We start from the raw sequence: 54,902 nt of genomic DNA on the forward strand, positions 1-54,902 counted from the left end.
AGGACGTGCACCCTGCGGGGCCCCCAGCCCCTGCCCAGCGGTGCTGGCCTCGGCTCTGCTGCCCCGGCTTTGTTTCCTGCTCGGTGCTGGAGTTTCACAGTCGTAAAGTTTTTCGTTGCAGATAGGACCTGGATAAGCAGGATTGAGACGTTCCAGTCGCGGTGACTGGTTCGCACGTTAACGTAGCTCTCTGGCTACAGATTTAAGAGCATTAAAGTGCAACATGTGCAAGCTGGCGGGGACCCAAGGGCGTGAGGCGATTTCGTGTTTGTTTTGGCACGCCTCGAGGCGGGATGAGAGGGGCCGGGGCTGCCAGGTGAGGAGCCGGGCTGTGGTATGGGACCGGGAGCGAGGTGCTGGCCGCGGGAAGGGGCTCTGTGAGCTGGCAGCAAACCAGGAGCAGCGTCCTGTCAAAACAGCAGAAGTTAAAAATATTAAGGCAGAATGACTCAAAACGTACTGGGAAGCCCCCAGCGCTGCGTTGTGAGCGTAGGCGGCGTTGTCACCGCTGTGTCAGCCTCCAGGCGTGCCCTGACCTCGTGGCCGTGGCATGGCAGCAGCCTGGACAAAATTGTTCCTCCCCAAAAGAGGGGACCTGCCTCCTCAGCAGTGCCTCGAGTGTGCCGCCTTGGTTGGGGGGCCCAGCTCGGCCGTGCTGGGAGCTGGGGAGGAACGCCAGGGCTTGTGTCGGGGCTGGCGTGGCCCCGGGTGGGTGCCAGGCGTTGGGAGTCCAGCGTTGTGGTCGCTTCTGAGTGCTGATGGTGGCAGGGTTTGAGGATGAGCAGGCTGCTGGTGATGCGGTACCACTGGTGAAAACAAACCCAATCATTTTTCCTTCCTTTTGGTTGTTCCTTGCTTTCCAGGAATGCTTAAACAGTGGTGAAAAAGCTGGGGATAAGTCTGTCTCTCTTTGCGCAGTTACACATTTGCTGTAAATGGAGTTTTACTTTCCAAAGTGTCCTGGAGAAAAAAAAAAAAAAAAAAAAAAGTGTTTTAAAATAAATCATCTGGGTAAAGCAAATCAACAGTTCCCATCAAAACTGATTGCTGTCTGAATGCTGCCCAAACACAACTGCTAATAAGGATTTAATGAATATGGGACCAGGTCTCTGCTTGTCGAAGTCTGTCTGGAAAACCTGGTGGGCTGTAGATGCCATTGCCCCATCCTCCTCCTAAAACTAGTCGTGGGACTTTATCTCTAACATGATTTATGTTTTAACATACCTATTATTATTAAAGCAGGCACCTAACCCCCCCCTGCCCTCGCTGCTCGAGCAGGACGTGCTGCCGATAGCGGCGAGCTGGGCGAGGGAGCCCCGCACGCCTGGCAGCTGGCAGCGAGCACTGTGGCCTCCAGAGACACACGGGCAAGGGCTTGTCTCCCCCTGGCAATAAAGAGTCATTAATTAGTGTTTGTTCAGCGCTGCGAGGAGAGGCGCCAAGTCCAAGTATCATTTTAAATTCAGGCAGGAGGAGAGGCCCTGGCCGCAGGGAGCAGCACCACCGGCACCCCCGCCTCGTCTGTCCCCGGTCCCTGGGTCTCGGTGGGCACAGCAGGAGGAAACCTCTGAGAGGTTTGATATGGCCCTGCCATCGCTTGAAGCACATCGGGTGTTTTACAAAAAGAGAGAAGAAAGAAAGAAAAATTAGTATTGCACCCCATCAGCAACACAGCTCCACGACGTGCACGTTACCTTCAGAATAATACAAGGGAACGAAGGAAATCGGGTGCTGCTGTCTGTGCTTAGTTGGGTTTCTTTATTTACATGAAAAATATCGCTCGTTGCGTGTGGTTCCCCAATGCACACGGCTGTTGTGGTGCATGTTCTTCGCGAGTTGCAGGGCTGAATGTAATGATTACTGATAGCTGCAGTATGCTATGGAAACCGCTCCCGTGTTGTTGGTAATTACACTGAAGTGACTGTTCCATTGCTAAGAATAATACTCAGCTCCCTCTTTCTAAAGGTTGAATGCATGATGAACTGTCATGGGGAACTATTTCGTAACGGGGACAAGCATTCTGAAGCTGGTAGAGCAGCGGCTGAGTTAGGAGCCTGCCCCTTCCCTCATCTCATCCTCACGTTACTTTACCCTGCCTTCATCCATTCATTCATGGGACACTCGAGATGCCTTTTTGACCACATCTCTTTTTACTTAGTGAATTTTGAGTAAGACACAACTTTCATTTTAAAAAAAAACAAACCCTTGGAACTGCCAGGTTTGAGGGGAGATGGAGAAGACAGCTCACAGCCAGCAGTCGAGGTGCGGCCCCGAGCCCAGCAGTGACCTCCAGAAGCAGCCCGGCTCTAAGTCGATTCCAGCAGGGCATATTAAGCGCTCAGCACCAGGGCAAACGAGGCCCTGCAGAACTAAGCACGGGGAAGCAGATACAGCAGCATTCACGGCTGAAAATAGAGCCCTAAGAACAGAGCTGGGGGCCGTCTGGAATTTGCAAGGATAACGGGGAAAAAAAACCTGTTGATTTCTTCCGTCCTCTTCTCTCGCTTCTCCTGAGATGGCAAGCAAGCAGCTGAAGCTCTTCCCAGCTGGAGCCACCCACCTCGATACCACGGCAGAGCAGGGGTGGATCAGCTCCCCCAGCAATGCTAATGAGCCGCGGTGGCAGCAGGAGCTCAGTCCCTGGGGGATGCGGGTTATAAACCAGCTGGAGGGGAGAGAGCGCGCAGCACAAACGCGACCAGCGTGGTTTCTCAAACGAGCTACCCAGTATGCCAAAATTCCCAAGTCATAGTCCCTTGCCCTGCTTCTTTTTTTGCTGATTTTAACTCTCAGAGCATTATCTGACTGGTGGCAACATTGGATGGAGTCTTCCCTCTCCATAAATAGCTCCAGGGAGACAGTGAAGCATAGGCTTTCTGTGCAGCCTCTTGCAGATGCACGTTTTCCTTCTTCTGAAGGTGCTTTTTGTAATGCTGAGAAAGAATCCCAATTCCCTATTGGCCTTTCTAACCAGAGGGTGCTAATTAGTGCCACTGATGGGTCAGCTCTTGCTGTTTCTCCATACCCAGAAAGTACATGTATGCCTGCCCCATACGTTCCCAGTGCACAGCACATTTGTATTTCTACAGGCTATATATTATTCTACAGTATAAGCTTGGATCTGATGTCCTCAGGATGACAAAGAACTGATATTCTTATTTTACACATTGTCTCCCATATTGATAAATGAAACATGGTGGAAGAAACTGAAATCCCAGGCATTCCTCCAGTAAGGCTGAAAACAAGCACGTGGGTTTAGCTTTGTTGCAGGTAATAGGTGTCACACTTGAATATGGTAATTTGTCAAAGGTATTACCTCCTAGTAATTAATCTCACAGTTCTGCTGTAAGACAGGTCGTGCAGTATTTGTCAGTTCACGTGTACGCCCACTCTGAATGGTTAAGGAATCCAGGAGAATTCTCTAATAGGAAAATTATTTTGTATAGAAAACCATTGTATTATTTTTTTTCCAGAAGAAAAGCCACTAAGTATGTTTTGTATGGAGTGCAAGAAAGAAACAAGTGGTATGCAAATTAAAGATGAATTTGCTGCTACTGAATATAGAAGAGGTTTATTTTCTCATGAAAAGGAAACACATTTAGCAATCTACTGGTGATCCTCCTATTTGAAATGTAAGCTTTTTACCTGCAGGACAATTTTGAGGGTGCTGATGTTGGTGGTGCTGAGCTCTGGCCAAACCACTTCATTATCAACTGCAAAGTTTCCCAAAACATCAATTTGAGTTTTTGCTTAAGGACACCCAAATGCCTGAAGTAACAGTTACAGGATATTACCATAGAGGAAGAAGTCACAGCACGTTTCACACTGGGACTGGAAAATAGTGATAAATAAATGCAAATCCAGAGGATAACACAACATAAATTAAAAGGGGAAAAAAAAAGGTATACTAAATTGGGGTCTTTAGTTCAACATCAGCCTGTAAAAGAATGGCATTCTCTTTACCACTGGACTTCCCGTTATGCTTTTTCTCCTCAGTGTTCATTTTCTTAAGCCAAATGTTTCTACTTTTTTATCCTGGGAGTTTCAGGGGTCTTGGTAATACTGGCTTTGCTTTGCTGAGGTAGTCTGCCACCCTCTTAAAACATATTTTGTTTCTAAGTCATTCTGATAAGTTGAACAACTAGATCCATTCTTTATCTATAGCAAAAATATATCAGAGAAAAAAGTAGGACAATTTTCTTCCAGTGTGCACCTTTGCCCTCGGATACAGGTCACCTGCTCTAAGAGTCAAAGGACCATTCTGTTTCAGTAGCACGTTTAATGCCCAATCCACTACGTAAATGAAAACATTCTTCCTGAGTTTAAGGGGATTTGGATTGGGCTTTAAGCTAAAAACAAAAGCAGCTTGTTATAATGATAACGTCACAAATCAACAGCCTGTAAAAAACTATTGAGAACCAAACTCTTCAGAGATTATAAAACAACTAGCAAGTTATTTGCAAGGGACATCTACTTTAATTGCATACAATCTTGCAATTAAGTAGGCTGGGATAACCTTTGAACACCAGATCATATCCTGATGACATGAAACAGATTGCCCTGCGTTTGCATTACGAAAAGATATAGGGAAATAAATGTATCTTAAAACAGACCTACATTAATCTTTAAAAATTTTTGAAACATTTATACAGTCTACCAGTTATATGTAGCAAAAAATAATTTATGAGAATCATAACAAATAAAATTAGGTAGAATAAGGCCAGTCTGCTATTATTGTTGTGTGGCTAAGCTTATAATTACTTTTTCATAAGAAGGATATTAGGGTAATTTATTGATCCAGTGTGTGCATTAAAGGCTCGGTTCTCTTTATCACATAACTTTGGAGATGAGCCCTGCTTCCAGTAATGAAACTTTTCAAGTCAGTCAACCTGCAGGATCTTGTTTTGATCACGAACCTAACAAGTACTGTACAGGGATGCCCTTGCTGGTTCCAGCAGCACCTATGAGCCTGTGGGCCTTCAGGTGGTGACTGGTAGACCACCAGCAGCAAAAGAACTCTAAGGTAATTGGGATAGTCTACCTGCACCCAAAAAGATAAACAAGCACACCTTTTTATACTTGTCAAGCATTACGTGCTGCTTTCTATATATCACAACATAAAGCAGGTGATCAAATTCTCCATTTGCTTTGTAATACACAGGATATATAAGCCAGTCTTCTGCATGGAATCCGCCTTTGGCATCCTTTGATTGTAAGCAGATATTAACAGGTCAAGTCTTGGGGGAAATTGGTTGTAATAACCTGGAGAAAAGTATTGCTGATGATCAAACACTGGCAGTTCTGATGTTTTGTCAAGTGTGGTTGGCTGCCCAGCAGGAAAGATAGCATGAAGCAAATGTCTGATTTTACTACTGTGGAAGTTGTTGTGTACCCAAAGGGTTTCCTGGTTAATGATTTACAATCACAAGACAGAAATTCTTGGGCATTTATATGCCTCCCTGCATGATAAAGGAGGCCCAAATGACAACTGCAAAACGTGGTGAGACAGCAACGCGCACAACACGGCTGTCAGAGCAAACACGCGAACAATGGGCTGCCTGTGGCAGGCCTCGAGCCCGACGTGAGTCACCGCAAAACCTCCGATTCTGCACTTTTGTCTGGTAACGTGGATCCCTCGGCCTGTGCGAGCCCCGCGTGCCCTGTAGGATCGCAGGGTGGTGGGATGGGGCCTTCTGACATGGCTACTGTGCAAACAGGGAGGGGAAGGGGCCCAGGCTGCTATGGCCATCATTGAAGTTTTCATCTAAAAGGCTCAGCTCGGGGACCAGCTCAGGGACCATTTTGGGGGCCATCTCGGGACTATCTCAGGGACTGTTTCAGGGACCATCTTGGGGACCATCCTGGGTCTATCTCAAGGACCATCTCAGGGACCACTTCAGGGACCATCCTGGGACTATCTCAGGGACCACCTCAGGGACCACCCCATCTCCACCACACAGCACCCGGCTGCTCAGGATCCACAGTGATGGCCAGGAGACCTCAACAACCGCTGCGTCAGCAGCCGGGTGGCGGCTGTAGCCCATCTCACGAGGGGGAACCCCCGGGGGCTGGGGCAGGCCCGGGGCCTTTCTTTATGCTCTCCGTGGTGTGCAAACTCTTTTTTTTTATTTAACACCGAGCGCTTTTCCGCGCACATCACCCCGGGACACCGAGCCCGTGAGGTGAAAACCCCGGGTGTATATGTGAGGGAGGGGGGCCGGGCGCAGGCCGCGGCCTGTGCTCGCGGTCGCCATGGCGACGGTTGCCAAGCGAGGGCCGCGGGCGGCAGAACCGGCGGGGCGGCGGCGCCTGCGCAGTGGCCGCCCGCCGAGCGCGAGCGCGCGCGCACGCCATCCCCGGGCCGGCAGCGAGCGGGCGAGCGCGGGGGGGGGGGGGGCACGGGAGCGCGCGCGGGGCTTGCGCATGCGCGCGCGCGCGGTCCCGAGCGTTGCCAGCCCCGGCCCGGCGGCGGCGGCGGCGGCGGCTGCAGCCTTCCTCCCCCCCCCTCCTCCTCTTCTTCCTCCTCCTCCTCCTCCTCCTCCCCGGGCCCAGCCTTCCTCCTCCTCCTCCTCTCCTCCTCCTCCTTCCCCGTCAGCCGCCGCCCCCCCCGAGGCGCCGCCGGGGCTCTGCGGGCTGAGGCGGCGGCCGCCGTGCCCGGGGATGAGGCGGCGGTAGCAAGGTGAGGGCGGCGGGGCCTGTGTGTGTGTGTGTGGGGGGGGGGGGGGGCTGCTGCCTTCCTCCCTTCCTATCTCCCCCCCTTCCTCCTCCTCCTCCTCAGGGTGGGGGCGGGGAGGCGGGCAGGGCCGCGGCGGGGAGGGGAGGGGGAGCTGCTGGTCCCCTGCCTTCCTCCTCCTCCTCCTCCTCCTCTCCTCCTCCTCCTCCTCCTGCTGCTCCTCGTCCTCCCGGAGCATGGGCGTGAGGGAGCTGTGCTGCCTCTCCCGGGCCCGGCGGGGGACGTCGGAGCCTCAGGTGCTGCCCCCGGGGGTGAGGAGCCGCCGGGGGGGCCGCCGAGCTCCCCCTGGCCGCCCCCCCCGTCAGGCCCGCGCTCTTTTGTTGTCCTTGCAGATGGTGGATGCTGAGGGCGGCGCGGGCGGCGACGGCGCCAGGCGAAAAATGGATGCCCTGGCGGAGAGCGCCCTGGAGATCGTCCCCTTGGAGCTCTACGACTCAGCCCGAGCGAAAATAGCCGCTAATCTGCAGTGGATCTGCGCGAAAGCCTACGGAATAGGTGAGGCCGCCGCTGTCAGGAGGGTGTGCGCTGTGGGGGGGGAGGGGGGTGCTCGCCGCCTCCGCTCCCATCCCTGGCAGGAGGGAGCGAATCGAGCCCCGATCGCCTTTGTTTTATATATCAATAACGTGACAGATCGTTGGCTTTTAACATTATGTGGTTCCTGGTACCCCCACCGGGGATAATGGAACCGTGTGAGCTGCTCCGAATCAGCAAACCAGGCAGCAAATGCTCACCGATAACGTTCACTATGGTTATTGTTATTATCATTGTTATTTATTACAAAAAAACGAACGTCTTGTCACGTTCAAATCCTCATTTTAGCCAGGTAGACTCTCAGTACTTGCAGGCCTCGAAGCCCATCAGGCTGTGGAGTGCTTCCTTGTCTAGTCATCTCGGCCAACAGATGCGAAGAGCTCGATGCTCTTTGTATGCTCGCCTAGGTGGTTCCTGTTTTGTTCTGCCAGGCTGTGTTATTGGGTTCAGAACGCCCTAAAAACCAAAGCATTTATGATTGGAAAAAGTCGTTTCTGTGAAAGAAATGTTGCGTGAGCAGATACAGTTTGTGTTCTGTGACATCAAGCAGCGAGGTGTGGGTGATGGAGGAGGAGTTCTTCCTTCCCAGATGTTGGTCTAAACCATTACAGCCAAACATGGAAAAAGAAAGAGTTCCGGAGTCACATTTGCACAGTATCTTCCTGGCATCTGTTGAAATTTGCTTTTTTTGTTTGGATCTTGATCTACCTGTCTATTTTGGGTTATTGCTGCTGGGTGCCTCTTGTGTTTAAGTAGCTTCATTATGAAGGAATATGCTGGAGCACTTGTTTATCCAAAACATAAAATAAAAGCATCTACAGAATCTTGTTTTGGAAAATGAGGTAGCCCTGTTAATCTAAGTCTAATTCGACAAACTCATAATATGCTTAATGGATTAGCACTAGCTTACTTTGTGACAAGGCTGGAGAAAAGCAGTGCATTCCTGCAGTTAAATATTACCCTTTTGGAAATAATTTCTAAATTATTTTTCCTTCAATATTACCAGCTCTGTCAGTGGTCTGGCCACATTAATGACAGCGGGGGAAATAGAAAGAAAACTGAGCTTTTGTGACATTTAAAATTAGTGAAGGTATTTTAATACGAGCACCAAGAGACAAAAAATACTTTTATCAGATGAAGTTTAAAAATGTGGGGATTCGGGTAGGGTGTTAAGGAAATGTTGATAACTTTGGAGGAGTAAACAGGTGTTTCTTCTCGTATTTTGCAGTCGCTGGATTTGTTTGTGATGTTATTGGTCAGAGAGAAAATGGATATTCAGGCCAGGAAGATGCACCATTCATATTACGACTTTGTTTCAGAAGGAAGCTAATCCTGATTTAGGTTTGACTGGCACAGGTTGTGTGCTGCAGAGAAAACTTTGTGGCCTCGTGTTTATTGGTGGTGACTTCTGGGGCTCAGGGTTGTGACTACAGGTCTCAGATCAGTATGGTGGGAACAGCTCTGTTTGTGCACCTGACAGCGCGGCCTTGCATTGAGTAAGTACTTTGCTTTCCTTTGACAAAGAATTTTGGAAAACCCACCTGTCATGATGGCAGTGGCATGGCTCTAGTGTGCAGAGGGCTGCAGCAGCATTTGCCACGTTTTCTGTTTGTATTTAGGCTTGTTCAGATAATTTCTATTAATGTATAAAATGACTTCAGCAAATATTTTTGCTGGGTCTCTTGGTGTTGCATCCTTGGTTAGCTCCAGTGCATACGTTTTGGTTTTTGTGTGTATGGGTATCTTTTCAGAACCACGGCCCATGGAAATTTGGTTGATTTTTGAAATGGCTTCTGCAGTCATCACATAGTAACCGTAGCTTCTAGCATGGCATTGCAGAATACTTAGAAATTTATAAGCCTCTTTAATTCATAGAGAGATGGGTTTAAAGAAGCTTTCTACGTGATTACCATTTTGAGTAATATTTGAACTTAATACGTTACTTGTCATCTCTTTTTTTTTTTTTTTTTTTTTTGTTGTTGTTGTAACGTTGGATGTTCAGGGAGTCTTGGGCAGCTACCAAGCAATTGTGATTCCATTTTTTTAAAGTCTAAAATCTCACTATGCAGATATTTTTCAGAGGGGCTTTTTGTTACATTAGGCTTAATTCTAGTTAGTTTGGTGAAAAAAGAAAGGCTCTCTGTTTATCATATTAAAGCACTCTTTTATGTTCTGAAGTAATTCTTGTCTGATAGGGTTTCCATAGCTGTCTTCAAGTGGCTGAGTAAAGAGTGTTTTTCTGAAATGTTAGATTTGGAGTTGCCATTATGAGTTGACTTAATTTTGTGCCTTCATCTTGCAAATGCTGGCGCATATCCTGGATTTCATTTTCACCTGAACAGGGCTAAGCTCATGCTTCAGTATGGAAGTGGTCAAGAACAGGAATTAGGTTCTAGTGTGGACTGTTGCTAATAATCATTCTTCACTGTAGATTTTACCCAAAGCTGTATTTTCTATTTACTGTTGCAGGGTATTTAAATTTTCCCTATCTAAGCAGAAAAAAAATTCATCCTTAGTGTTTTTTTTTCTTCAAGGACAAATTACTGATGGCATACCTTACATAATTTGGATTTGAGGTCTTAGTTTGGGATTTGTTTCCTTTGATGATGCATCCTTTCTTTTTTCTCTTCTGCCCGTGAAATGAGAATTTTGGTAGCCAAACAGCTGCGCAATGCGACCTTCCCTCCTCAGCACAAAATACGGCTGGAGTGAGAACTCCCTTTTTGAATAGGAACGGAGCTGAATGCTTTGTTTCTGGCAGCACGTGGCTCCTCCTGCCTGTCTCTGGTGGCTGCCTGGTTGTCACAGATGGATTCCGTGGATGGGTTTTACAACTGTTTGCCCAAATTCTAGAAAAGAGAAGTGAGTGGAGCTGTGAAGGAAGGTGTTCTCCCATTTGCTGTCACCTCCCTCCTTTTCCCCAAATAACTATGGGAGCATGACCTGGATCTCTGTAAAAATTTATGGACAAGGATCTGGAAACCTTCTGCACACCTGAAAGATTATAATGAAGTCCATTCAGCTGAGACAGTAGTTGGAGGGGAGGGAAATTGATTAGAATAATCTTTTCCATCAGCAATCTTTGATGAGAACCAAATGTCTGCTTTAAGAATTCTAGCAGCAGTGTGAAAACACAACTCTGAACGTTTGTGGCTTAGGAGCACAGGTGCCAGTGGGTTTCTGCGGTACCTGAGTTCACAGGGTGCTTCAGTCCCTTTGAAAACTTTGCTCTGACCTTGCAGAAGGGAGAGTAGGAGGCTTCGAGCAGCTTGGCAAGCCATCCTCAGGAGCAATCGCTCTTCCCCAGCTGGTTGGATGAAGCAGGTTGCGAAGCCGCAGCCGAGCCCTGTGCTGATTTCTTGAGCTGCACCTTGGAAAAATAGGCAGTGGCAGTGGAGAACTTTGATTTTTTGGTGGATTGAGCTAGGCCAGCATTAATTTATGCACAGAAATTGATTTCCATCATCATGGTTATGATAAACTTTTATAGGTAAGGAGTGTATGAAAGTGTTGTCTGTCTTGTGTTGCAGTTTGCTGTGAGCAAGTGTGCTGTTCCCAGCATTTCCATAAGAAACGTTGCTGCTGCTTCATCACAGCTTGTAAAATCCAGGTTGTTCCGAATGAACCTGGTGGGCTTTGCTTATTTACACCTTTCCACGGCCTAGCATGTTTATGTGGGCTCCAGGCTTACCGCTAACAGCAGCCCGAGACGTTTCGCGAGATCCAGGCAGCAGAGCCAAGTGCTAATGTAATCCATTGTAGAGGAAATGCAAGTTGTGGCTTTTCTTGTCTTTGAAGTACTTAATACTTACCTGTTAAATAAGGTTTTACAGTACTGTAAGAGCTACACGCAGTTGCCAGCTGGTAGAGGCACTGAGAAAACGTTTCCTGGGCTAAACTTGCCTGAGTAAACCCCTGTGTTCCCAGTTCCTATTCTGCCAGCTTTCTTCTCTGTTCTGTAATAAAAATATTTTTATGAAAGCTGTTGTGTTTTGCAAATATTCTAGTAGTTAAACGTTTTGTTTCTCTAATAAGGCCTGTTTCATAAACACTTCTTACTTGTGTGAAGTTTACAAGGTGAAGAATTCCATAATTCTTTTGTTTCCTCTGTTTAGCCAGATTTGTGGCTTTCTGCCTGATCAAAAGATAGGATAATAAAAGTGCAGTCACTCTCACCGGCAGTATACAAAGCCTTTAGCTTGTTTTTTTTTCCTACCCATTTTCCATAAATTTTTGTGTGTAATATTAGAGATCACTTCTGGAGTTTATAATAGAGTTCTGTAATGAGAACCAACAAAGAATGTTTTTGTTATAACGTACGTGGTCTGAGCTGCTGAGAAAGTGTAGCTTCTGCTTTGTTCTGCAGCTTAGAGGACTTCATGCAGCACTAAATAATTCTGTGAACAGATACTGATACTAATGAAATCTTACTCACAATTTGAATAAGCTTCGTTCTGTTTACCGTGATGCCTTGGCTCTCTTTCCATGTGAAACCAGTTCTTCATGCTTCTCGAGGTAAAGTCAGATCTGGCTGGCATCCACTTCTTCTGTTCAAGGGATGAGACAAATTTGTTCAGGATTGCTTTATTTTTCTTTATCAAATTGTAATCAGCTAATCGTCTCTGAACGGGTGTTTGTAAGTGAGATGGTAAAGAAATGGTCCCTACCCTAAAGCAAGGAGGGGAGAGCCTGGAAATAATTGTCTTTCTTGCTGTTGTTACACGTGAAGTTATTTTTGTAATCCTGTAAACTACCTTGTATGCAGAATGATTTATACTTGGAACTGACAGGTTTTTTTGAGAGATTAGAATTCACCGACAGGATACCAAAAGGATCGCTTAATGAGAAGTTATGCTGGCTTATTTTTGAGTGCTTCATCTCTTGTAAAAATAGCCAGCACAGATATCTCTGCGCTAGACTCAAGGGGACAGGAAGACTTAAGGGTTTTTGCTGCTGAAAGTTGGAGAAATGTTATCTTGTTTTCATAGGTGTTGGAGATAGCAAAACTGGACATCCTTGCTCTGTGAGTCAGCTGCATGCAACCATTTGCAACATTTGCATAAAATCAGTGTCCAGTCAGCTCAGGTACTGAATGTAACATGGTGAATTCTTTGACAATTCTTAACAAAAACTTAAGACAAACTGAATTATTACGTATGCACTTTGACAGATCTGATGATCAGCTGGCACGCCATCTCGTTTTGAAGTTGCTATAGAAACACTGGTAGGCTTTGTTTTATGTCTTTTAAAAAGCTTGAAAAAGCTTTTGTAAAGCTTGCATTGGAGTCGATGCTAACATTTTTCTAGAGGTAACTACTGAGAGAGCAGGTTAGGAAAAGCAGAAGGGTTGCAAGCTTTTTGGTAACACGCAGAAGTAACTTCCTCTTGGAACTAGCATGGTATTGGAGACCACAATATAAGCAAGGAAAGGACTCGGTTTAATTATTTTGTTTTGTTATGCTTTGGTAGAATTTGTTAAAGTGCTCAAGCTGAACGTCTTGTAGCTATACCTCAGGCATTATTTGCTCAGAATTAAATTTTTCCAGTTGATTTTGAGAATTCCAAAGCACAAATGCATAGAAGCATAAGTTTTGATGAACACACAGTTGCTCTCACATTTAAGTACAGTTATAGGTCATGAAAGTAAGGTGTTGAAAAAGACACTTATGGAAACTGGGACTTGAAGGCTGGGACATTTTCTTCAAAAGGAGCGTTGACACATTCAGCAGTGAGGCAAGCAAAAAGCGTGTGGTGTGTTTGGAGACAGCGTTACTCCCCACGGTAGGGGTTGGGCAATCTGTCGGGGTGTCTGTGGCTACCTGTGTATCCGTGCATGCTGCTGGAGGTGAAATCAGCGTTAGGTTAATTCTTGTTGGTGTTGAATTGTCCTGAAACTGACAGCGTGTTTCTGAGGCTTTGACAGTTGGGAATCTTGGCACTTGTAAAGGGAGAATGAGCACACCTGGGTGCTGCAACTGATTGTTTCATGTGGCATTGTGCTAGAGATAAGAGTCATTAGCAGCGATGTGAAAGGCAGGTCTGCATTGCACTTTTAGGTGCAGATTTCAGATTTTGAAGATAGATCTTGCAATTAAATCACTTTTTGTTGGATGCTCCTGACTAGGAAGGCCATGTTATCCCTAGTTTGAGCTGACTGCGTGGAGGACAGAGCATCTGCAGCTGCAATGAGTGGAAGTTTCTCAGTGCAGAGTTGCTCTGTAGCATCCTTTTTGCATTACAGCTTTTTCTGCCATTTATTTCTCATCTGTGCCTGCCGTGTGGGTCATGTATTTATGTCCACAAGGAGAGTATGAAGTAAATCTGAATTAAATAGCAAAGTTAATAATTCCACTCTTCAGCATTGAAGTATTTATATCTGAATTTTTCAGTGTGGCCCCTAGTTGGGATATCACAGTATTTGCAGTGCTGTTCCGTGCTGTAACAGATAGGCATTGGTCTCCAAACGTGGCTAGAAGTCTTGGATACACCAAGAATGTAGGAAATAAAGCTTGGCAAGTGTTTATGGTGAAGTAAGTTGCAAGTATTGGCAATTAATGTTTATGAATAACTTCAAATGATCCTATTTAAATAATTAGTCCTGCTACTAGAAGTTGTTTTTTTTCTCCCCTGTATCTTCAGTCCTGGTCATGTTATAATCCGTTCGGTCAGTCAGCAGTTACAGGAGTTGGGGACATGAAGCTAGAGGGTTCTTCAGTATAGAATAATTTGGGATCTCTTGTCTGGAAGTTCAGAATAAAGAACAGTAGCCAAGATACAAGAAGTATCTTGTATTTAAGCAAGAATCTTGAGTGTTTTTATGTCTGTGAGACATGGAATCTCTTTGCTAAGAACTGGGTCAATTCATTGCTAGACAAGAATTTTAAAAATCTTCACAAATGTTGCTAGTTTAAACAAGAATTAGCGTGGGGGATTTCGCTGCCTTTGTTAGGCAGGAAGCAGAGCAGCACGTTCCAGTGGTGTCTTCTGTTTTGATAAGGGTGGAAAAATCCCACCCCGATGGGTTGTGCCTGTTGTGTGTTAGTGGTGGAGAGAAAGCTTTTTGCCTTCGTTAGCAACCGTGCAAATAGAGATGCCTCACATTGTGTCACCCTTTAAAAGGTAGTAAATAGGATCCTTTTCCCAACATTTGTGGTTTTTTGTTCTGTTTGGTTTGTTTTTCCTTCTCTTTGAAGTTCATCAGTTGAATGTCTTGAGGGAGAGGTCTTGGCAGCAGCTTTTATGATGCAAGTTAGACATGGACCGTTGTATATTGTGCTCATCTGGCCTTTTAAAAGCCTTTTTTGAATCGTGAAAATCCTAATTTTTGTCTTCCTACTGTTTTTCTGAATTTTATTTTACACGTTCCAGATTGTTGAGTCCTTAGGCTAATTTGATTTAAACTAGCACCAAACTGAAAACCGTCGGCTCCACGAGAGAGGGCAGCACACTATGCAGATTGACGTGCAGATGTGTGCCTCTGACACCTTTTATAGATGGATGTGGTCTGGATTTTGCATTATGTCAAAGACTGCACCCACAGTTCTTCCTGAACAGCAGTGTAACTAAATGCCACAGTAGGAAAAAGATAAATAGAATCTGTGTGTACTATTGGCAAACGTGCAATTACGCTACCACAATCGGAACACCAACCAATAACGCCTCTGTCTGCTGCTACAATGGAAACAGTGACTTATTTTGTTGTATTCCATAAAGCAAGCACCTGCCTTGTGGAGAAGGAACCTGCAGAAAAGCTGAAGTGAGCTGTTTGCTGCTCGTGCTGTGGATGCCCAGGTAGTGCTGGCCCTTGGCTCAGGGACGGGATTCCTGGGACCAGCAGCAACTGGGCGCGCAGCTCCAGGCAGCAGCTTCAGGCTGCCACCTCAGTTCCCAGCTCGAGGTGCTCCAAGGAGCTGGGAGGCACACCTTCCTACCAAAACCACCACGGCGAACAAATGTAGCATGTTTCAGGCGTTTTGAACTTGCATAGGTTTCAATTTTTTAATGTTTTTAATCCTTTAAAACTTGTAGTGATGCTAATGCTCTTACCAGAACGTACTTCATCATAGGTGTTCTGTGAGCTGGCATTCTATTATTCCCTTTTACAAATAATGTTACTGAAAAGCAATATGTCTTAGATAGCTGAAGGTGCATCTGCTTGTAATGAAGCTTGAATGTTGAATAATACGAGCTGCTGTACATTTTGGGCTGTGGATTCTTCCCCGGTCATTAGAAATGGAAGCTCCTCTTTGCCTGGAAATGGCAGCGGCCATTAAATGGAATTACCTTTCAACGGCCTTTGATTTTTAGGTCAGGTTGACTAATGTTAAGGAGATTAAAAATATTTGCATTTACTATCTATTTCACTAAAAAGTGGGCAACCTTGTTAACATACTGCTTATGTGGTGCCTGTGAGGTGTTATTGTATTTCCTGCCATCTTTGATACATGGTCTGTATAGCACAGCATTCAGTGTCACTTAAGGGAAAAATGTTCTTTTCTAAAATCTTGAAAAAGCTTTCAATTTTTCAAAATAGGGGCAGTATTGTATGAGTAACTTTAAGTCCCAGATAGGGCTGTTAGGACAACAGTAGTTTACTACCCAGTTTTATTTAAGTGAGGGTACTTCTAGCTCCCGTAACTGATAGCATTCTGGCTCAGTTTCTCATCTTTATGAACACCAGGTGCTCCGCAGCACGCCAATACTGCGTGGCTTGTTTTGCGGTTCAAAGATATGCTTTGGGTAGGAATGTGCTCAACTGAAAAATTAATTTATGCTGGAAATGAGCTGAAAATCAAAACATTGCCAAATTAGTAATTCTTTTAACTGTAGATGTACTTACTGAAATGAACTATTGAGGTGATTTCGGGGGAAGATCTTCACGGTGATTGGATGACATAGGATCCAAATTCATCTTTGAAAACGATGAAGTGTCTGCCTTCTATTATAACAGTGCACTCAAGGCTGGCAAGTATGTTTCCTGGAAGTGAAGACTCCTGTACTCACTGCTGGGCTTTTACAAGTTGCATAGCTTCCATTCTGATTATTGAATATGAGTAGAAGTGTTTATTTCAGGATTTACCTAATTATAACTTGTTTTATGCCCTTCCACTGATAACAAGGAAGTATCACTTACAAGAACTTTTTTCAGCCTGCTAGCCTGTGATCTGAGTAAATAACTTAAAATTCTGGAAAAAAATAAAATGCCAGTTGTATACAGTAATTGGTAGAGTAATTGGTGCATTGTTGTGATTGAGCTGGGTCTTTCCCAAGGAACACCACCTAGAGATGCGTAGAGGGCAATGGACTGTGTTGACACTTCATTCTGTGAAATGGGACTCTAGTTATTTAGGAAAGTTCCCTGGTAATGTGTAGGACTTTTTCTGAACTGTGTGTGTGCTTTATGTAGTCAAAATGAGGCAAAAAGACCTATGGAAAACCGTTTGTGATATGGAGCTGCAGGCCTACTGCATTCAGTATCTTCAGTGCTTGATTTTCTTCTCTCATATGAACAAAAGGAAGAACTTTTTACTCCAATCCGTACCTGGTGCCACTTACTGATGTCACTCAGTGAAACTTTCTTCTTTGTTTCAGACAATGTCCCGGAGGAGCTGAAGGACCCGTTTTACATAGATCAATATGAGCAAGAACACATTAAACCACCCGTCATCAAGCTGCTGCTGTCCAGCGAGCTGTACTGTCGTGTCTGCAGCCTCATCCTGAAGGGGGATCAGGTGGCTGCTCTGCAGGGACACCAGTCAGTGATCCAGGCTCTGTCTCGAAAAGGGATTTACGTCATGGAGAGCGATGATACACCTGTGTCTGAATCCGACCTGGGCTGTGCACCAATCAAAATGGTTAGCTTAATTAAATCCACCTAATGATCTTTTTATTTAACACCATTTTAAACAGTTAAGGGAATGAAGAGCTTTTAATTTCTAGGTCACTAACCTCATGATTTTTTTCGTTGTAAATACAGTTAGAATATACAAAGTTCTTTCCTAAAGGATTTAGTTTTTCAATGCTTTTTGCATTCTTCTTCTAGAGTTCTCATATGGCAATGATTGATGCTCTCATGATGGCCTATACTGTAGAAATGATCAGCATTGAAAAGGTGGTCGCTAGTGTCAAGCGTTTCTCTACATTCAGTGCCTCAAAAGAACTGCCCTATGATTTGGAGGACGCAATGGTTTTCTGGATTAACAAGGTAGAATTTACTTCAAGATGTGTGTCTGTTCCTTTATGGGCAATTTTCAAATTTTTCCAAAAGTTCTGATGATTGTCTCTCTTACCTGTGCTTTTCTATCATCTTTGTAATAAATTATTCTGTAAGCTTTCTGTATTTTTAGAATGGAGTGACCATTAAATTGAGGGAAGGAAAAAAAATCAACAACTTCAGGAAACATTAAAATGCATCTGAATATATCCTTTCTATTCTGTTCCCTTTTAGGTGAACCTTAAAATGAGAGAAATAACAGAGAAAGAGATAAAGTTAAAACAGCAATTAATGGAAAGTCCGGGGCATCAAAAGGTAAAACAAATTTATCTTCAGTCATAATTTTTTGTATTAGTGATTACTGGATTTAAATATAAACATGTCAGCATTTTCTTTGTCAGAAAACATGAGGCATCCAGTCCTTGATAACCCTGAGATTTCGTGCATGCAGTCTGTTCCGTGTGTACCATCAGAGCCCTTCCTTACCTTTCAGTCCCCCTAGTATCTTTAGACTTTCTTTCAAGTTTTAGTTTGACTAAAATAACTTGCTTCAGTTTTACTGTTTTTAGAAAACTTCGCTCAGCTTTCAAAGCACAAAATATATAACATATATTTTGAAAGCTTTTGGGGCATATTCATTTTACATGAATTTATTGTCTAATGTAAATTCAGAGGCTTATTCAGGTTGTATCTAGTAAGCATACTCCTAGCATTCAGCTGTTAGAGGTGTGTGTTTGCGATCCCACTCCCTCCCCTTTCTCTCTTGAAGTTATATCACAATGCACTAACACTGCAAAAACAAAGAACACTTTCATTTCTGGAGAATTTAAATTAATATTTTTCTAAAATGTAACATATACCAGCTATCTGTGCTCCCAATTCATGATTTAATAAAACCTTTAGAAAAGCTCTGCTATGCTCTTTCCTCTAGTTGGCATTGCTGTGCAAAGAGGATAAAATTTTAGCATGTGAACAAGGCACAATTATTTAACTTTAATGTCAGTGGCAAAGATTTTTATGTACTTTATATAGCAGCATATCCTTCAATGATAAGGGACTTAAGAGCTGTTTAATTTACAAGTTGCTGTGTGGTCCGAAGGATCCCTTTAACTATTTGACCTTCTACTGACTTTTGGGTCTCATTTTAATGTTTTTAAATTAAGCTTCTAGGCTACAGCCCCTCTAAAATATGAAAGTGTTTATTGCTCAAGTGCATTTAAGTACTGCTGCTTATAACTTGCATTGCTGATGTTCCTTTCCTATTCCTACATTCCTCTCCTTGCTTCCTGAGCAGTCTCCTTCCAAATGGTATTGGAAATTAGTACCTGTAAGTGAACTACTTTTACACCAGTTGTCATCCACAAAATCATGGCTTTTTAAAATTCCTTCAGATTGTTTGCTTCCATTCACAATGCTTCTTAAACAGTCTTTAAAAAAAAACCCAAACACACTCTGTGTAAGCTTTTGGCTCATCAGGCTTAATTTTCATAACATGACTTTTGCATACTGTACAGCATATAGCATAATCACTTTACAGCACTTCAGAATTGTTTCCATGGTGCAGGAGTGACGAATATGAAGTGCAAGCCAAAAACTAGGAAATTAACAATGGCTGAAATTTCTGTATTTACTATTTTTGTCGCAAGTAGGTAATTGATCGCAGCACTAAGGTGATATAAAAGCTGGTCGGTTTAAATGGTTGCTTGATCTTTCAATCTATAATTAAGATGCGTAGGTGTTTGCATTAGTTCATTTTGTACTCGTGCTCCCAGGGTTGTTAAATCTGTCCAAACCAGAGCACCGTTATTCCTTGAGATGAGGTTAGAAGATTTGAGAAACCAGTTTGGGCCTATTACTACAGCCAATTGTATGGAATACAATTACAGGAATTGTATGGCGAAGTAAGGAAACTGACGCTGACATTATGGGAGGAAAGTTAACATTTTACATATTAAAACAAAATATTTTCTTTTTGATGAAGTGTGAAAACAAAAGTTTAAAATATATATATTGTGGGATTGATGCTGTAGTATACAAGCCTGCTTGCTTTTGGCTGAGCTTCCTGGTTTTGATTGAACTTGCAGAGATTATTCTTTGTTTTGGTGCTTTTCCTCGATACCTTTCCTCCTCCACTTGCTGGATTTGGTGCATTTCATCTTCTGTCTGGGAAGATGAGAGCTGTTGTCTCAGTTGTAAATTCCAAAGAGCAGCACTATTGTAAAAGGCAGGCATGATCTGGAAGTCACAATCTCTGCCTTTCCCCAGGGAGCTCAGTCTCGCCCTTCTGGCTCACAATCTAGTACTTGTTTAAGTGAATCTACGGCCCACAGTAAAAACTTTAAATATCTGAAATAAAGGAAGTGTGCGTGAGGACCTGTTGGCTAATTAAACCCGCACGAGAACCCTGTCTTCCAGCCTCATTTAATGACTCGTGACAGTGTAATGAAGCATTGCCCTAGTGCTTATCACTTTGTGTGTGCCCAAAGATCACATCTGTATTGGAGGCCTACACCTGATAGCAATTCTAAGTTTCATGGAGGATGTTTTGTTTCAAGAGACAACTGGGTGAGAGTAGAAGAAATAGCTACAGGAGTGGAATTGACTTGCACGATACCATTGGGCAAGCTGGTGGTAAAGGAAGGAATAAATAGAAATAATCTCACTGCTAGTTCAGTATCCCTTAGATTATCCTGATTTACTGATGATTTTTCAGTCTCCTTAGTAGTTCTTATGCTGTGCCACCTCTCCCCTATTTTTTCTTTCTTTTGTGATTTTTTTTTAGCATATATAGTTCTCTTTTTAGTTCAGTAGCACTTGTTTTTGTACTTCAATGCATACAAATGCCATTTATTTAATTAATAAATAAATAAATCTCAAACCTCAGAATAATTTAGAATTGTCATTGTAAAAGACTGACTGGTTAAGAGAATTTAGTAGGGCAAAAAAAATTAAATGAAAAAAAAACCCACCTTGATATTGTGTGTTTTCACCAAAGCTTAAATAAAGAAGAGGTACTCTACAGATTTTACATTTAATTTCTCAGTATTGACTGTGGTTGGTTTAAATTCCATTTAAACCTATTGGAAAGGAAATATGTTTCTACTTTAAATACAGGAGCAACTAACATTTAAAAAAAATTCTGAAGTTTGTCTTTTAATTTGCTTACTTTGACGAAGTGGATAAATGATGAACCTTTTAAGCTAACCAGATCACCTTAGTGTGCATACTTATTTTACCAGACTTAATGACGGCTTTTCCAGTGCATAATGGATGTTGCTAATGCATTTGATTTGTTTCGTGTTTGAATAACTGCCATCGTGTATCTCACTATTTCTTTTTGTGTAAGCCTGATCTGATGCATGCCATATCGCACTGCATGCTGGAACCAGTGGAATATGCTCGTGTGGTACAGTATGATTCACATTCCATTACATATTTGTGGAGTGCTCTAGGCTGGGGAAAAAGATAATTCGCACCTGGTAAAAGGAGAGCAAAAAGAGCATTAGCATATAGATATAGCTTTTAGAGATACTTGCCAGGGAAACTTAACATAACATGTTTATGGATGTGGAAAGTAAATAAGTGAAACAGGTTCTTACTGCTCTGATTATAAGTGATCTTCATTCTTTGGAATAGATTTTTTTTCTCAGCCTGTGCCATCCTCAGTTGACGCATATGAGAGTGTGTGTGTGTGTGTGTGTGTGTGTGCAGAGAGCTCCCCCAGGTTGTCTTGGAAAGTGTATAATACCATTGGTAAAAATCAAATTTTGTTTTGATCGTTAAATACACACTCCGTATTGGCTACTGCACTGGCCTAACGTACAGCTATGTAGTGTAGTAGATGTTAAGTGTTGTTAATGCCCTACGGTGTAAAAGGAGTGTTTTCCAACACTGGAAGTCATTTCTCTAGGCTATGTAGTGCATTGTTCTTTTGCTTGCCACATCATTTTGCTGCTGGGACTTGGATACAGCCTTCTAGTCTAGCACATAGATCCTTCATTAAATATCAACATTAACATTTTTCTTGCAAAAATTGCAAGAAGCAAGCCAAGATTTGCTCCTTAGCTGGTTGGCTTTAGATACTCATCAGGTATGCTCAATGCTGCGTGAGGGGCAGGGGCTAGATGGCAGAAGAACTTGATGTTAATCTAGAGTGAAATCGAGGAGAGTTTTGCCATTGATTTTTAAAAGGCCTTCCTGCAGAGCATTCTTGGAAGAAGCCACTTTTTTTGCTTTGCACGTTAGTATTGCATACTGGCTTGCCAGATATTCTGCATCTCTCCAAGAAAACTTTGCTCTCTGTGGACGTGATGGCAAGTCTGGATGTGGGTAACGTGAGAAATTGCTAGCTCATCTTAATTTCTTTTCCCCAAAGCTTTAAGTGTTTACGTGTAGTTATCTGTGTCTCTTTCTTTGGATCTGCTGCATTCATGCATCTGTGTGGAAGCGTTTTGACAGAAATTGCTTGTAATAAATTAAAACGTGTGTATGAAGCTAAGAATTCAGTAGCATGGATTGCTTCCAGATATGAGGAGAATGTTTAAAGAGGAAGCACCATATTCTTCTGAATTTGCTTCCATTGAGAGAAGAGTATAATATAACCTTGTACGCTGTTCTTGACTTAGATAAAGCAAAATGCTGTAACGGATCCACCATAAAGAGTTTACAGTACAAGAATTCCTGTTTTCCTAGGCATCACATGAACACTAGTTTTCTTTTTTAGGTGCGTTACCGAAGAGACCATCTTTCAAGCAGGCAATTACCTTACTTCCCTTTGCTTGAAGACTTGATGAAGGATGGTAGCGATGGTGCTGCTCTTTTAGCTGTGATACACTATTATTGTCCAGAGCAAATGAAACTGGATGGTATGTAATAAAGGTTTCTTAAATAAATATTCTGAAGTCTTTGAAAGTTGAACTGGAAATGCATTATCAGATAAAAAAGCAGCACATCTATTAGGTGGTGATCTGTACCAAATTAGTCAGGTTATATATGAGATCTGCATAAAATCAGTGGATTAAAATACAAACACCTTCTTGATTTCTGATCTAGAATCGAAAGCTAGAATTTAATCTAGATTGAAAATAGGTTCTACTATTTTTTTTTATATTTTAGTTTGTTATTATGTTTGTTTTCTGTAGTCTGTTTACCTTTTCTGTGACTGTGATAGAATCATGGATTCTAAAATGAATGCAAAATTGGTAATGTGTTGTGTACTCTTCCTCCCCCCCATCCTGTTCCTGTCCCTCTGGTACTTAACAGGTAGAGATGTCAGTGCTAGCCAATAAATACTGAATGGTATATAAGCACTCTGAAGTTCCTGTACACAGTATTTCTATTAGTGGTAGATGGGAGGGTTAATTCACTGGGATAGTGTCAAAATTTTTCTTTCTCACCTTTCTAGATATTTGTTTGAAGGAGGTCACGTCAATTGCAGACAGCCTATATAATATTCAACTTTTGAGAGAATTCTCAAATGAGTATCTAAACAAATGCTTTTATCTCACATTGGAGGACATGCTGTATGCTCCTTTGGTTTTAAAGGTAAGAAACATAGCAAAGGATATACTTTTAAATAAAACAAAGGTAAGTCATTAGTATATACATGTATTATTGTGACATGTACTTTTTTCCTTTTTTCTAGCCTAATGTCATGGTATTCATTGCGGAACTCTTCTGGTGGTTTGAGAATGTCAAACCAGACTTTGTACAACCAAGAGATATTCAGGAAATAAAAGATGGTAAGTTTTCAGTGTTTCATAAATATTAGCATGTTATTTAAAAACATTTACGTTATAGTGAAACTGTTGCACAGAGATGTTTCCTTTATAGTTTTGTTTCTACTTGAGCCTTCTGCTGGCTGGGGGTTCCTTGAAAGCAGTAAGAAGGGAAGCAAGGTTAGTCCTAGATCCACTTGTGGTTTGAGTTCTAAATTTTGGAATGAGATAGGCAGAATAGATAGAATTTTTTTTTTTATTATTTCTCTTAATCCATTAATTATTTACTTCATTTCCATTAAGGTCGCTGTAAGATATATATTTGAAATGCAGGTTATTATTTCAGGATTCATTTTAGTTTTGTGTTGTAAAGTTTTCAGTACATTTGAGTGAAATCTGAAAAATTCCTTTTCTGTTTTGTTATTTCAATGGTTAGTAGAAGTTGTGTTAATGTTATAAATATATGCACAGTTAAAACAGTGTTGCAGCAGAAGAGCAGTCGTCCACCTGTTCCTATTTCCAATGCAACCAAGCGAAGTTTCATGGCTAGCCCTGCTAGTACAACTCCAGCAGACTTGCATCCCACAGCTCAGACAGGCTCTGAAGCTTGCAGCAGATACTACCTACACCCTGAAGAACCTGACTACCTGTAAGTTTGCTTTCATGTTGTTTAGATTAAACTTCAAATGTATGCTTCCATTTGGGTAACATAGGAATTTTTGTTGCTAAATGTTCCAATTTTGCTACAAATTTTCTGCACATAATTTGAATTTATTCAATTTGTAAAATATTCTCAAGCTCAAAGAAATACCTGGTACTGTTATGTTCAATCTTTGGCAAATTCCAGTAAGCCTCACCACTAAATGTCACAACTGCGTTATAGAAGAAATTCTTATTTCTGTTTTGAAGAAAATGTGAAATGTGAAAATTGTCCAAGCATCTCATCTTTACTGGCCATATTCTCTTAAGTGGTGGTTTAAAAACAAACAAACAAAAAAACCCCACTGGTCTAATGTACAAGCAGGTCACTCACAAAGCTTTTCAGCTGAAGTAAGTTTGAGGGGAACTAGTAAGTTATTTCATCCTTTACTTTGTCTCTAAAATGTAGCTTGTATAACAGTACGTTAAAGTCACTATTTAAAAATGTAAGAACACTTTGGTTTCAGGTAATAGTGTACTTTTCTGTTGTTACATATGAAAACCTTTATTTCTTTTTAGGTAATTTCTTTAACATTAGAGTTAATGACATGATCTTGTGTTTTAGAGGAGGAAAAGGGTTACCTATTACCCGTGTATCTTCCCCTACTGTATTGCTTTCTTCTCTTGTTATAGAAAAAAAAATCTTGTACTAACAAGTTGTTGCTTTTCTGAATTAGTGGCAAAGGAGGAAGCCCTGCCTTTAGTCCTTCCCATCCACTGCTCCCTTTGAGACAAAAACAACAAAAATCTTTACAGGGAGAAGACAGCCCTGGTAAGTCTACCTTGAATTTACATTTCAACAGACAATGACCATTCCTGTCAGTATAGTAACGAAGGGAAAAAAATATTTTCTAAATAAAGAGAATAACATTCATTTTTGGTAGTATTTATACAGAAACAGTTATAATTTGTGTATCGTTTTCTGTGTTTTTTTTTTTTTTTTTTTTCTGTGTGATTTGAATTTTAGCAAATTAAACGCTTCCACGCTTGGAAACCCAAAAGTTGTATATGTGTATAAAAAATCTGTATATATTATGGTGTGTGTGTGTATATATATGCACACACATTCAGTGTCACTTTTCATTGTGTTAGGCTTTTATTTTCTTTGAATATTCCAGCAAATCTGTTTTCTGCTGCCATCTCTTGGTGGAGCAACGTGTTCAGTTTGCTATAAAAGAAAATGAAACTCCTATTTGAAAGACGGTTTCTAAAACATTAACTGTTTAAAAATATTTCAGGTCATCGACATCGTTCTAATTCTCTGACCCGTGTTGATGGGCAGCCACGAGGTTCAGTTCTTGCATGGCCGGAGAAGAAACCCAGGTAATGGGTGCTTTTAAGTACTACAATGCTGTTTAATGGAAGGATACTCAATACTGTGACAATTTCATTGTAGTAATATGGTATCAATTCCTGGCCTAAGACTTTTTTTTCTTTAAAAAAAAAAAAAAAAAAAAAAGGCATTTTCACAGATGCCTGGATTTAGGGTTTGAACTGAAAATACTTTAAACATGATTTTCATTAAGCACTGTTAAAAATTTAAGTATCGGAAGTTGTTTACCATTGCTGGTCACTTTTTCTGCTGGTTACATTTCTTAAGTGGAGCAAAAATTTTAGCTGTGTTTATTACAGTCCTTAATTCAACAATTTGTAACTTCTTGTACATAAGCATCATGTTCTTTTCTTTTCTAGGCCTCTGTCTCAGCCAACACCATTTGCTCTTCATCATTCTGCCAGTACTGATGTGGACCCTGGATCTGGCGATAGCATTAGTCTGGCTAGATCAATCAGCAAAGACAGTCTTGCTTCAAATATTGTTAATGTAACTCCCAAAAACCAGCCCCATCCTCCGTCAATGAAAACTAATGGGAAGAGCTTGCTGAACAATGTTGAAATTGAGGATGAAGACGAAGAGCTTATTGCAATAATCAAATCTGAAGAAAGGCCAAACCGTGGTGATCTTGAATTGCAGAATGCGTCAGCCAGGGTACCCAGCATTGTTGCGACAGCATGGTCTCCAAAAATAAATAGTGAGACTTTAGAAAGCAAACCAGACAGTTTTTACTTGGAGCCCTTAATGCCTGCAGTTCTAAAACCAGCAAAGGAAAAGCAGATAATCAATAAAGAGGATGAATGTGGGGAGGGGAAACAAAGGAGTTTTATAACAAAGAGATTAAATGAGGGACACTTGCCTCTGATCCGCAAGAAAACAAGCAGCAGTCATGGTGACCATGATCTCAATAGGACTTTTACTCCAATTTCTAGTTCGGATTTCACTTCAGTTGCGGACTCTGGTACTGCAGACTCGGTAGCACTGCTGGAGGCAGGGTTAGAAGCTTCCAGACCTTTGGCTAGTAGCAGTTTAGATCCTTCTATTCAGGATCAACCTACTGGCGGATTTTTTCTTCACGCTGCTAAATCTGATGATGACATAGCAAGTAAAGTCAACGTAAGTTACATGAAAAGTCTTAATTCGCATGTTCCAGATACTACATGGACTATGGTGAGACAGGACTCTGATTCAGATCTCTTAGACATAGAAGACACTGAACAGGACTTGGTAGTCATAGATGATCATCCTATAGTCGCTAAATACATAGGTGAGGAAGAATCTGCAAAATTGCAGGAAGATATGAAGGTAAAAGAACATGAAGATAAGGACGATGCAAGTGGACGTTCCAGCCCATGTCTGAGCACAATTTCTCAAGTTAGCAGTGTGTCAATGGCTAGTGGGAGTGTCCGAATGACCAATTTCGCAGAACGAAAGCTTCAGAGGCTTAATAGCTACGAAACAAAGTCCAGCACAAGTAGTTCGCAAAAGACCACGCCGGATGGGTCAGAAAGCTGTCCAGCACCACTGACCACGTGGAAACAGAAGCGAGAACAAAGCCCCAGCAGGCAAAATAAAGATAATGTTAATCTTTTAGCTTCCGAATTGGTGCAGCTTCATATGCAGTTGGAAGAGAAACGAAGAGCAATAGAAGCTCAGAAGAAGAAGATGGAAGCCTTATCAGCCAGGCAGCGACTAAAATTGGGCAAGGCAGCTTTCTTGCATGTTGTTAAGAAAGGGAAATCTCCTGATGTTCCTCAACCACTTAAACCAGAACATTTTCCAAAAGAATATCCTCGGCACAATGGTGAAGATTTGGATGAAGTCTCTTTGGGTTCCAAGTCTGAGGAGTTTTTTGTGAAGGAGGAGGAGAGGGAAGAAATGCTGAACGATGCTCAAGAAGTGGCAAAAGTAAAAATGCAAGAAAGCTTAGCTTTTGTTGAGCAACATAAACCAAAAGATTCTGCTGCTATCCATGAATTGGAAAAAAGTAAAATTATTTCTGCTGCCCTCCTAGAAGACAGTGTTACAGAAGTAGATATTAATGAATGTGATCTTTCTATTGAAAAACTAAATGAAACAATCAGCACACTCCAGCAGGCTATATTAAAGATCTCTCAGCAACAGGAACTACTTATGAAATCTCCAACAGTGCCATCGCCAGGAACCAGAAGTAATACTCAGGACCAAAAGGTAAAACCATCGATTCATTTTGTTGAGCCCCTCTCACCAACTGGAATGAACAATCTTCGTAAACCACCTCGATTTGGTCAAGGAAGGAATCCTCGATCGGGAAGACCATCTGATTTGAAAGTCCCTAAAGACAGACAACAAAACTCAGCACGTGTTAAAACTCCAACACAAAGCCTAGAAACATTACCACATTTAAGACCGTTCTCATCCAATAGCTTGTCAAAGACACCAACAGAAATAAGCTTGGAAAATAGTCCTGATCAGGGAAGCGTTTCTCAAGAAAAGTGTTTCTTTGATACCTATAGACTTCATGATGAGAGTAATCAACGGGCACTTGTTCTCTCCACCTCCAAAGATGAAAATATCATTTCAGAAATGAGCAAGGAGGTGAATAACAGCTTCAAAGAAACAGGGTTGAATTCTTCTGATGGCTCAGGAAAAGAAAACGTCCCAGTGGATGAGCCACTGAGAAGCAAGGCTAATCTCATTGAAGTAGATTTGTCTGACTTAAAAGCTCCAGATGAAGGAGAACTTGAGAACCAGGATAGCTCTACAGATATAATTAGTGAAGGTGATCAGAAGTCTGGTGTGGGATTTTTCTTCAAGGTAAATATGTTACCTTTGTATGTTTTGTTATTTGTACGTGTTTGTCCAGCATTAGAATTTTTTCCCACTTCATTCTTGCATCTTCTGAATGTTTTGGTTGCAACACTATCACTTTAAAAAAGTGCATTTGAAAAGAGTTGCTTGCAGAGGAAAAAAAAATTGACAATCTATGAAATCAGTCTCCTAAAATTGAGAGCAATCTCCTGTTAACCTCACTGGGAACCGGGACTAACCTTGCTTTTCTTCTTTCCCTTAATTTTTTTCTATGTGAGTAACAGACAAACATACATAGACAAACATGCAAATATTTTATTAATACTTAGCACAAAAAAAATCACTGAATGTAATGAGAAGAATTTACCGTTTCGAAATCCGAGCATTCTGTGAACCTGCAGCAACTGAAAGAAAACCTGCCCACGTTCTTTCAGAAATTTTTAAAACTTACCTGGAAGCTGAGCATCTGAATTGGGGTTTTTGTTCATTTGCAACTGAGCTTCTCTGGTTTTTGAGTGGGCTAGCAGCCTAAAAAGTCAAGGGCTTTAATGGGGAACTTAGTTGGTTGACTGTAGGTAAAAGCAACAAATCAGATGCTCAAAGGCAATGTTGGAAGAAATTGTCGTGTTTCGTGCAGTTCTTGTTTTTGTCTTGTGATGGTGGAGTGTAGATGTCATGATAAAAATGTGTTAAATTTAAGTAATTTATCTCATTTCACTCCCAACTCTGGCTTGGGAAAAGGCTTGTTCAGCTTTTGTTTTTAGAGTCTGGTGGTATTCCGTATATTATTGGGTTGGATGTTTTTTAAATATCACTGGTTCTAGTCCAGCACCAGTATCAAAACATTTAGTGTCTTTATTTGTGCTTAGCAGTGATTACTATAAATATCTATGATGTGCTGACATGATGGGACTTTCTTTTTTTGAATTTCTGATTCAAAAAAGTTCAGGTTGGCAGTGTCAACCTCGGTAAATTTGACTTCTAATCTTGTGTAGTGTGATTCATATTGAATGACTTAAAGGTTGTAATTTATGCTGGGGTTATTTATACTCTATCCTAGGCAACTTTGTAGTTCCGTGATACTTTGCAGTTTAATGAAGTTTTCTGCTGGGTAGGCATAATTAAAACAAGTCAGAGTAAGATGAGACCATATTTTCTTTTCTTCTCATGGAGTTAAAGGAAAGCTTCATGTCAAAGTTCTCCTAAGCACTAAAAAATTCAAGGTTGTTTTTCTGACTTATGCTTGTCATTCCTAAAACTAAGGATTTCCAAAAGCATTAGCTTATGTTTTCCTAAAAATCTTCCTGGAATCCTCAGCAATTTCGTGATGTCCAGTTCAATGTATTTTCTTGTATTCTTTAAAGCTTTCTATCCTTATGAATCTTGCAGGACGAACAGAAAGCAGAAGATGAGTTGGCAAAAAAACGTGCAGCGTTCCTTTTAAAACAGCAGCGCAAAGCTGAGGAGGCTCGGATTCGGAAACAGCAGCTGGAAGCTGAAGTTGAGCAAAAAAGAGATGAAGCTCGGTAATAATGTGGGAAGGGATACTTTTTCTCCTGTTTAAGATGAGGAAAAATTTTATGTGTTAAACGTTGTGTTTGTTTTTCAGTCGCAAAGCTGAAGAGGACCGAATACGCAAAGAAGAAGAGAAGGCTCGTAGAGAACTGATCAAGCAAGAATATCTAAGGAAAAAACAGCAACAAATCTTGGAGGAGCAGGGACTTGGAAAGCCCAAATCAAAGCCCAAGAAACCCAGGCCAAAGTCGGTCCATCGTGAGGAATCTTACAGTGATTCAGGGACAAAGTGCTCTTCTACCCGTAAGAATTTTGAGTTGTTTGTTCTCAATGAGTCTGCAAATCTGCTTTAACAGAATGTGTTTCACATTTTATCTTTTGTTTTGCAGCTGATAATTTAAGTAGTGCTCAGTCTGGTTCCAGTCTGTCTTTGGCCTCAGCAGCAACAACCGAACCTGAAAGTGTACATTCTGGTGGCACGCCATCCCAGAGGTAAAGATATTTGAAAATAAATGAAGGTTAAGCCTCTGTTATGAAATAGTGTTGGGATTCACTGTTGTTTACTTCAGTTTGCCATCACAGAGGCACAACAATAATTAGGTGAATTCATGTTCTATTTCATGTGGCTGCCAAGTTTGATGGTCTGTTTCAAACTTGACATTTTGTTTTGCTTTTTCCTAAACGAATAATAGAATTTTGCCTCTATAATCTGGCAGGGACAGTCTGACAATTCTGAGGAGGAAGAGGGACAATAATCTGTTCATTCAGGGCTAGTGACAATTTATTTAAGATTTGACAGGGGGTTGGCATTTGGCGTATCATAATTATTTTCCCTGTTACTCCCCAACAGAGTTGAATCGATGGAGTCCTTACCAATACTGAGCAGAAATCCTAGCAGAAACACAGAAAGAGACTGGGAGAACGCTTCAACCGCATCTTCCATTGCTTCAGTGGCAGAATACACAGGTGACTATTTGAGTGTTGGTTACAAATAGCAGGCCATAAAAAGTTCTGATATGTTTGGTGTGATTTGTAACTTCTGGGAAGTTGTCAAGCCTAATTTGTTCTGTTTAATATCTAAAAGTAAGTTATTGGAGAAAAACCAATACCTTTTACCTTTTATATACCTCTGATGAAAGAAAATCTTAACGTTCATAAGCGTTGGGCAAATGAAGGTTACTGATCTATCTTCCTTTAGGTCCAAAGTTATTTAAGGAACCCAGCAGCAAATCAAACAAACCGATTATTCACAATGCTATATCTCATTGCTGTCTTGCTGGAAAAGTGAACGAGCCACATAAGAATTCAATATTAGAGGTAAGCAATAAAATATAAAATCATCAATGCACTCACAGTAATTTTGTCTGCAATACTCCCTTCGTAATCCTACTGATGCACTGCAGTGAATACCATTTCCCAAAATGTACCTGTGAAATGAGGAGTGTTGTCAGTAACTGTCTGGTGTTTCAAAAAAAGTTTAACACTTATTTATCTATATGTGAAAGCTGAAAGCTGGGCATAAGGTGAGATTTTTCACTGAACAATCTTGTGTGTATGTTTGCTTATTTATTTTTAATGCAGGAACTTGAAAAATGCGATGCCAACCACTACATCATTTTGTTCCGTGATGCTGGCTGCCAGTTCAGAGCACTTTATTGCTACTATCCTGACACTGAAGAAATCTACAAGCTGACTGGAACAGGGCCAAAGAGCATCACCAAGAAAATGATTGACAAACTTTATAAGTACAGTTCAGATAGAAAACAGTTTAATGTAATTCCAGCCAAAACCATGTCTGTCAGTGTGGATGCTCTTACTATTCATAACCACTTGTGGCAAGCCAAGCGACCTGCAGTGCCAAAGAAGACTCAGACTCGCAAATGACACTGAGCTCTTGGGGAGAAGATTGCTGAGTGGGATTGCAGCAAATGAAGACATTTCCCTACAGTTTGGTATGAAATGTGCAGAACCATAAACATTTTTTAAGAAGCTTCTAAACAGAAACCATGGATGCAAGTTATTAAGAATGAAGGAACATTGTCGGTGTTTTTTACAAATGATAAATCTGCTGTTACACCCAATGCTAACTACTGTGGCTTTCAACTGATGAGGGACTGTGCATGTAGCAAGATCTTTAACAAGTGGATTTCCTTTTACTTGAAGCTTTTCATCGGTACAAATTGGGAATTTAGTTCTGTTTCCTCTCCGCCTCATTCCCTCCTCCTTCCTGTCATTCTAAAGTTGGCAAGCTCTGAACTTCAGTAGAAGATTGAACAGATCTTGGGTGAAGTGTTTTGGGTTTGGTTTGGTTTTTTAAACAGTCTTTAGGGAAATCTTCCTTTCAGACCCTTTTGAGGAACTGTTTAATACATCAAATTGTTGTACTGTATCTACTGCCAACGTAAGTCCAGCTCTCAGATTTCTGAAAAAAGCCCCAACTTGTGCTGCTCAGAACAGTTTTACTTGCAGTATCTGTTTAGGATAAGCATTGCAAGGATTGCAAAAGCCAGTCTTTTTTTAAAAATAAAAAAAAATAAAAAAAATAATTGTTCGCAAATTTAAAGATTTCTGGAATACAATCATGAAGAGGCATACAGGTGCTACTGGCTGGAACATGCCTGACTGAAACTTGAGGCAAGCTGAACGGAGCAGAGTTGTTATCGATTTCAGTTTCAGGTAGTGTCCTAAAGATTTGTTTGCTTTAATAAAAATGGATCCTGGTAGGTATAGAACATTTCCACTCTGAGCACGCTAATCCTGTACGATGGTGCACTTAATGATCACAAATTTTAATGTTTTTATTACATCATGAAATGTAATTCTACTTTCTTTGTCCTGTCTTTCTTCTGAATGAGCAGCATGCTCTAAAATGAAGAGTGTGTATGTTTTTTATTTTGGGTGATATATTAATATATTATTGATTTGTTTTTCTCATTTAAAAGCAATTTTTAAACAGAGACATTTGCATTTGTTTCAAAAGCCCAAATAAGTCGAATGGCTTGGATTTCTTTTCATGTTGAAATATTAAATCTTGAGTTATGACCTTAAAGATCTTTGTGTTTCAGCAGATTAAATTTTTGTCTGTGGTAACAGGGTATACTTGCAGTTCAGTTCCATTTAAAAAAGAAAAAAATCTCATTTCCATTTTTTGCCCGGGCTGGACTTCTGAGTAGCTTTCTGTAGCTATTGCATAACTTAATCTGCTAACGTGCGACTGCTCCATCCGGTTGGACACTGCTACCTGAGGGTCATGGAGGTTCGTAACCTTGGTTTGCACATGTTTACTTTTATTTGAAGTGTTACTTGAAAATACCTGCTCGGTGCAGAAGGCACTACACCAATCCTAGAGATGAACTGAGCTCTAAAATACAATACAGTGTAATTATTGAACCTAGAGAGTAATGGAAGTTGCAACGAGTTATGTACATAAGGAGAAAATAGGGTACGTAATAAAGTGCTAACTAACTAGGTAGAGCAAAGTGAAGGTCTTCCATTGCGGTCTCTCCATTTTTTCCCCTCCCAGTACTTCTTGACTAGGCTGCTGCAACTTTGTAAATTATGTTAGATAGTTTGCTGCTTGTAAATAATTAAAGGCTTTATGGTTTCTAAAGTGCTAAGTATTAAACACCATCGTGTGTGTAACTTTTGTTACCATGCTTTTCATGCTTGTGCTTTATTTCTCACTGTTTGATATTATATACCATATTTATTTTATGAAAGCACTGAAATTTAATAAAATTCATTAACTGATTTTCTTTTTATTTCATGTGTACCTTTTGTTGTTGTGACACTTCATCCCGTCAAAGAACTAACATGCTTTAAAGATGTGCTATTCTGTGTTTAGTTACGCTCTTACAAAGCTTCACCTGCAAGTAGCTCCAATAACTTGCCCTAAACAAGAGCTTCGTTCTCCTGACCTTGATTGAAATGTGCAAGAATTTGACCAAGAGGCTTTCAGAAATAATTTTCTGTAACTGACTTTTTTTTCATTGAAAAATAGTTCTTGTAGTTTTTTTTTTTTTTTAAATTGTAACATGATTTTTTTAGTCTTCTGTATTTCATGCAGACTGAAATCTTGCTGCCCATAGAAAGAGGACTAAAAAAGGTTATGGCACCTTCAGTGTCCTGGGTCTTGTGCTAGGTCATGTCCTTACTCTCCCTGCTGCAATGTGGTTCCGTTTACTGCTGGGAGCAACAGGAGGCAACATCTGCTTGGAGAGGAGAGGAGCTGGGAGCCCTTCATCTGCAGGCAGCATCGAGTTCCGAGGATCACAGGGGAAGGAGAGAAGAGATTAAATTGTCTAACACATACGTAGTCTGCAGAGCACAGTTACCAAAAAGTGTTAATCCTTAATAGCTTGGTAAGGAACGTGGTGCATTAATTCAGTCCAAGAGGCAGGCAGCTTGCTCGTGAAGGATATAACCTTGACTTGGTGGGGGTGTGAGCAGAGCTTTGTGTAGCCAAACAGGCTGAGCTTTGTAGAAGGGAGAATAATTCATAGACTTCAAAATGTTTTTGCACAATCTGTGGCTATGAATGTCAAATGTGTTCAGTGTCAGGCTGAGATAAAATGTGAGTGCAGGACTATGACTATCTTTGTTAGTGTTTTTAATGTTAACTTTCCCAAATTCTGGATATATCATGTTTCTCATTGTTTCTAGTGAAATCACTTTAAATGACTGAGCTCCTTCCCAAGAGTTTTGTCAGGAGGGGAGGATGGGAGCTGGGATTCAGCTGCGGTACCAACTTCTGCCTCTTGACAGGAGAAAGGAAATAAATTTCACCAGCTTTCTGAAAACAAGTGTTTTGTTTCCCTGAACCTTCAGAGACTTCTGTAGCGCTCCCTGGAAGGGGGCTGCAGCTCACTGGCTGCATTGCCTCTGAGCTCAGCACAGAGAGCAGCAACAACGTGAATCTGCCTCTTGACCTCTCAGTTTCTTTCTTGTTTTTTAATAATAAATACAAGAATGTACATCTTTAAAGTGCTTTTAAGTGCAACTTATTTTTTTCAATCTTTCATACTTCAGTGTGTTGTGTATTTATTTACGGGTGCTGTTCTGCTTTTGTGGTTAGTGTGTCTGTGTCTCATCTTCATCATGCTCCCTCCTTCAACCAAGAATAATCCAAGCTCTGAAAATAGTTACTCATCTTGAAAGCCTTCATACAGTTCAACACCGGTCTTTTAGGAAAGTTGAGTGCACAGAAAAATAAACCTGCCTTTCTTCCCTGTTACCCTGGGGAGGTAGGAGTACCCGAACTGCTCCTCCCTTGGGAGCTGTCACTGCGACCGATGCTTCGGGGATAGAGGAAGGGCACAGAAATGTGAATGAGTTCTCAGGACCTGAATTTTTCAGACTCTTCAAGTCTGACACAAGAGGCAGTACGAAACCTCCAACAATCCCCTACCAGCACCACTTAAACACGGCACACGAGATATGGTGCCTTCCCTCGGACCCTGCTCTCCTTGGGGTTGGGTATCCAGCGTCCTTCCTGACAGCAGGATGACAGCCAGGCTTTTACTTCTTCACTCTTAAATTAGAATAACCAATCTCTTGTAATGCTTACATATGAAGCTGCTATTCATGCTACGCTTTCCTAATTAAGCAGCTCTGTTATTTAGAGTTTTACATTCATTTTTAGCAGTTCAGTGAGATGCAGGTGGTTGGGGTCTCCTGGTGTGATTAAAGGCGGTGATGGTGGGGAGAAGCTGCCAGGTACTAAATGACACTAAATATCTGCAGGGGATGTAGTGGGCGAGGTGGCAGGCAGCAGCTGAACTCCAGGAGCTGAGACGAAGCTGCTGTTCTGGGGCACTCAAAGGGCACCACCCAACAGCGAGGTGCAAAGAGGGTTTTGGGGACTGGTTTCGTACCCATTTTACTGCTGTTAACACGTGCAGGACTGAGAAATATGGGAGGTGTTTTGTGGGGGAGGTGTTGTGTGTGTGCGTCTAAAAACTTATATAACGCTCTTCAGGACGCTTTGAAATAATTTGAGATGTTCCTGTGGTTGATGAGTATGTTTTTTAGATGTCTAAAAATGCATCTTTCAGTACGTTAAAGCCAAAAGAACCGAATCCTTGTTCTCGCCTCCATCCATCAGATGTTTTGTTGAATCATATATATAGTTATTTATATATTTATGAAGAATGAGCATTAAAAATGGGAGAAAAGAGTTGAATTCATCTCACCTTTAATTTTTCCTTGTGTTACACATTTGTTACAAGACCCAAATTTTCTATGGATGGCGATTCTGACCCTGGCTTCAGTTTTAACACGTTCTTGCAGCGCCCAGGAGCGCAGATGTGCCAGATCCTGCGAGGTTCTCCCCAGGCAGCCATCAGCTCTCACAACACGGGGGTAACTTAATCCCAATTTAATCCGCCTCTGTCATGGCCTTCAGAAACTCCGGGATGAAAGCAGTGAGCCTCGACTTGCTGTCTGACAGAAGAGCATGACATCCAGGCTTTAGCTCAGGCAAACTCTCAGGGCAAATATACCACAAGTGCAGTGAGAACAGGACATGTTTTCTGTGAGTTGCCAGAGGAACGTACATGTAATAAAACGTGAGTACCTTGCACGTGCTGCAGCTGAAAGTTTGCTGTTTTCTTTAGATCACCACTCAGAGACCATCCCTTGCTTGTTCTAAAATAAATCAACTTTCAAATTACGTCTTGGTGCTGAAATACCGGCTTATACGGTAATGTCTAATAAAGTCTCTGAACTTGTTCAGAAATAACATTTATTTTAATGGGGGAACAAAACCTCTGGGGAAAGCTGCTTAACCTGATGTATGCAGCAGGGATGATTAAAGATTCAATATACTGCATTTGTTAAATTCAAATGAGCCCCTTGAAAGAATGGTTTGAAGCTTAGAAAAACCCCAGAATTACCACAGCATTACACAAAAATCTTACTGAAGAAAGAACTTATTTCCTTTGGATGTACGTCTTTCAGGGAATAACACTATTAAAACTGAATTTACACTAAAGTGAAAAATCTTTCATGGTTTTAGTTTGCTTTTTGCTTCTCGATAACATACCATTATTTTTTCTTTCTAATGTCTATTTTAGCACTCTAGATCTTTCTTGTCTGAAAGTTTTCAGTGTCAAACTAGTTTTTCTCAACTATGGCAAAGTTTTAAAATTAATTTTGGTTAACTTGGCAGTATTGTTTCCTCCACTTCTCCTCCTGTGCCTGTTGCTGTGGGACGTGAAGCGAGACGAGGAATTGCTGAGACGAGAGCTCCGGGCTCTGAGAGGAGCACGGTGCTTGGGAGAGCTCCCACCCCCTGCTGGAAAGGGCAGGAGCAATGAAGTTTGAAGCTTCTGCATGATTTGGAGTCCTTCGAAACGCAGCTCTGCCTGCCTGCTGTTGCTTCCCAGCTGGGACACCGGGGGAGCAAAGCGGGCACCACCTGGACGCCACCCCCATGGGATTGCTCGCTGGGTTTCCAGAGCAGCCTGGGCTGCTTTGGTGCTGGTGGAAACAACTCCAGGCACCGGCTCCTCTGCTGGTTGTAACCATCGCAGTGCAGCTGTACTGGAAGCCATTTCACCAACTTTTATTTAAAGACACCAATTAAGATGTAATTTTAACAGGGAGCTGCAGTCCTGCTCTCCTCCTTGGTGAGGAAGAGCTTACAACAGTGATTTGATGGTGTCGCCGAATTTCTCCTTCATATGTGTTTGTTAATCCTCAAATTATCTTCCATATTGTGTCCTTCTCTACAGCGGTAAATAAATATATCGTAATTTTTGCAGTATTTTTCTAGAATGTCTTACAAAAATAAATCCAAAGCCACCAGCCAGGACAGCAGTTTCCATTGTTGCTGCATGCAGCTCTTTTATTTCAATTTGTCTTTACAGAAATGTGAAGCATCTTCACAATAATTGTACAAAAACATCTCCAGTTGGCTGTCTACAGTGCATCCCAGAAGAACATGTCACAAAATTAGGTCTCAGAGAGGGAAAGAGGTGATTTTTATCTGCCATGGCTGATAAAAACCCATGCACGAGCTGACCTTGAGAGATGACAGGTCCCTCACTCGGGAAATGAAAACGTGTTTAGATAGGCTGAAGTAAAAAGGGGGTTAACGGGAGATAAATATATCCTAACAGTTGTTTGAATACTTGGTTTTGCTTTAATGCATGATATATGGATTTAGTCCATATTTGGAGGATGAAGCTGTTAGTGGACGTGTAACATGCAACGGGGTCATTTGCCAGTAAACCCAAAATATCGCACCCACTCGGCTCCTGCCTAGTCCTGTCTCCCCAGGGCCTTTTTGTGTCTGCATCAAAGCACAAATATTTCCTTCAGAAAGTTTCATTTTTCTAAGTTTTTTCCCTAGCACTGGGAGCAATAGCAGGGCCTTTCCTCTCCCACAGAAGCTGCAGCAGGGACGAGCTGCCTTGGGGTGCCCACAGCTCTCGTGGGACCCCAGGTGGCCCCAGGATTTAGGATTGCTTTCTGACACCCCAGGTGGGGTAAAGCCCCACATCTGCAGCCAACCACACCGTGTGCTCTGTGTTTGGTTATCCTTTCCAGCTGGTCTTTCTCCAAAGCTGTGCCACCTGTGACAACCTGCAGGGACTGGGCTGAGCTGTTCCCAGGCTGATCCCTCGGAACATCATCAATAGTTAACCCATTTTTTCACGAGGTAAACTGGAAAAAAATGAGAATATCCTCCTGATTTAGACATATATATATATAACGTATATATATATATATCTGTATTGTGGTGAGTTATGGCTTAGCCACTGGGTTTAAGCAAAACTGGCATGCCATCACACCATGCACCCTACCTCCTTAGTGCTTCTTCTGCAGCACCAGAGCACACAAACCCCACTGAAGGGTGGGAATTCATCAGTGCTTGCCCCTCTACGACAGCCCTTTTATAAGCAGAAACAACTCGTTTTGATGCATCAGTGTTTCCAGGACCGTTACAAAAATAAATATTCTTGTTTTTACATTAGTATTGTAACCGAGTCTAAAGAATTAGAAAAAAATTAAACATTTGTTCTCAGACTTGCATCGACCACAGGTAAGTATCTACAGGATTTTTTTTTTTAAACATCCCATTAGAATGTCAGCTATAAATTTACACCATAGAAATAATGTATGCAAAATGAGTAGGATTTATACACGCAGCTTTTTCTCATTAAATACACGTATTTATACATTAAACAGAAGCATCATCGGCGGCGCACAGGCACAGCGAGGGCGGCTGTCTCGGCACGCTCACGAAGCCCCTGCAGCCTCCCCCGCCGTGCTAGGAGGGTTTAAGGACGGTTGATGTGGCTGAGCCTGGGACCGTGGGGCTGTGGGTGCCCCACACAGCTCTGCTGAGCTGACCGGGGGCGTTTGGCCCTGCACACACCGCAGTGGGGCCGGGACGGGCCCTTTGAGGGGGGCAGCACGTGGAGCATCACATCGCCCACGCCGTGTTTTGGTTCTGGAGCTCTGCTTTGCGCCGCTGTCCCCATGGCTAAGCAGGGCTGGAAACTCTCCGGGCTCTTCCCCAGGCTCACCCAACCACACTAGCACGTGGAGCGGTGGTAGCAGAGCATCGTGAGGCTCGCGTGGTGCAGCCCCCTCGTGCTGCTGTCCCCCAGCTGCTCTCCCCCTTCAGCCTGCCAAAACTTTTCAGATTTTTTGGCATGACAAGGTACAAATGCAAATAAATAAAACATGTGTCTGCCGGAGCCAACAAGATCAAAAATAGATAAAAACAAACGAACAAACAAAAAAATGTGAAAAGCATCAGAAATGGTTCTGTCTGTGCCCACGTCTAAGCGCAGGGGAAGGGGCAGGACTGCCTGGCTGCAGGTCGTGCAGGGTCTCCTGGCCAGCAAACCAGCAAAAAATTAGGATTACAAAAAGACCAAGCCCAGAGCCCGTCCAACCATCAGCCTGCAGAAGCTGTACAGACTACCAGCTGGCCTTTTTTTCCTCCCAAAGGCCTCCAAGAGCTTCCATGGGACTGGACTTTTCCTCCTGCTTCAGGTGCCACAAAGGTCTGTCCTGTCTCAACCCACTTGGTGAGGTGCCGCAGTTTTTAACAGGTTTTTGTAAACAGCTTTGATTGTGTGTCATAGAGAAGGACTGGCAGATGGTAACAGCAAAATCCCACCCGCCTGGCAGCGTCTGGGGTGCTGCCGGGATGGCACGGCCACATTGTGCTTTACAGGCTTCTCAGCCAAAAAAAAAAATAAAATAAAACAAAATAAAAATCACATTTAAGTTTTAACATATGAATGTAGAAGTATATAAAGTTACCAACTCGGTTATTTACTTGGCAGTCAAAGAAAACCTTTACACGTCAACATTGTAAAGTGTGCAAAAATAGATGGAAAATACATCTCCTGTTCTGCTGCAGAGGTCTGTGCCGCTCAGCCGGGGCGGGCGGTGAGGCCGGGCTGTGCGTCCACGCACCGCCACCACGGGCAGGAGCCGCTGGCACACGGGGTCTGGGTCGGGTACAAACAGCACTGCGAGGAGCCAGGAAGGGGGCGAGGGGAAGGGGCAGCATGGGGACACGTCCCTGCCCTCGGTGCCTTTGGTGCTGAGCCCCAGGAGTGGTGGCCAGTGCCAGCGCCGCGTCCCTGTGCGCCCTGCCCAGAGCCACCACGACACCCGGCGTGGCAGCTGCTGGAGCCAGGGTTTGGCTATGCCTGGGCACATGCGACAAGGCCCGTGGCAGACGTCTGGCATGGCTTTGGGTCCGTTTTTGTCTTTTTGGTGTGGTTTGGTTTCTGGAGATGCCGCCAGGGCGCTGCAGGGGGCTGCACCGTACTGCCCCGTCCTCCCCAGTGCCTCCGCGCAGCTCCCGGCAGCCCCAGAAAGCTGACGGGGAAAACTGGGGTGAAAGAGCCACATTTTGGGTATCCCTCGGGGATGTCAGGTGAAAGAGGAGCAGGATGAGCACAGCGTGGCTTCTCTTGTATCAGCGGTGCCCCAGAAATTGCAAACGACCTGCATCCTCCTGCTGAGCAGCCTCAGTTGTGGTTTCGGACACATCCCGCCAGCACCAGCGAAGACGTTCTCACTAGTTGCGGTATTCATAGAAAATGTTAAAAACACCCACGTGGGTGACTGCCGGCTGTCTGTCTGTCCGTCTGTCCCGTCCCTCCAGGGCATTTCACAGCCAGGCTGGGCATCGCCTGGCCCCAGCACGGGGCAGCAGCCTTCCTTCCTTCTTTCCTTCTTTCCTTCCCTTCTCTTCCTTTCCCTTCGCCCCCGGCCCCGGGGATGTGCTCAGAGCTGGGTCTCGTCCCGCGTCTCGGGGTTGCAGGGGCCCAGCTTGTTGCTGCAGCTGCTCTTGCGGCTGTGCCCATCGTTGGCCACGTGCGCCAGCGGGTCCGAGCGGATCAGGTACCTGTGGGGCAGAAACCAGGCACGCTGCAGGGCTGCACCCCAGCCCCGCGCGTGGAGACCCCAGTTTGGGGTTGGACTGGGGTCTGTGGGTGGTACCTACACGATGTCGTTGAGCTCCAGCCGCGTGTCCGGGGGTGGATTGATCAGGACGTAGGACAAGGTGTTCTGGTGGTCGTTCATCTCGTCTGCCAGGAGAGGGAAGGGGATGGTGAGGGTGAGTGGGGTTGGCACTGTGCCCTGGTGGATGTGCCAACGGGCACCCCGATGGATGCCCCAATGGATGCTCCAATGGACGCCCCAATAGACGTCCCAATGGATGCCCCAATGGACATCCCAACTGACACCCAGAGAACAATCTGGCAGCCCCCACAGCCCCCTGCAGCATCCCCAGCTCAGCGGGGTCGCAGCCAGTCCCCAGGACAGCACGCCGGTCCCTTTGCAGGGCCGTGCCACCGCAGCAGGGCGAGCACCAGGAGCACTGCCACCACCTCCTCCCGTGCCCCACAGCCACTCCCCAGCCAGGGGACTCGCAGACTCTTCACTTAAAAATCCCGCCCCAGGAGAAATAAATAAAGGTGTCTTACCTTGTTTTAGTGCAAAGAAAGGAAAGACGTTAGTTCTGCCGCGTTAGGTACAGCGCGACGCCTCCAAGCACCTGCCCACGGGGGTCACCTCCAAGCACCCCCCACCCCGCCCCAGGGCCACGACAACGGTTTGCCACCTCCTTCCCTCGCTGAACTGCTGAATTTGTCACCCTCCAGCAACAGCACTAAGCTCAGCCATCGCTCCCTGCTCCTGCCCGGGGGACACGGCCGCCATGTGTCCCCTCCTTTGGGGATGGCCCTAAGGCACGGAGCCGCCGCGACGCCAGCCCGAGCACGCGGGGCCCTTCGCTACCAAACAAGATCATGGGGAGGGGGGGGAGCAGGCACCAGGGAGGGGCAGGGGACACAAGTAGCAGCGGGAGCACAGCGAGGGTGTGCGATGGACAGGACGAAGGGGATGGCGGGGGACAGACGGGTGCTGGGGAGGCGGGATGAGCGCGGCGGGACACGGGCTCGCTGCAAGGCTGCTCACCGGGATGCCGGCACGGGTGGCTCTGCATGACCCCCCCCCTCCCCGAGCAGCACTGGTGGGGCAACGGGACACATCGAGCTCCACGGGGCACCTGCTTGGTGGTGCACGGTGGGCAAGGAGCAGATTGAGCCCAGGCTGAAACCTCCAGCACAGGGCGGGCAGGGGAAATGGGAAGGGTTCCCCTTCATGGACCCCCCCCCTTCTGTTTTTTGCTGCTCACCCCCTCCCCAGGGGCCACTTTTGCTGCTCTCACCGGTCCCACCAGCGCTGAGAGCCCTCGGCCGTCCCAGTGCTCAGCCTTACAGCGAGGCAGGGATGGGGAATGGCGACGCTGGGGCGCACACAGAGCGCGGGACCCGCGGGGTGCGCCGTGACGGGGGTCCCCAGGGCACTGCAGGTTCTCCTGCGCCATGGAAGCACCTTTTCCTGCCCCCCCCCCCCCACCCCCATGCAGCGCTGCCAAACCCACCACGTATATTGCCACAGTGTCCCCTGCACCCAGGCAGGGCTCAGCCCATCGGCACCCTTAGGTAGGATTTTGGGGAGGGGGGGGGGGGGGTCTGCAGCTCCTGCTCCCACGCTAGCGACGCGCCCGCTGCAGACGGGTGCTGGTGGGGGTGGCTCCCGGGTGGGCTCCCGGTGCCAGGACCCCGCAGCGTGGCTCACGGAGCCAAAACGCTGCCGAGGGAGGGGGGGGAAAGCAGCGAGGTCTGAGCTCCGCAGAGCAGCTGGCAATATACCGAGTTGGCGCGGGGCTTCCATGAGCCACGGCTGGGCTGGTTCTCTGGTGATGGACACGGTTGATAGGAAAATGCCAACTTTTCACCTTAAGCATGGGCTAGCGAAGCCTAAAACATGGATCAATTGGGCTGTGGCTGACCTCTAGGCTCTCCTGAGCCCCGCTGTGTGAAGCCGTGTGCCGAGCACGAGCCCCGCAGCGCCGAGCCGCCCGCGGCAGGGCTGGGACCACATGGCTGCCCCACGACCCTTCCCTCCCAGCCCCGAGCTGAGCCCGGGGCAACTGCTGGGACCTACGGGCTGCCAAACTCAGCGTTCTCCCAAACAAAAACCTGGGATGAAGCAGGGCTTTCCAAACCCTACAGAGCCATGGAGCTCGCAGTGAGATGTAGGCAGCACGGAGGCGAGCGGCCGCACTCTGCCGTCCCGCTCCATCCCCAGCGCGCGTGGCGCTGGTTTGCCCACCAGGATCCCAAAATCCCCTCCTAGAATTGTCTCTGGTTTTACTGATCAACACCAACTCGCAGAGCACTGCGAGGAGGTGGCTGTTAGAGACAGCAGCGGGCTGTGGTTCCTTGCATGAATTGGGCTAGGGAAGTTGTGCTGTTTGTCTCCTGACTGCACAGAGCCTTGCGTCCACCCCGCAAGCTGCAGGACGGTCTCTGGTTTTCCACCTCCACCCAACAACTGAGCGTGTGAAAGGCTCGAATATCTAAGGTGAAAAACGGCAAGGGTGTGGATTGGGCTTAGCTGGCATGATCTTGTTGGACGCTGTACGCCGTGAGTCACGCGTGACTCCCAGGGAAAGAGCATTACCTTGCAAATATCCCAGGTTTACCCGATTCATCACATCACTGGCTGTTAAATTTGCTACATCCTCTACAGAACATACAGGGAAAGGCACAGACATAAACAGAGAGAGAGAGAGAGGTCAGCAAGCCATGATTCGGCAAATATTAGAGACGAGCTCCTGCACTTCAGCAATTAAATGAGCAAAAAGACCAAGGCAGGGGAGAGCAGGCACAGCAAGGTGTTCTTCCAAAACGCCACGGCGTCCAGGCTGGCAGGCGACACACCGTGTCCCTGCACTGTCCCGGGGTGGCCGGGGAGCTTTCCATCCCCACCATCGGCCCTTCCCTGCCGTGCTTTCTGCAGGGCCAGGGCTGCGGGGCAGCGTTTCAGGCAGCGAGTGCCATCAGCCGTGCTGCAGGCCCTGAAGCAGAGCCCTGAAGGGAGCTGGGAGGCTCCCGGGATGAGCTGCGGGAGCTTTCGGGGACCAGCTGGGGACAAAAAGAGGCGAATGCTGCGCTGCGAGCTGCACCCACCTGTCCCCACTGCTCCCCCAGGGCGGGGAGGCACCCAGCGCTCAGCACCCAGCGCTCAGCACCCAGTGCCCAGCACCCAGCGCTGCAGAGCCCCGCAGTCCTTCACGTTGCCTCTCCCCACCCTCACGGCCTGCAGGCTGCGAGGATCAGCCAGCAGCAAAACCCCGGGGTTTGGCCCCGGCTCGGCGCCGTGCGCGGGGGCCTGGCCGTGGCGATGGAAGCTCGTCCAGCATGGAGCAGACAGGCAGCAGCACAGGATGGTCTCAAAGGAAAAGAGAGGACGAAACGAACCAAGAAAGCCGCGGGGTGAGGGCTTCGTCGGGACCGGGGGCCGGGGATTTCCCCCCTCCCGGGGAGGCAGACAGGCTCCAGCAGCAGTGCTGGGGGGCAGACCCCACGAGGAAGGCGGCTGCACAGAGGGACCCTGCGCGCTGACGACACCACGAAGCCGCACGCACAGCGACACACACACACTGCGGTCACACGCAATGAAGCAAAGCCTTCGGCCCTGCCGCTACCGAAACCCCCGCTGAGGATATTTGGTGAAGGAGGCCGAGCTCACACCCACACCGGGGGCCTTGCACCAGCCCACAGGGGGGTCACCTCTCCCTGAAGTGCTACGGGGCGGGACCCTCGGGTTTTGCTGAATTGAGGGCAGTGGGTTTGGTGTCCTTAACACCATTTCTACCAGGCCTAACGCTGAGCCAACCTGGGCTCTGCGTTACAGGCTGCCCGGTGCCCCCCCATCCATCCAGTGACTCAGATCCCAACTGGGACTGTCCCAGGAATGGTGGTCACTGCCTGGAGCACTGCGTCACTGCGTGCTCGCCCACCCCAAGGGACGGGACTGCAAATGGAGATGGCCCAGGTCCCATCCAAAGGGCTTGGGCACGTTGGATTACCTGCAGAGCCCACGGGGCGCGCCGCTGCGGGGAAGCGCGACCGAGCGGCACTTACCGTACCCGGTGGTGGGCAGGCCCAGGTGCTTCATGCGGTTTTTGACGAGCTCCGACAGCTCCTGCCTCTCCGAGCGCCGGTACAGGCTGAGGCGCTGCTGGCTGATCCACTCGGCCGTCTTGCTGGAGTGCTTGTTGCCTTTCCTGCTCAGCCGGCGCGCCCACTGCATGCTCTTGCGCCGCAGCAGCGGGTGCTCGGACTGGTCGCTGGAGCACGAGTTCCTGTGGTGGCTCGTCTTGATGCCCCAGTGCTCCTTCACGTCCTTCGTGTCCTCGCAGTCCTCAACATTGATGGAGATCTGTGACTGGAAGCCCGGCAGGTGACGGGGGGAGCAGGGTGACGGAGCACCCAGGGGCACGTGCGGGGGCTGCTGCCTCCCGGCCCACCCCGCACCACGGGACCCGTCCTCGGGACGGAGCCTGCCTCGGGAACGGCTGCTTTATAGCACCCTGGCCATGTAAGAAGAGCCAGTCCTGTCTCCGACAGGGTAGGACATCTCCGGTGGGCTGGGATCCCACCTCCATGCTCCTCCAGCACATCATCTCCGTGCTGCTAAAGCTGCCTGGGCAGCAGGTTTGGGGTAAGCTCTCCAGAGCACCATCGGCCATGGGGCATAACGGGCACCTGGTATCTGCTAGCACAATTCTCCCTTGGCTGCCTAAGTGGCAGAATTGCCCTCGTCTTCCTCTCTGACATCTTGCAGCAGATGCACTGCCACGTCTGACACAGAAAGCCCCGCTGGTAAGCACTAATTTTCGAATAAAGTGGATTAAAGCACCTCTAAGAACGAACAGGATCGCATTTAATTAAATGTCAACGTTCAGCTCCCTGCAGCTGCTTCTACAAAGCTCAAAACCAAAGGTATTCACAGCGGGGCCAGGCTCGCTCCTGCTCCCCATGCTGCGTAATTACACCTCCTGGCTGCCGGGGCCGTGCCGGAGCTGCAGGAGGGGCTCAAAGCAAGGGGGGGCTCCAGGTACACACAAACCAGCCCCAAAAATGCCCACGGAGCAGTGCCCGTGTTGTGGGGAGCCTGGCAGAGCTGATAATCCCAAGGGAATTCCCCACCACCGACCTAGTGCCCGAAGACTGGGAGCAAATGGTACTCACCTGCGCTCTGATGTCATGGGGCTGCAATTGGGGAAAAAAGAGGGGAAAGATGGGTCAGCACAGGAAATGGGCAGCCCTGCTGTGCAGCATCCCCTGGCCCTTGGGAATTTAATGACATGATGAGCTGGATTGCTGATAAAGCAATCCCTGCTTGGCTGCAGGCACCTCTTTGAGGAGCATCTCTCCCAGCTATGAGCATTTGCCCCGAGCTGGCCCCAGGAGCCAGGAAATGCCCCCCAGTTGTGGATGGGGCCAGGACCACCCCCGGCCCCTTCCTGCACCCACTGCCCCTTGCCTCGGAGGTGGCGAACATGTGCGACTCCGTGCGGTAGATGCCGATGGGAATCTCCGCGCTGGAGGAGCAGAGCTTCTGGAAGAGGCGGCCGTACGTCCGGATCCACAGGTCATCCTCCGTGATCTTCATCTGAGCAGCAGAGCACAAACAGCGACCACCATCAGCACCTGGGGCCACCTCTGGGCTTCCCCTGAAGGAAGCCAGACCCGAAAGGAAGCCCCAAAAACATCAGAGGCAGCTCCCGTCCGAAAGGAGGACGTACGGCTGTGGGGCTTGGGACATGGCTCAGAGGTGGACATGGCCGTGTTAGGAGGTGGTTGGACTTGGGGCTCTTCTGGGTCTATTCCAACCTAAATGATCCTCTGCTTGTATGATTTTGGGGCTCTGGGAGCCCTGAGATTGCCCACACATGATGCCAGGAGTGATGAGCTGCCCCGTTCTGCCCCATTCTGCTCAATTTTGCCTCTCTCCCTGCTCCCCCACAAGGGGACCCCCCCCATGCCCACACACGCAGCCTTGGTGCCTACCGCACAGAGGTAGCCGGAGCCCGGCGTGGTGTCGAGGCCCAGCAGCAGCCTGGTGATGGTGATCATGTAGTCCTTCACGAACGACTGCGGGGAGACGTTTGGGCAAGAAGACGGGGAAAAGGTTTGCAGGGGCACTTTGGGGGACGCGCTGTCCCCCGCCGCCGAGCTCCCGCGGCACTCACCTGGTAGAGCAGCGTGTCCAGCATGCTGATGCTGAAGACCCGGCCGGCCGCGAAGGGCAGGCGGAACATGAAGGCCAGGTTGGAGCCGTTCTCGCGCTCTTTCTGGAAGCAGAAAGGGTCTGGGGAGCACCCTTGGTGGGATTTTGTTCCCCATCCTCCTGGGGTATTAAGCAAAGCAAAACCCCGCGGCCTCCCCCATGTGTGGTGCGAATGGGAGGGCACCAGATGAGTGACTCTGGGGGTGCCAGCAGGGAGGCAGGGAAGCATCCCTCATGCTGGGTGAAAGAGGGATTTTCTCCATGGAAACGTGTGAGACATCATCAGCGGTTTGTTTTTTTTTTGGACACAGGCTGGATGTGGTGCTTTCAGGTGCCTTGGGGTGCGGTTTACGGGAATTTCCCCCTTGCCAGAAGCCCTCAGCACAGTCACTGAGCTGAAGGAGGAGCCCAGAGGCCACTGCTCAGTGTCACTGCGCCCAGCACTGCCTTCCCTGGAAGTGAAAGCTTTCCCTTACCTTTTCTAGCTTGGAAAGGGCTAAGGAGTAACTGTCCTTCGCTCTGAACTGCATGAACCTCATGTTGGAGGGGTGGGTCAGCTCCGTGATGATGCTGAGGCTGGGGAAGAGCCTGTGATGGGAAGAGACCTGTGGTCCAGCAGCCGCCTCAGAAGCGAGGGACTGCGTGTGTGCACAGCCCGAGGAAAACCCAAACCTCCCCCGTGCCCTTCTGAGATCAGACCTAGTGGGATAGATTTGTATTTTCCCAGTGCTGCTGTAACCTCTCCCCACAGCACCTGCACCCCTTGGGCTTGACTGTGTCTGCCTTCCCCTCACCTGAACATGGTCTGGACATTGACAATCGTCTTGGCATCGGCCATGTAGTCCTCCTCTGCGCTCATCGTGCTCTCCTTGTCCACCACCACCAGGTTGTCGGCGTAGATGATGCCACACTGCAGCAAGCTGTCCAGGCTGGGCAGTCCCCAAAGAGAAGAGCGCGGGGTCAGCCCTTGGGAAGGACACAGGGAGGCAGCGCGCTGCGACGCGCACCCAGCCGCCTCCTCGCCACCAGCACCCAGCTACCAGCCTCACTCCACAACCCAAAAAGCCCACAGCGGGGTCAGCTCTGTGGCAGCCGACCCACGGGATGGGAGGGTGAGGGGCTGGGGGGACATCTCCCCCCTGGCATGCGGGTGTTAGGACTGGGTAAACGCGGTGCCTTTAGACAGCAACACAATTAACAACGGCCACGGGCAGAAACACCTACTTATCGATCGTGCCTTCCATGTAGTAAACCATGGGGAAACAGCAGATGGCTTCCAGAAAGTGGTGCTCTGGCCTGCAGGGAGAGCAACAGAAAGCAAAGGGGTCAGCAGCTCCATGGAGTTGCACACAGCCGCATCCCCACCACTGTCCGAGGGGCACCCTGGCAGTGCCGCTGCCTTCCCTGCCCCACTGCTCTGTCCCCACATGCTGTGAAATGCCCCCATTAACACAGGGAAGGGCTCGGTGCAATGGAAAGCATCTGCAGAGAAGTACTTGCTTGTTGTCCAGAAGCAACACAATCGGGTTTAACTCTTTGCGGGACCGGTAGTACGCACGAAGGGGGACGATGAAGTTATACAGCCCGTTCCCGGCGGTCTCTGCCGACACGATGATCAGCTTGTTCTTAAACCCATAGGCCTTGGCGTCTTCGAAGCTGTTGTGCTTGCAGCCCTGTGGGGAGGGGAGGCAGCTCGGGGACCCGTGGCAGCCCCCGGCCGTCACCCGCCTCAGCCCCAGCGCTGCCGCTCACCTTGTCCAGCCTCAGGCAGCAGAACGGGGCCTTCTCGGGTAAAAGGTGGCACAGGGTCGGCGAGCTCCCAATGTAGGGGGAGTTCGGTGGGTAGCCTTTCACATACCTGCAGAAGAAATTGCAGAACTATAAGGACACGGGGAAAGTTTCTGCGTATACAGCACTCAGACCTTTGGAAAAACGTTTAGTCACAGACCCAGGACTCGAACACATCAGTGGCAAATGTTTTGCAAAACTCTCCTGTATCAGACAGAAATGTCCAAACCATGTACTTAGGAACGATTTTTGTTATGCAAAGGGTCCTGAGATTGCAAATAGGCAACGTTCCCAGCACTAGCAGAGAACACAGCAGGTAGGAGCCTGGCTCAAGGGAGACAGGACAGTGAACTACAGGAGAGGAGGGGGACGCTAAGCCATACAAGGAAGCAAAGACCTCACGGCCCAGTTTTAGATTTGGTTTTGGTTAACAGCTCTTAAGAAATCATAATGTGCATGTCTGATTAACCAGAAGCAGCAATTTTCACTTAAAGATGGGCACGAATTAAAAAGCGTCTGTGCCTCTCTGCAACGAGGGACGGCGCGACCGAACGCGGGCAACTCACTCCACCACCGCCGAGCCCTCCTCATCCGACTGCGTCATCTCGTCCTCCGACTGGTCGCTGAGCAGGTCGCAGGGCAGCAGGGACGAGGTGTCGGCCAGCTCGAGGACGGGCGCGATGCTGGGCCGCCGGGTGCCCGAGCCGTTCTCCGCCGGCAGTGCCAGCTTGCTGCTGTTGGCGGGGCGGCACTCGGTGTTCTGCAGGTCCATGGCCACTGTACCTGGACGCGGCGGGGAGGGAAGCACAGCGCGCTCTATGAGGAGGGGAAGGGAGCTGAGACAGCACAGCATCCAGCCCGTCAGCCCTGGGGGGACCACGCACCGCACCCGCCCAAGACCTTCAACATGGACCAGAAAAGCTGGATGACCCCATGCTCCAGCACCTCCTAAAAACCAGACGTATTTATGGAGTATTAATCACAGCCATCAAGGTTTTGGCCTCAGTTGGAAACTGCAGCCAAGGCTGTCTTCTAAATCTTCACCAAATAGTTACTTTCAGATGGGTGTGAAAGCCGGGAGCTCCACAGCAAGCCAAGCACAGGGCTGGGTGCCCTCCTCCCCCAGCAGCCGTGGGGCTGGACCCGCTCGCCCTTGGGCAATTTCTCTCTCATTGCACTTTCTGAAAAAGTCCCTCTGCGAACAAGCCAAACAAGCCACCTAATGAGAACATTGACGAGCGCTGCTCAGCAAAGTGCTCTGCGGCTTGCTGTGGGATAATCATGCAAATTGCTGCTCATGAATATAAATGCATGAATTATTTGCCTGAAGTACAATGTGCTACTGCAGCGCAGCCTCTCCGGACAACCCCACAACTTGGTCTTCCCAGCTGCAGGCTGGGAGCAATGACTCATGGCGTTTTTTATTTGGGAAACTGCACCACTCGCTGCAGAGCAAACCACGCTGGTTGTGAATCATAAACATGATTTAGGAGGAGGCCAACAGCATTCATTCTTCCAGCCAGGACGCGGGGGATTTCTGCAAATATCCTTAATGGGAATGGATATCACGAGCTCTAATGGTGACTTTTGGGCTTGCTGAGAGCACCCAGGACACGAGGAGCAGGGACCTGTGTGTGTTTTGCTGATGGGGTGATCTGGGAGGGGATGGAGAAGGGGGCCCCGTGGACTCACCCATGCTGGCGATGATGCTGTGCACAGGCAGGCGGGACGGGCCGTCGTAGGTGCCCCTGCCCGCAAAGCCCTTCTTCTTCTGCTTCTCCTCCTGCTTGAAGATGAAGGCAGAGTTCTCCTCCTTGGTGATGTTGATGTAGAAGCAGGTGTCGGACGCGGCCATGATGTGCCGCGGGCCGGGGTTCAGCAGGATGCTCTTGTTCTCCTCCCTCCGGATGCCGATCAGGCAGACACCGTACCTGCGATGGGAGCGTGGTGCGGGCGTTCAAAGCCAGAGAAACATCCCTTCAAAGGGCCTCGTCCCTGCAGAAGGGACCTCAAAGCACCCTCCAGCCCCAGTGCTGCTCCCAGCACCTTGTCCCTGACCCCAGCTCTGCCCGCTGCCCCCCGGTCCTCACTTCTTGTGTGCGTGGAAGGCGGCGTAGGTGAAGCTCTTCCCCTCGTACTCCATGAAGAACTTGCTGTCGCCCATGCGGATGTGGTAGACCTCATTGCCTGAGCAGCGCCCGTACATCCTCTGCCACTGCTCCGGGGACTCCTGGCCCTCCCTGCAAGCACAGAGCCGTGTGCCGGGACAGGGCCACAGCCAGAGCACCCAGGGGTGCTGAGGCTGCCACCCGGTCCAACAGCGGGGAGGTGGCGGCGATGAGCTGTCAGCGCTTCCAGGCCGAGGCTGAGCTCATTTAGATTTCCGACTTTAAGTGCCTTTTTATTTAATGAGGGCTCCCAGGGGAGCGGCGGAGGCAGGGCTGAGAGCCAGTGTTGGCAAACAGCTCAGAGCATGGGGCGAGAAGCTCTGGGAAGGATGTTTTGGAACGCTGTGATTTCACTTTAACAAAGCACAGCAAGTCCTGGCTCTGCTAAGGGGCAAGGGGCCCGCGCCAGGGCCCACCTAGCTGCTTCCAGCTGCACTTTGTGCAGTCCCACAGAACAACCCGCAGGCTCCAGCCTCGCGGTTGGTAAATCAAGCTTCCTGCCAGCGGGAGCAGCTCAGTACAAACAAGATGTTTTATTCTTGGCCTCCAGCAAGGCAATGTGCATAGGAACAACCAGGCTGTGTGCCCCGGGCTGCCACCAAAGGCAGTGCCCCCATTACCTCCCACCAGTAATTGCTGGCTGGAAGGAAAAGACTCCGGGCTGCAACTCGGGTGGTGTTTTGCCAGGACAGGAGCCCCGGGGGCACAGACAGGGTGCTGCCTGTGCCATGGGTGCCCAGTCCCCCCACCCTACGTGGGCAGCACTCACTGGCCGCGGGAGGTGTGCACCAGCAGCGTGATGAGCGTGGAGGTGGCGGGGCAGACACAGTTGAGAGCCAGCATGGCGTACTTGCACTCCTCCTCACAGACAACGTGATCTACAAGGAAGAAGAGTTTAGGGGTAGGGGTAGGGGAAGGGGTAGGGCTAGGGCTAGGGGGTTAGGGTTAGGGGGTTAGGGCTAGGGCTAGGGCACCGGGTGCCTCTGCTTCTGTTGCCTGGAGATTTCGGGGTGGCAAACCCAAGCAGCTCGCGCTGCCCTGGGACATGTCAAGGAGGGCAGAGAGGTGTCGGGGTCTGGAGAGCACACTGTGGTGGTGGAGGGGGACAGGGGAACATGCTGAACCTCCAGACAGGATGGGGACCCACGGCCCTCCCTACATACACCTCCCTCCCTCCTCTACTCTGAACCCCTGACCTGCAAACCCACCCCTCATGGGCTCTGAAGACATGGGATCACCCCTGGAAACATCAACTGCTCCCAAAAAGATCCAGCTTGGGGAGGACAGCCCCGCAAACTCACCGGCAAACTTTACATGAAACTTGTTCTCCGGCTTTAAGATCTGAACATAGAGAGGGCAGTTTGGAGCAAAATCTTTCACAGCCCAGGCTCTCAGGATGGTCTGGTGGTCCTAATAGAAGAGCAAAGCACGGGCTACCTCCTGGCTGCTTATTTCCCCCAGCTGTTCCATGGCTAGGACAAACCACAAAGCAGCTTACCGCCGCCGTGCGGTCCACCTCGTTCCGGCTGCTGAGGATGAAGCAGGCTTCCCCGTTGTCCATCCTGCAAACAGAGAGCAGCGCCCGTGCACCACCCAGCCCGGCCACGCCGGGAGCCTGCAGGCACCACCCGGGGCGCCCGCAGAGATGTCAGCGTGGCCATCGTCACCCAGCCAGTGACACTGCGCTGGGGACGCGTGTGGCTGAATTACACCGTGCTTGCAGCCGTCCTGCATCCCCCCGAGGAATATTTCATGTTTAGGGATTAGTGGGCAGCACAGGCAGCAGCCGAGCATCCCCAGCAGCAGCGTTTTGGCCCCAGCCCTGTACCCCTCAGTGGCTGCCTGCAATCCCCCCGTCCTGCTGCTCACTTGGCTCTCATGAGGTCCTGGTCCTTCAGCGCAGAGCCCTGGAGGTAGATGACCCTCTGCGACCACAGCGGGATCTGCAGGACCCGCCGCACCTGGATGTCCATCTCCGTGGGGCACAGTATCACCACGTAGTAGTCCTGAAAGAGAGAGGCTCATGTCGCCTTGTGGGCTGGCGTCCCGCACGCCTGCAGACAGAAGTGAGCAAGATTTTTAAAACTGGGTGTATGGAATGAAGGCTGAGCATTGGTAATGAAGTGTAGGTGAGCTTTGCAAGGAAATGCCAATCTGAAGCAGCTCTGTAGTGCTGGCGCCCCGTGGAAACGGAAAGGCACAGTCATTTGCTAGAAGATTGCTAATTAAGTGGGGATATTCCAGTCAGGTAAAGCCCCTGTGGTTTTGCAGTTACTCATTCTGTTCCCGTGTCAGACTCCATCCACTGGAGACATCCTTACAGAAGTCCACCCAGGCTTCCCCACACAGAGCTGTACGGGGTCTGGCCACAAAATCAGGGCAGATCAGGCAAAACAAGAGCCAGGCTCAGTTGGTGTGGCCTGGCCATGCCCAAAACCACTGAAACCCAGCATGGGCAAAACACAGAAGCCATGAGCGTGGGCACGGGCCCAGCCCTGACCTGCAGGCGCGGGTGGGCGTAGAACTCGTTGAGGAAATCCATGAGGAGGTCGATCTTGAGGGAGCTGACGCACAGCACGACGTGCTTCTCCGTCTGGGCCCGGTGACGGCTGTAGTTGCCTCCTGACTTCTGCCGCTCCATCCACAGGTAGACGAGCTCCTCGAACTGCAAGCAAAAGCAGGGGGCTGATGTCCCAGCAGCAGGGCAGGGAGGCAGGCCGCAGTGCTTTGCTGCCTCCCAGACACGGTCTGTGGGGTGGCTCATGGCAGCAGGCAGCTGGAGGGACCCTGGGGATGTGGGGAACGTCCCCGTGTCCAGCCCAGGGTCTCTGTCCTGCCTCCCCAGCCCTGGCTCTGACCTGCAGCGGCAGCACGACCAGGGCGACGCAGATCATGATGACGACGAGGAGCTGGGAAGGCCAGATCTTTGGTGTCACGTCTCCGTAGCCCACCGTGGAAAAGGTGACGATGCAGAAGTAGAAGGACTTGAAGAGGGAGAGCTTCTCACCTGCTCTTTCCAAATGCTGGATGCCGCAGGTGCTGCAGGGGGAAGGCACAGGGCCCTTGAGCACTCATCTGAGAAGATTGCCTTCGCTGACAGGGACTCACGAGCCCCAAAGCTTCATTTCCTGTCCTCTCAGCAACTGAATTGGTATTATATGCTTCAAATCCAGACCAAAGGGATGGGAGGAAAGCCCCAGAAGCCTGATTTAGATCTAAGCACCCACCCGGAGCAGGGCTCCTTTTGGAAACCTGCCCCTGCTGTTGGCCAAGCACGGGGTAAGGGCCCTGTTAATTAGCTGGGCCTACAAATGAGCTCAGAGGCATGGTGGCGGGGGTTCAGTGACACTCACCCCGTGAAAACGAGACAGAGCAGGGTGCAGATCAGGATGAGCACTTGGTTGAACATCGCCGACTGGGTCCGCTGGATGGCTCGGTGCAGGTCATTCTGGGGACGGGACAGGAGCCTCAGCAGCAGCACAGCCACAGCCCCTGCAGCTGCCTGCAGGCTCCAGAAATGTGAAACCCTTGGCAGGGTCGGGTTTCACAGAGCCATGATGGTCAGCCCAGGGCTGAGCTGTGCCGTGGGACCAGGGGCACATGGAGCGGGTGGGCATCCCCTGCTCACACACCGAAGGGACCCAACCCGCAGCCCAGCCTCACCAGGAGGTGGCCAGCCAAGCCTCAACCCCACAAACTTCATCCCAGCACCTGAAAACCTGCCCAAAATCTGCCCTCGGGCACCTCAGTGCCAGGTTGTGGCTCAGCAGCCTTTTAGTTCCTATGG

The 54,902-nt window shown here is 47.0% G+C and overlaps 2 protein-coding genes across 6 annotated transcripts in view; one reads left to right on the forward strand and one right to left on the reverse strand.

The window, feature by feature from the left end:
- Positions 1-6,539: 6,539 nt before the first annotated feature.
- Positions 6,540-33,469, forward strand: CAMSAP1 (calmodulin regulated spectrin associated protein 1). The gene is made up of 18 exons (XM_084299235.1): positions 6,540-6,679; positions 7,066-7,228; positions 16,856-17,118; positions 17,307-17,468; positions 17,712-17,792; positions 22,201-22,342; positions 22,882-23,021; positions 23,122-23,218; positions 23,666-23,843; positions 24,571-24,665; positions 25,132-25,216; positions 25,586-28,022; positions 29,406-29,542; positions 29,626-29,834; positions 29,921-30,023; positions 30,382-30,497; positions 30,730-30,848; positions 31,113-33,469. The coding sequence occupies exons 2-18, from the start codon at positions 7,066-7,068 to the stop codon at positions 31,413-31,415; spliced, it is 4,830 nt and encodes a 1,609-aa protein (XP_084155361.1). The 5' UTR covers positions 6,540-6,679; the 3' UTR covers positions 31,416-33,469.
- Positions 33,470-37,398: 3,929 nt separating this feature from the next.
- The window catches only part of KCNT1 (potassium sodium-activated channel subfamily T member 1), a 23,568-nt gene continuing 6,064 nt past the window's right edge, over positions 37,399-54,902 (reverse strand). The window contains exons 9-31 of one of the 5 annotated variants that reach the window (XM_084299035.1): positions 54,469-54,563; positions 53,974-54,154; positions 53,616-53,780; positions 52,985-53,121; positions 52,614-52,677; positions 52,417-52,525; positions 51,885-51,993; positions 51,038-51,187; positions 50,640-50,878; positions 49,514-49,724; positions 48,912-49,017; positions 48,660-48,832; positions 48,384-48,455; positions 47,954-48,088; positions 47,636-47,747; positions 47,122-47,223; positions 46,940-47,023; positions 46,413-46,541; positions 46,118-46,138; positions 45,008-45,311; positions 43,542-43,604; positions 41,011-41,095; positions 37,399-40,911 (exon numbers count right to left, since the gene is read on the reverse strand). In XM_084299035.1, the coding sequence (XP_084155161.1) occupies positions 40,791-40,911; positions 41,011-41,095; positions 43,542-43,604; positions 45,008-45,311; positions 46,118-46,138; positions 46,413-46,541; positions 46,940-47,023; positions 47,122-47,223; positions 47,636-47,747; positions 47,954-48,088; positions 48,384-48,455; positions 48,660-48,832; positions 48,912-49,017; positions 49,514-49,724; positions 50,640-50,878; positions 51,038-51,187; positions 51,885-51,993; positions 52,417-52,525; positions 52,614-52,677; positions 52,985-53,121; positions 53,616-53,780; positions 53,974-54,154; positions 54,469-54,563 (2,967 nt within the window). In that variant the 3' untranslated portion in view covers positions 37,399-40,790. Of the gene's footprint in view, positions 40,912-41,010; positions 41,096-43,541; positions 43,605-45,007; positions 45,312-46,117; positions 46,139-46,412; positions 46,542-46,939; positions 47,024-47,121; positions 47,224-47,635; positions 47,748-47,953; positions 48,089-48,383; positions 48,456-48,659; positions 48,833-48,911; positions 49,018-49,513; positions 49,731-50,639; positions 50,879-51,037; positions 51,188-51,884; positions 51,994-52,416; positions 52,526-52,613; positions 52,678-52,984; positions 53,122-53,615; positions 53,781-53,973; positions 54,155-54,468; positions 54,564-54,902 lie in introns of all 5 variants that reach the window. The other 4 variants (XM_084299036.1, XM_084299034.1, XM_084299033.1 and 1 more) reach the window with 4 other exon arrangements.

This window comes from Netta rufina, assembly GCF_964035555.1.
Source record: "Netta rufina genome assembly, chromosome: 20".
Lineage (NCBI taxonomy): Eukaryota > Metazoa > Chordata > Aves > Anseriformes > Anatidae > Netta > Netta rufina.

What these genes read in the sequence shown, in the direction of transcription:
- CAMSAP1 (XM_084299235.1), top strand. Translation starts at nt 7,066, where the DNA reads ATGGTGGATGCTGAGGGCGGCGCGGGCGGCGACGGCGCCAGGCGAAAA. An exon ending in TATTCAGGAAATAAAAGATG is followed by an intron (nt 23,219 to 23,665) that starts GTAAGTTTTCAG and finishes ATATATGCACAG; the next exon opens with TTAAAACAGTGTTGCAGCAG. An exon ending in ATAAGAATTCAATATTAGAG is followed by an intron (nt 30,849 to 31,112) that starts GTAAGCAATAAA and finishes TTTTTAATGCAG; the next exon opens with GAACTTGAAAAATGCGATGC.